The following is a 71,894-nucleotide window of genomic DNA, read 5'->3' as shown; positions in this document are numbered from 1 at the left end:
TCACAAAGAATGCGTTTTGTATCCCACAACGCTGCATTTCCTTTGATTTCTTTCCTACAGAAACGTGCAAAAGAGGAACGTCTTTGTACCTTGTACCCGCGCGTCAATTTAAAACACACGATTTCTAGACCGTTCGTTATCATTTAGCCGTCCACCAAAAAGCCCTGCTGAAAAAAAACAGCATATGCTGGTTAGGTATGTTTTGGTGCTGGGATGCTGGTTAAAACCAGCAAAGGACCAGCATAAACCAGCTAAAACCAGCATCCCAGCACCAAAACATACCTAACCAGCATATGCCGTTTTTTTCAGCAGGGAGGGTTTTACAGAGTGTTTGCATACACATTAGCACACAATAATGGTATGTTTTTTTTCTTAGAGATGTCCGTCGATTGCTTTCATATCGGAAATCGAACCTTCAAGGCAGCTAGTTTCCCCCTTATTTATTTTCTCTTGTAGTTACAGTTGTATATATTTAGATATGTAAATAACCATTTGATACACATCTTATGTGGACCTACTATTTTACACAGCCGAAACAGCTTTTAAATGCTTGAAATTCCAGAATTGTTGGAATACTACTTAGATATTCAATATATTAGCCTAGGCATTAATAGCCAAGAATGAAGCTCCACTATTCATATTAATTCTGAACACAAGCAACTGAATGTGACAAACTTCTAATTATGAATTCAGAAGGGGTAAGTATGAAATATCTGATATCAGGTCCTTAAAGTCAAATAGGTTCTATTTGGCTGTCAGTGGTTTTATTGTTCATCGGCTGGAAAAGGCATTCATAATGAAGGTGAGGTATATAGTCTTGGACCTTACCTGTGTTCTGTGAGGTCCTGCTGTGTCGCCTGTAGATGATGAACCAAAGCAGCAGCACCAGAACCGACCCGCTCGCGACCAGACTGACACAGATCCACACGCTGGGGCTGATGGCGGACCAGGACTCATCCGGACCTCTGGTGCTCAGCACTGGCTTCAGCACCGGCGGAGGAGCCGCTAGAGCAACGGAAGCATCCAACTTAATATAAAAACACACCAACTTGCACTGGTCCAGCAGATCTGCTCAAGAGTGTCACTCACCTGTTGGCGTCAATCTCAGAAATTCAAGGGGGATGCATCGCTTGAGCAGAGAATCCCACGTCGAACCAGGATCACACACTATTCTCTCCATCACTGTTGATAAAACTGATGAGAATGAAGGCAGAGATGAAGAGATCAGGGGAGGTGAGAAGCACAACACTGTTTCACTTCTTCATTTGTGATGTCGGAGAGAATGAATCACTGGTCGAATCTCTAGAGAGACAAAGAGTGAAACAGCCCAGCAGAAGGGAACTGAACTCTATTTTTAAACCACACGTTGCTATCTGCATTACTGCATAAAACAGGTAACATACACCAAAGTGAATCACTTTAAAATTTCTAAATGTGATTCATCAGATCAAATGTCTGTATCCGCAGGATCTTTCCTCCCTTTTTTCTTTTCCTCAATATGTGTTTGTATCAGCTGGGTTTTTGGTGATTTTTAGTGAGTTGAAAGTTGGTTCTATTCAGGTTCTCACAAGAGAATCACTTAAACTATCATCTCATCTGTTCATTTCGCATTTCAAAGTAAAAAAAAATAAAATAAAAAAATTGGTCTGTCAGATGTGGTGGGGGAAAAAAATCATGCTTTTGTAAATCGTAACAATTCTGTTTTAGTTGTAATTAGACATAATGTCCAAATTATGAGAAGTCAGAATTGACAAAATGTCAGAATTATGAGAAAATAAGTCAAAAAAGTCAAACTTACATGCTAAATATATTACTGACTGTTTTTCATGATTGTAAATTGTGCCTCTGCAGACTTTTTTTCCGTACCACAAAAATGCAGATTCATTCCTTTCCCCCTAAATGTTTAAAAACCAAAACTGAAAGCGTATAGTTTAGTGTAGAGTTAAAGTTTAGGTGCAAAAACGAAACATGAAAGTGAAACTGCTGTAAACTTACACATTATACTGACGTTTCAGTCATTTAAAAGAAACCAAGAGCAGATGATCTATTACGCCTGAGAAGAATAATGATGTTGTTTTGGTTCATTTGTGAGGTTGAGAGGTCAAGAGAGAAATTACAGCAAAACAAAAGAAATGAAGATAATAGAAACAGAGAGAAAAAGAAAACAATGTCATATGGAGAAATAACAGACTTGTGTTAGCCTTTTTTCTCCAACCAGTGGGCCGGGACCTAAAATGATGAAAGCAATTGCTAAAAATCAAGATGTAGGATATCAAAATTTTACATATTGCAGAATCTGCTAAATGTAAAAAAAATGTTATCAAAATAAAAGGGATCATGCAAAATGCATGTCATTTTTAACCTTGTTCTCTAAGGGTGCAGCACACAGATTACAATTATGTGTCTCCCGACCGAACTAACTTACTTCCTTCCTGTTAAAAGTCATGTCCCAGCTAACAATTTTTGGTTCCCAGAACGTATATATTAATTGTAAGTAATTATCCATTAAAGACATCAATCACCGAATATTAGTCAGTCAGTAAAACGAAATGACCGCAGTGTTTATGATATGATTTTCAGACTACGTTTAACCTTGGCTTATTTTTTGGCTATAAAATTGGAATTATATTGCAATTATAAATCTTTAATGTCTAATTATGCTGCTTTGATGTCTACACTTTATTAAAAGCCTATTCTGCAATTCTGCAAAAAATAGATTGTTTATGATAAAATATATATATATACACATTTCAGCATTTCAATAATCAGAATCCTCTGCAAAGTTTTCTTTTAGTTTACATGGTTATAACTACTAAAATAACCTGCAGGGAAGTTCTTTTTAGGTTGTAAAAATAAACCTAAAAATAACCTGCAGGGAACGTTCTGGGAAGGTTATTTTCAGGTTATAAAAAAAAAAAAAAAAAAAAAAAAACCCCTGCAGGGATCGTTCTGGGAAGGTTCTTTTCAGGTTATAAAATTTAACCAAAAATAAATAAATAAATAAATAAAAATACCCCCCCCCCCCCCCCAAAAAAAAAAAAAAAACAACAACAACATCACTTTTAGACCTTCTCAGCATACATTATACATCTATAACAAAAGGTACACAAATAATAATACTTATTTGGTATCAGTAAGAAATAACCCTTAACTTGTGAATTGCTGCACTAAAAAGCAGTCAGGATGCAAACACTCAAAATTAAATGACAACTGCGCAATGTGGGCTCACACACTCACTTTCAGTTTCAATAACCCCTACCCGCTGTTTAAACCAACAAATGGCCTGTTTAAGAGCTAAATAAATTAACAAACAAGTGTAGGCCTACCTGTGGTGAGATTGCGTCAATGCAATTGTGTCCGCTGATCCCGTTAGAATTGCTATAATTCCGTCTTTTCACCTTCGGCCCGCTGGATGACAGTAGCAGCCGTAAATCCGTCTATACTCCTAGTCAGAGTACACAAACTACACGAAATGAAAGAAACCGTTCTTAACCACTTTCTATATTCGGAAAATATAAGATCTAGCCACTTAATCAGGGGTTGTGTTCGTATTTCTTTCCGAAACGCTATAGAGAGAAACTGCGACTTTCAATCTCCTCGTCCTCTCTTCTCTCTCTTTCCCTTTCTCCCAGTGTTGCCAACTTTTTTTAAGGGAAAGCAGTTAAAACCCTGCTTGATTTTTTTTTAATTGCAAAACTAGCAAAAAAAAAAATAAAAAAAATAAATAATAACAGGGAAATTAGACATTAATAAATTCCAAGGAACAGTCATAAAGAAAAAAATTATTAATATTAGGGGTTTTGCGTACATCACATTATGGTGTAATCCATACAGAAAAGAAAAGTATAAAAATAAATTAGAATGCAATAAAAATGTGGCACTCTTTTTGTTATTTGTAAGTCTTAAGAGGTGAAACGAGAATCAAGGAAAGGGAAAAAGCCATTTTTGCTTATGTATAAACATTTTTTGCATTCAGTATAAGAAAGTTAACATATTCAACAGATAATAGTTTTGGATTTTCATAAGAAATAGCATTTTAAGGTCTAACTATGGGTCACATTTGTAAGGCTAGAAACAGGAGCTTAAGTCAACACGTAATTTGTTGGTTACACCACAGTCAAAAAAACAAACAAATGGGCAGCTCTTTCCTCAACAAAACCACAAAACGAGCAAGACTCATCAACATCAGAAGATTTAGAAATAGATACATGAACAGGATTTGTTATAAAGACTTTTAATGAATTTCCTTAACCTTATTAGATATACAAAATTTACTTGGCAAAAGCCAGGCCTTTCTCCAACTAATATTTGGCATTAAGGAACCCCATAGAATTTCCCTCTTGGAAAAAGTCGACCAATGTCACTCGATGGCGTCATACAGCAATTGGCATATTTATGACGTCAGTGCTTCGTATAGTCTTGCCTCGCTATGCTCATGTTGCATTTTAATGGTGCGTTCACACCGGACGCGACTTGCGCGGAAAAAACGCACTATTCGCGCGTAGTTTACCGCTTGAACATTTGAGTTTACTCGCATCATTCGTGCGTGACAATAGGTGCGTTCGACTTCATGCGGCGCCGAAAGAAATCGGCTGCCGCCTTACAAAACAATGCATTCTGGTAAGATCATTTGTCCGACTTTGATCGGCGCTGCAGCCGCCTTTCGATCACGTGTGCCATCAAAGTAACGTGAGAGCAAAACGAGAGCAGCCGCAGAGGTCAGGCGCTGCAGTTGCTTAAAACCGACTGCGAAAGCCTTGATGACGACACACTTTATTCTCATTGGTCAGATTATGTGACGACAAGCACGACGTGTGCTGCGTGTTTTTCTTAAAAAAGTTCATGTATGTAATCAATCTTTATATCGAATATCTGATATTCAAACAAAACATTATTGATGAAAATGAAGACTAGGCGATATGGTAAATATATATTCTTATTGTATAAGAGTTAAAGTAAAAAAAAACAAAACAACAACTGGTCAACCAGAGGCCGTTTTTTAATGGATGTTGTGAGAGGCTTCACTACACTGAATAAACTGCTTATAAAAATTGAAAAATGTCCTATAGCTAACTACAAAACCAAGATACAAATAATAAACGTCATATTGCATTACATTAAAGTAACTCACATACTTGATATGATCAACAAAAAAGCAAAAAGGTTGTAGCCTATAGAATAAATGATAGGGTAACTTTTTTCTTTTATTTATTTATCTTATGTAGTTTCATTTCTTCTTTTTCTTTATTCCTTTTTTTTGTGTATGTTTGGAATACAGTTTCATCCTCTATAAGTGTCCGACTTGACGGCCGTCTCTTTACTCCTCCCCCGACTGCAAGCGGCTGCTCTCGCCAGCCGGCGGCAGGCTAGTGTAGTGCATCTCGAACGCACCTATTTTCTTCACAACAGACGCGAATTCGCGTCATGGGAGGGGCTTCTGCCACTCGTCAGCGGGAAAGTAGTTGTAAAATAGGTGAATGAGCTCAATTTGCCAGCTTTAGCTTGCTTGTAGTCTCAATATGTATATGTAGGTCAAGAGCGTTTTTTAAAACTAACCAGATTGTCCGACCTATTCACTCACTTTCTTCCTAGCAAGATCCTTTTTATTGCTGTTTCTACAAAAGTCCAAAGATGTATCGTACAGAGTAACCACAGACGGCAACGGTGATTTTATCCGCCATTGTTGTCTCGGATTTCGGTTATGGCTAGAAGGGATACAGCTCCGGCCGGAAGTGACGCAAGTTTTGCGAACTCTCGCGCGAATTACAAAAAAAACTATTTGTGGAGAAATGGCGGCGGGTTATTTTCAAAGATTTCCCTCGAAGGAGTTACGGTGTGTTCACACGGGGCGCAAGCGTCAACGCTTAACGGAAGGCGTGGCTGACGTTTATGGTCATAGCAGCGTCAGCCAATGAAATGCTGCTCTTGAACAGGATGAACGTGATTGGCTGCCGCCTGGCCACTGTATTTGCATAGAGCGATCTGATTGGCTGACGCGGCGCTTCACTGGCGTTGCTCGCGGCAGAAGTTGAAAATTTCTCAACTTCTGCCGCGAGCAACGCGAGTGAAGCGCCGCCGACGGATCCACAATTCCTTTCGGCAAAGCTTGACGTCACCCATTCAAAGTCAATGGGAAGCGTTGACGCTCGCGCACCGTGTGAACACACCGTTACGGCTTGATGAGCAGAAGAGACTTCTTTCAAAAACATTAAAAATAGTAATGTTTCCAAACTTTTGACCTGTACTGTACAGTGCAGTATGGACAGTAGTATACAGTTAAGATAGTATGGTTTACAATAATATAAATTAAATATATTATATATAAGAGCAAAATAGATATACAGTATGAACAACATATACAGATATGTGCAGTGTAGTTGCAGTAACAATATAAGATTAGTACAAAAAACTACACAAAATTTGTTGGCAAACTTTTACATTGGCTTGAAAAGGCCTAGCCCGAAAATATGATAGTAAATATTAAATAGATATTAAATATGATATTCTACAATGGCTATGGCTACTACTAGTTCGCCAACTGAAACGTTACCCTACTAAAACGACACTAACGAGACGCTTACACACGTTTGAACAACACAGTGTACAAAACAAACATTTTATATAGATATCATATTCTAATTAAATGAATACTTCCAATCACACAATGTCCTTGACGATGATCAATGCGCTGCTGCTGGTGTCTGATAGCTAAATCATTCGTGTAACAGCTGTTCGAAATAAACTACATCTGATTGGTTAATAATAATCCCGTGTCAATATCTTGCCGCGCTATTGGCTCAACTGATATAGTAGGCAACCGCGTTTGCCTGCATATTTACGGGTCGCGAATTATGATTTCGTGGAAAATGTGCAATAAATGGGAGTGGCAACACTTTTCATATCGTTTAGAATAAAACAACTGTCCCAACTTTACAAATCTAGGTTCTCCCTCCATGGGGATCATCCATTTCGAAAAGTAAAGCAGATACGGACCCTCGGCCCACCGTCTAAGTCTTTTGAACACAATTTTAAAGACTTCGAGGAACACACGATGACAAAGTTCATCTGTTGGACAAAGGACAAGGCTTTTGGTGTGGACGGTACGTTTTCGTAGCTCTAAAATGACAAGATTAAGGGCGAGACACTGCAGGTGAATAGGGTGAAAAAAATAGTTTATAATCTAATAACGATTACGAATCTATTACTAAATAAAAATCTATTCTATCTAACTATTACGTATCTCCTTACTCAGTTGATTGATTACATTGTTAATTGCAAACATTTTCTGTATTACAAGTTTTCTAAAATTTTATGTTTTAATAAACAAATGAGCCATTATTTAATGAAAAATGCGCTAATTTGCTTACATTTTTAGTACAAAAATCTAAACACTGGATGAAGTCAGTTTCAAAATTGTTGTTTAATTTTTTTTGACAGAGTCAAATGTTTTTACAGAGGGAATTTTGGGTATCTCATTTTGTCACTCCTTAGTTCAGAAAACAAGCAAAAAACTAGTTCAGTTTAAAAAAACTAACAATAAAACTAGTTAAATATTTTGGGGAATAAAATGTATAAATTCAAGCATATATTAACAAATACCTCTGTTAAAACCTTCAGGATATAGATAAAAATTTAAAGTTGTGTAAGTGCTACTGAAGTGGAGATGTATGGCTCAGTGTAGGAGAAAAAAAGAAGTTTTAAGAAAACAGCCTTTAAAAATATGTTTTGTAATAGAAATCTATTGACAAATAGATAAAGTGCTATAGAAGAAACACTTAATGTCTTTTGGATGTTTTCTTTCCACTAGTCACACTTTATAAAAAGCCAAAAAGGAAAAAATCTCAAACTTGACAGGTGCATGAAAAAAGTGTGTTTTTGCCTGCAATGTCTCCCCTTAAATTACCCTTAAAATTAATATTATTAGTATATTTCCAAAAGAATGTTCTTAGCTAGCTAGAAGTTGCGCTGGGAACACAGATTTACTGTAGTTAACTCGTTTTACAGACCCCAAACCAGGATCAAAAAAATTAACATGGGAACTCCAGTATGTCCCTTTTGATGGGATACCCTTCATGGTGGTGGGGAGAAGGATCTACACCTGTCACCAAGGTGTCGACAAGCACAAACACGACAAACAAAAAAGACAACAACAACTGGTATGTTAATAAACAGTTAGCCTACATGTACTTATATTAATTACTAATATTTGCACCCACTTTGTCAATTTTAATAAACTGTATGTTGTGTATTGTCTTTAGGTCGATGACCACTCGGACCATTGTTATAAAGAAAGACGACATCTTCTTCAAGTCTCGAAGAAACTGGACTGCCCAGCCAGAATATATTTGGTTCATATAATCAGATTCCCTGATTACAAGGTGTATATTTATATTTCCTTAGTGATTGAGCTAAATATATGTATATTAATGTTGTTACAGCTGGCATGTTGTACTCCATAACATAATTAAGGAACCCAACAATGATTCCGGTTCAATGAAAAATTTAACTTTTTTGCGAAAATCAGATAGATTAAATGTGTGGGTAATGAGTAATGTGAATATAGAATGTAATGCTGTAGCAGGTGTGGATGAATGCATCAGTATGTTAGATATGTGAAGAACACAAAAGCAAGAGGGATGGTAATAAAAAGATAAGGAGAGTAAGGGAGAAAAGCAATGGGTCAGTGTAAAGGGAAACATCTAAATGGGTATAGGTACCTACAAGTTAGAAAATGAGTTTGGTATTGTTTTTTCTCAGATACCTGATGACATTCATAAACAGAGGAAGGAGAGTGCTGGCCGTCTGAGACACGCCTTAGCAACAAACCCATCAGCAGTGAAGTTTGAAAAGCAATATGTTGCATGCTTCCCAGGGATCGAGGAGCATAAAAACCATCCTGTGGTAGGAGAGGTCAGTTGTAATTCTTTTGAGAGGTCAGAAAATTTATTTTTAGGAATTCAGGTTAATTGGATATGTTTATATGGAGAATTGCATTGTCAAAGGGATACAAACATTCCCTAAAGGGCACCTGATATCATTGATCATTTTAGGCAGCTGAGATCCGTGAGCCAGTGGACACTAGGGTGGAGAAGCACATAGAGAAGTTAGCATTGGCTGGTGCTAGGAAAGTCAGTGAAGTCAGGAGGCACATTTCCATCTTTGTGGCTGAACTGTTTAGAGGAGAGGCTCCCCCTCCACCCACAAGGAGGAGGTTTTACCCTCTTGACAAAGATATCAGAAATATAATCAAGGCGACAAATGACAGCAAAAGACAGTCAAGCATTGACCAAGTCAATCTGCAGGTAACAGATGTTGTTAGGGGATATTTTTATAGGATTGGAGCAACATTGGTTGCATATGGCTTTAACTTCCAAGCCACTGAATAATGTGTCACTCACGTCGTATTAGGGCTGTCAAACGATTAATCGCATCCAATTTGTTTACATGCTATGTTTATTGTGTATATTTATGATGTGTGTATGTGTATATATATATACACACACACACACACACACACACATGCATGTATATAATCAGAATCAGAATCAGAATCAGAATGAGCTTTATTGCCAGGTATGTTTGCACATACTAGGAATTTGTTTTTGTGACAGAGCTCCACAGTGCTACAGAATGACAGTGACAAGACGATACATATTATAAAAAGAACAATATAGAGGTATACAAGACAGACAATGTGCAAAAATAGCAAAGACATTTGAATGGAAGTAAGTATGTGCTTTAAATAAATAACGGAAAAATGAATAAAGAATGTATAGTGTTGTATGTTCCACGATCAAGTGTTCATGAGATGGATTGCCTGAGGAAAGAAACTGTTTCGGTGTCTGGTCGTTCTAGTGCTCAGTGCTCTGTAGCGCCGACCGGATGGTAACAGTTCAAAAAGTGAGTGTGCTGGATGTGAGGGGTCCAGAGTAATTTTGGCAGCCCTTTTTCGTACTCTGGATAAGAAGAGATCTTGAAGGGTAGGGAGGGTTGTACCAATGATTCGCTCAGCAGTCCGGACTATCCGACGTAGTCTTCTGAGATCAGAATTTGTAGCTGAGCTGAACCAGATGGTAATTGAAGTGCAGAGGACGGATTCAATGATGGCAGAGTAAAACTGTTTCAGCAGTTCCTGTGGCAGGTTGAGCTTCCTCAGCTGGCGAAGGAAGTACAGTCTCTGCTGGGCCTTTTTCACAATGGAGTCTATGTGAATGTCCCACTTCAGGTCCTGGGAGATGGTATTGCCAAGGAACCTGAATGACTCCACTGTGTTTACAGTGCTGTTCATGATGGTGAGTGGGGGGAGAGCAGGGGGGGTTTTCCTGAAGTCTATGATCATCTCCACAGTTTTGAGCGTGTTGAGCTCCAGGTTGTTATGACTGCACCAGACAGCCAGCTCTTTTACCTCCTGTCTGTAAGCAGACTCGTCACCGTCCTGAATGAGGCCGATAAGTGTGGTGTCGTCTGCAAACTTCAGGAGCTTGACAGAGGGGTCTTTGGAGGTACAGTCATTTGTATACAGGGAGAAGAGCAGTGGGGAGAGGACACAACCCTGAGGGGCGCCAGTGCTGATAGTACGGGTGCTGGATGAGAATTTTCCCAGCCTCACTAGCTGCTGCCTGTCTGTCAGGAAGCTGTTGATCCACTGACAGACTGATGTGGGCACAGAGAGCTGAGTTAGTTTGGGCAGGAGGAGGTTTGGGATGATAGTGTTGAAGGCTGAACTGAAGTCCACAAACAGGATCCTCACATAAGTCCCTGATTTGTCCAGATGCTGCAGTATGAAATGTAGACTCATGTTCACTGCATCATCTACAGACCTGTTTGCACGATAAGCAAACTGCAGGGGGTCCAGTGAGGGTCTGGTGATGTCCTTCAGATAAGCCAGAACCAGTTTCTCAAACGACTTCATGACGACAGATGTTAGCGCCACAGGTCTGTAGTCGTTAAGTCCTGTTATTTTGGGTTTCTTTGGAATGGGGATGATTTCAGAACGTTTGAGAGAGGCGGGGACTTCACACAACTCCAAAGACCTATTGAAGATCTGTGAGAAAATGGGTGCCAGCTGATCTGCACAGGTTTTCAGACAGGCTGGTGTGACACCGTCAGGGCCTGGTGCCTTTCTTCTTTTGTTCTTTTTGAAGACCTTGCGTACCTCATCTTCACTGATTTGAATGGGAGTTGCAGGAGTGGGGGAGAGGGGTGATGTTGGAGGTGTAAATGGTGTCTTTTCAAACCGACAATAGAACTCGTTCAGATCGTCTGCCAGTTGCTGATTCTGCAAAGTGCTGGGGGATGATGTCTTGTAATTGGTGATGTGTTTTAGACCTTTCCACACTGATGAAGAGTCACTGGAATGAAATTGGTTCCTTATCTTTTCGGAATAATTTCTCTTTGCCACTTTGATCTCCTTTTCCAGTGTGTATTTGGCCTCTTTATACAAGACTTTGTCCCCTTTCCTGTAAGCATCATCTTTGACATGACGAAGCTGTCTGAGTTTTGCAGTGAACCATGGTTTGTCGTTGTTGTAAGTTAAGCGAGTCCTGGTAGGAATGCATAAATCCTCACAGAAACTGATATATGAAGTAACAGTCTCTGTAAGCTCGTCCAGATCAGTAGCAGCAGCTTCAAAAACACTCCAATCAGTACATTCGAAACAGGCTTGTAAAGCCCGCTCTGTTTCGTTGGTCCATCTCTTTACAGACTTTGCTACAGGTTTAGCAGATTTAAGTTGTTGCCTGTAGGTTGGTATAAGATGAACCAGGCAGTGATCAGAAAGTCCCAAAGCTGCCCGTGAGACAGAGTGATATGCATTCCTTATTGTGGTGTAACAGTGGTCCAATATATTTCTATCTCTGGTCGGACATGTGATGTGCTGTCTGTATTTTGGAAGTTCACATGAGAGATTTGCTCTATTAAAATTCCCAAGAATGATTAAAACAGAGTCCGGGTGTTGTTGTTCTGTCTCTGTGATGTGATCAGCGAGTTTCTGTAACGCCAGGCTCACGTGCGCTTGCGGTGGAATGTACACACTCACGAGAATGAACGAGCAAAACTCTCGCGGCGAATAGAACGGCTTACAGTTTATGAAAAGCGCTTCAACATCAGAACAGCATATTTTCTTTAACACTGTTACATCTGTACACCACCTCTCATTGATGTAAAAGCACGTCCCGCCGCCGCGCGATTTCCCCGTCGATTCTGCGTCGCGGTCTCCTCTGAACAGCTGATATCCCGGGAGATGAATCGCGCTGTCCGGTATAGCCGCGTTCAGCCAGGTTTCCGTGAAACACAGAGCAGCAGAGTGTGAGAAGTCCTTATTTGTCCGGGAGAGCAGAAGGAGTTCGTCCGTTTTGTTTGGTAGAGACCGGAGATTTGCCAAATGTATGCCTGGCAGTGTCATCCTGAATCCACGCTGACGAAGCTTCACGAGCGCGCCGGCGCGCTTCCCCCGCGTCCTGCGCGTCCTGCGCGTCCTGAAGCCTTTGGTAAGCGCCGCCGCTCCGCCAACTATGATGTTGAGCAAAACGTCCGAATAATCAAAAACCGGTAGGAGATTTTGTGGTATGTTCTGCCTAATGTTTAGCAGTTCATCCCTTGTAAAACTGATCGTGTTTGCAAAACAAAAAACAGGAAAAACGAACAAAAACACTAAAACAACTGGAGAGCTAAGCACAGAGGCTGCCATTCGCGGCGCCATCTTGTTCTGTTCTTATATATTAAGGAAAAATATTTTAGATTTATGTATAAAATATTTATATGCAGTATAAATATTTTTTTATTTATGCATGTGTGTGTATACACACATACACATACATGCATAATAAATATATACACAGTAATATATTGTGTAAACACCAAACTTTTATTTTGGATGCGATTAATCACAACTAATCATTTGCCAGCCTTACAGGACACACCAAGCCGACTTCAAAGAAGTAGCAACAGTTATGTTGATAACTTTATTTTAAGCAGCTCATGTTATATGAAAATTTTGGAATTTTTGGGTTAGATCACGTAATATGAGAACAGTCTTCTGTTTATGCCAGGCACTGACTCATTCGCTAAACTGAACATCCAGTCACTCACCGACAGCCCAACGCCGATTCAACATGTTGAATTGGCCAAACTGCTGCAGATGTGAGCCTGATGAGAGCAGTCGTATGGAACACAGCAAACAAACTAGCCTGACAGGTGCTCACAGACAGCCAGACGTAGGCCTTTAGCAGACTATCGGCTTGGTGTGTCACAGTCTTTAGGTAAAACATGTTTAAAGGGTTCATTAATCCTTTCCCTGCATTTCGTTCTAAACTTCAAAGCTTAGTTCCTCTATGCAACACAAAAGAAGCTATTTAATGCATTCTGATAGCTCTCTGGCCCCCTAAACAGCAATGTAATTTACACAATCAACATCCTGAAACGTAGCATGTGGGATTGGTAAAATAATCCATGTGACATCAGGGGTTCAACCTTAATTTTACAAAACTACAAGAATACTTTTATCATCCTAGCACCATTTTGAAGAGTATCCACTGAACGCAAACAGCATATGCTGTTTTGTGTCATCTGCGCCACGCGGATGTTTTCTACGTTTATTTACGCTTTGGTGCGGCTGACACAGCAGCATATGTTGTTAACGTTTAGTGGATACTCTCCAAAGTGACGCTAGGGTGATGTAGAGGAGACAAATTGTTGAATAAAATCATTTATTTATTTTTCTGTACAAAAAAGTATTCTCGTAGCTTCATAAAATTACGGTTAAACCCCTGATAGATTTTTTTTACCGATCTCCTTCCTACGTTTCTGGTCGTTGATTGTGTTAATTACATTACTGTCTATGGGAGCACCGGAGAGCTGTCAAAATGCATCAAAATTACCTTTATTTGTGTTCTGAAGATGAACTAAGCGTTTATGGGTTTGAAACGACATGGGGATAAGTGATTAAAGAGAAAATGTTAATTTTGGGTTGTGAACAGTGCCGATATTCTTGTGTGGATATTCTTAAGTCTATACTAAGACAAGATATATGGATTTATAGGGACTGGTGGACAACTGGACAAAATACCATGACTGTCTGATCAAATATCGACCCAGTCAGGAAGATGATGATGGCAACTCAACTAAGCTGCTTTTCTGCCTACAGACCACATGGCAGCAAAGGCTGCTGCGTCTGTATGGGCAACAGATGTGCCTCCTTGATGCTACGTACCGCACCTGTCGGTACTCTGTGCCCCTTTTCTTTCTCTGTGTTCGCACAAATGTTCACTACGCTGTAGTTGGTGTTTTTGTTACACAAACAGAAACAACAGCCGATGTTAGGGAGGCCCTTGCTGTGTTTAGGGAGTGGAACCCTGATTGGAAGCCGAGCCACTTTATGGTTGATTTCAGCGAGGTGGAAATTGGTGCGCTGGAGGCGGTGTTCCATGGTAATAATAATCATTAAAGAATTACTTAGCTGACAGCAGTACTGTTCAACAAGCTTTGTTACATTACAATTGTTATAATATATAAAAATTAAGTGGTAAACTTTTCTTCATGTTGCCTACACCAAGAAACCACCATTGCGTGTTGGTTGAATCTAAGTTTCAATATAGACTACTGCATACTATACTGTTTCTTCCTATATTCATCAGAACTTCCTGGTGTATAAAAACCTGTAGCTTAATTTGATAGCCTTTAGTACTGGGACCATGATAAACAGGAATGTTGCAGTTGAACATTTAATATCCAGGAATATTATAGATTATAATTTTATAATATATAAATAGATTATAATATATATCAAATTATAGATGCTACCATTAATTAACTATGTAACAAATTGGTCACAATTTCACACACCTATACATGGACCAGCCTCTTGTAGGGTTTAATATAATCTTGTTCATGATCACATAATATAAACTGCACTGTATATTTTCTAATGTAGTGTGTATTGGTATGTTTGTGTTCTCTCCAGAGTCCAAAGTCCTTCTGTGTGACTTTCACAGAGAAAAAGCCTGGGTGGAGTGGACCAGGAAAAAAGACAATGGATGCCATGAAGAGGTGCTCCCTCTCCTCAGGTCTATTGCAGACTCACCCACAGAGGAGGAGTTTGCGTGCCGTCTTTTTCTGCTCCAACAAAGCAAAGCGTGGCAGGAGAATGAGAAACTGAGGAGGTGGTTCTCAAATAAATGGCTACCCCAAACCAAAGTAAGCATATCTCCATGCTATTATGCCCCCCCACCCCCCTCTAGTCTCTGCATACCTGCCTCTGTTGAATTATTTTTATTCCGTGTGTGGATAAAAAACATCCCATGAACCTGCTCCAAAGTCACGATCTAAATGTAATTATTAATTTTGCAATGCATTGGTTTAACTGATCGGAGTTTAAAAAAGCTCAGTTGATACTGTTCTTTGCTCGCTTTCTGTATAATTTATTCATTGTTTGAATAACCTTGAAATTTAAATTTTCTCTGCCTATGGAGAAAGAAATACGATTTTAAAAGCATCCCCCCCCACCCGTTTTTTTCAGAATTTGCACCCTGGTTAGACCCATTTTGACACTGCATTATTCTCACATCAATGGGTTCCTTTTTGAAACTGTGTTTCAATTTTAAAAGGTATGAATATTTACCAATGTTGTCTTTTCTAAATCAGAGATGGGTTCGTGTCTTCAGAGGAGAAAGTCTCAGGGTGGCCATCTACACCAACAATGGTGTCGAGAGACAAAATGAGACTCTGAAGCACACTTATTTGGAGGGCTACAAAAACTGTAGTCTCAGCGAAATGCTTACAGTGATTGTGACAGGCTTTCTACCTAGGACATATCAAAAGTAAGTCAAAGAAGCCCATGTAAATTTGTTAGGTTAAATGTATAGTTCACACAAAAATTTAAATTCTGTGATTAATTACTCAAACTCAGTTGCTCCAAACCCATAAGACATTTGTTTATCTTCATAGCATAAATTTGGATATTTTTGATGAATTTGAGAGCTTTCTATACCCTACATAGACAGGACACATTAAAGTTTTAGAAACATTGTAAGGACATTGTTAAAATAGTCAATTTCTTCTCCCCCAGCACAGTCCTCCACCATTATGGAGAGTTCCATGATGCATGTGCGTGCTTTGTTCTGCTCGTACAAAAATGTGCGACGCATGCTTGTTCTACATCAGCAACATGTTGTGGTACTCTGTAATGGCAGAGGACTGTCCTGGGAGAGAAGAAATCCTTAAATAAAATTTACATTTTTTGTTTTTAGCTTTATACAGCTAAAACTCTTTTAGCTATATAACAGTTGAACCACATTTTCATTTTTTAATGAACTATTCCTTTAAAGGACAAGTTTACTTCCATAACAAAAGTTCCATGATAATTTACTCACCCTCCTTGTCATCTAAAATGTTCATTTCTTTCTTTCTTCAGTCATAAAGAAATAGTTTTTTTTTTTTTTAAGAAAACATTTCAGGATTTCTCTCCATTTAATGGAATTATATGGTTCCCCTGAGTTTAAATTTCCGAAATGCAGTTTAAATGCAGCTTCGAAGGGCTAAAAAAAATTTGAACAAAAATTTGACGATTGATATACTTTTTAACCCTAAAAGCTTATCTTGTCTAGCTCTGTGTGAACACTGTATTTCAGTTCAAGACAGTTAAATCGCTTACATTGACAGTTACATTCAGTCCTACATCGCTGCAGTAATACGGACCCAGTGTTTACAAAGTGAACATCCAAAGAAGATCAAACGGCCTTTACAAAAAAGTTAAAACAGCGATGTAGGATGATTTTAAAGTTGGAAAAGAAAATGAGATGGTAGTTTTTCGATATCCTCTAACTGTCTTACCCCGGAATACACTGTGCTCACACAGAGCTAGACTAGATGAGTGTGTGAGGTTAAAAAGTATATTGTACATTTTTTTTTTTCATTATTATTATTATTTTTTTTTTTTTTTTTTTGAAAATTACCAAATGTTTCACTTGATTAGAGCCTTCTTCCTCACCTGGGATTGTTTAGAAACTTTTGAATCTGCATTTAAACTGCATTTTGAAAATTCAAATATGCGGGCATCATTGAAGTCCACTATATGGCGAAAAATCCTGAAATGTTTTCCTCAAAATATGTAATTTCTTTACGACTAAAGAAAGAATGACATGAACATCTTGGTTGACAAGGGGGTGAGTAAATTCTGTAATTTTTTTGTTCTGTAAGGGAACAACTTTAAGATGAAGTTAACTGTTAGCCTAAGACCAGACAATGTTCAATACATATTACGTCAGCATCACGTCATTTGACTGTCTATAACTAGGCTTGAGAACTACATGACTACTTGGTGAATAAATTGAATGTCATTCATGTTATTACAATTAAATAATATAACTATCTTTAAATAACAATCCATTCAACTCCTCATGATGTTTGTTGTTTTCCATTTTCTCATTCAAGGTACATTGAGCTCAATGTGAAGTGCTCTAGTGGGTACCGCAAATACAGTGAGAGGCTGCCTTTGTTCCTGAGAGACAGGCCCCGTGTTGTGGTTGACCACATCATGGATCGCCATCTCCAGGCCATGTCCTACCAACGGGAAGATGTCATAATGCATGGGGATGGAGCTTTCAGTGTGAAGAGCCAGACTGCTGATTATTACAAAATATATTTTGGTTCCCACACAACAATGCCCTCCTGCACGTGTGAAGACTGGCAGAGGAATCTACTGCCTTGCAAGCACTTCTGTGCTGTTTTTAGCATGGTACAGGGGTGGGGCTGGGAGAAATTAGGGGTGATGTATCGGGATAACCCCTTATTTTCTTTGGATGTCATATGTTTAACGAGTTCCATTACACCCCGAGACAGCAGCCCTCCACCCCGAGACAGCAGCCCTCCACCCCGAGACAGCAGCCCTCCTCCCCGAGACAGCAGCCCTCCACCCCGAGACAGCAGCCCTCCTCCACGAGACAGCAGCCCTCCTCCCCGAGACAGCAGCCCTCCACCCCGAGACAGCAGCCCTCCTCCACGAGACAGCAGCCCTCCACCCCGAGACAGCAGCCCTCCTACCCAGGATGACACCAGCAGCAGCGTTCCTCCCAAAGGCAACAGCAAGACAAAGAAAAGGCAAAAGTGTGGGAGCCTACTGCGTGAAATATCAGATCTCACTTACCATCTACAGGATGAGCCATTTCTGGACTCCTTGACTGTTCGATTGAATGACCTTTTGGAAGATGTGAGGCGTCATACCCCTCATGATGATACACTTCCCCTTTCTTACACACCTCCATCCAAAAAATATAGATCCCTCAAACCCCTAAGCATGATCCCCAGAAAACATCCATTCTCTGGAAGGTTTGGCCGTCGTGCTGAAGCAAGGAAAGCAAGCTTCAATATTTAAATGCTGATGTAATGTAGTATTGTGTAAAATATTTGCTTAACATTTAGTATTCATTATTGTTATTGTTAATGTTAATTAATCTAACCCAAACCTTGTTTTTCTTACATACCATGTTTTAAAGTTATTGAAATGAAATTAGTGAATGTTATTGTTGGCACTGAGTTTGTGTGTGTGTGTGTGTGTGTGTGTGTGTGTGTGCATGAGTGTTTGAAGGTTGTTATTGTGGTTTGCATTGTGTGCATGAGTGTTTGTGTAAAAATAAACATGTTTTTTGCCAAAAAATATTATTTTTGCTGTTTTTTTCCTATTGTGTGTAGATATTGGTAATTGTAAGTCTAGTCTACAATAACAGCATATGCAGCCTACTTTTACATTTTTAAGACATTTATGTTGGGTAGCGGAAGCGAGTAATTCACGAGGCTTTGACAGATGAGTACTCTCATGCAAACACAATTTTATTAATGACCACTAAATATGTTTGTAAAATGGGTTGTTTCGATTAGGAACGCTGATTGCTTAAGCCATTGTTCTCCTCAACATCACGGAGAGAGACAGACTTGCCACAAAGCAGGCTGATTAAAGCTTTTGAAACTTATTTCACTTTTTGTTTTGGTTAAATCTTCCGTTTTGTATATATTTTTTTGTTATACACATGTATATGGTGCTTGTAATTTTACTGTTTGTACGCAATTTTGATATTTTATATATTAATAATTTTGATGGCTCGCTTGGCATTAATTACTAATAAGAAACAAAATAGTTCGCTACTTGTTATCTTTGCTGTTTGTTTCATTTTTACCGTAACGTTATATCTGGCGAGATTTTGCGCCGCTTCCGGCCGCATCCGACGAGATTTTGCGCCACTTCCGGCCGGAGCTGTATCCCTTCTAGCCATAACCTCGGATTTCTGCCTCCGTCACTACTAGAGCAAGCTCCTGATTGGTTAACACGGCGCGGATTTTCGCCCAAGTTCAGATTTTTGAACTCGCGCGAATGGCGCGGCAATCGCTTGAAACGCTCAATGCGCGCCGCTTCATTTGCGCTATTCGCGCCCCAGGATGGCTATTCGCGTCTTTGCATTGACTTAACATGTAAATCACTCGCGCTTGCCGCTTCATTCGCGTCCGGTGTGAACGCACCTTAATGCAGCCAAATTCTCAATAAAACGGGTTTTATATATTTCATAGATATATTTTGCTGTTTCTTTTGTCAGACAACAGGGTGAATATGGAATAGTGACTAAAACACGCCCCGGCCCTTTAAGACTACATAACCAGCTAATTAGCCTAATTAAATCTATTAAACCTTTTAAATTAAATATCTTATTCAGGTCAATACTAAAAAAAAAAAATCCCTCTTGTTTTGATAAAATAATTAACATTTTACAGATTTTGCAAGGTGTCTGTAACCTTTGACTTCTACTGTATAAAAGAGAATATTAGAACTGTGATTTTTAGACCTGGAAAAGTCACAGGGGAAAAAAAATGCAATCTTAAAAAAACATAAAAAAAAAAACAATGGAAGTAAGGGAAACTTTGGATGAACATACCTTTTTCAAGTTATACTGAATAAAAAATATTTTATCAGGTAGGAGGAACTGCTACTTGCAGAGGAAAAAAATAAAAATTTAAACTTAGTTCACCTGTATCCAACAAAAACACTGACAAAGGTTGAGGCTTGTGTTCATTCATTCATTGGTCGAATCAAAGCGAAAAATCATCAGATTACAAACATGATTGTGACAGCGATGACATTCAGAGCTGAAAGTGAAAGACATTGGAATACTAACAAAGGCACTTCTGAGTCACCTTCCCTGAGAGAAAAGATCTAAAAAAAATGTCACAGCAACAGACAAAACATTCCTGCCGTTTACATTTACACTAGAAACTTTTCAGCTTGTGTTGTTCATTAGCAAGATATCGACGTCCTCCCTTTTTAAGATGCTCATTTGTATTGCAGTAATTTATGGAACACCATTTCTGAAAAGACAGAAAAAAAATAATCATGCTTTGGTAAATCATAATTATCACAAAAGTTAAAACTGTGACATTTAAAGTTATATTTATGAGATGAAAAGTAAAAATTGACATACCAAATACCATTTATAAGGTAAAGTGTCAAGTATGTAAATTTAAGCTCCATATGTCGTAATTTCAGCATTTTTCACCAAAATTATGACAAAGTATGTACATTTTGACTTTGTCTCATAGTTTTGATGTTTTACCTCATAATTATGACTTCAATTTCAACTCTATATGTCATAATTTCAGCATTTTACACCATAACTATGACCAAGTGTGTAAATTTTGATTTGTCATAATTATAAAGGTAAAAGAGGTAAAACATTAAAACAATGAGACAAATTGAAAATGTACATACTATGTCATAATTATGTTGTAAAATGCTGAAATTAAGACACAGAGAGAAATTCACATATTAGGTCAAAATTTACATACTAAATTATTCTAAGGTAAAGTCAAAAGAATGGCATACTAAATTTTAAAATTTAAGTGAAAAGTCTTTAGTACGACACACTACGTCATAATTTTGAGGTAAAGGGCGAAATTGTCTTACTAGGTTGAAATTCACAAAATAAAAAACTGTGAGACGTAGTACGTGATTTTCGACCTAGTAAGCCATAATTTCGCCTTTTACCTCAAAATTATGACTTAGCATGTTGTACCATAGACTTTTCAGCTCAATTGCAATTAAAGTATGCCGTACTTTCGTCTTTACCTCATAATTGTAATTTAGTATGTACATTTTGACCTACACTGTAAAAAGTTTTCACCAGTTTCAACTTAAAAACGTAAGTTCATCGGCTGCCTTCAAATTTTAAGTTAAATCAACTTCATAGTACAAGTCCTTTTAACTCATTTTTTTGTCGTGAGTTGAAATGACTTGTAGTTTTAAGTTGATTTAACTTAAAATTTTAAGGCAGCTGCTTAAGTTTTTTAAGTTGAAACTGGTGAAAACTTTTTACAGTGTAGTATGTCAATTTCAACTTAGCGTTTCAAAATGCGTTTACATTTTACCTCAAAATTATATCTTAGTATGTCATAATTTTACATTTCGACCTAGTATGTTAGAATTTTAATGTTGCATGTTATATCATAATTATGACTTAATATATAAATTTTGACTTATTTTTAATTGTAATGTTTTACCTCATAATCATGATTTAGTGTGCCAATTTCAACTTAGTGTGCTATAATGTCAAACATTACCTCAAGCTTGTGTTAGAACACATTGACGTTTTTGACATTTTACAATTTTGACTTGGCATATCTCATAATTTCAAGTTATGTCATTTATTATTAATGGCAGTTATGATTTACCAATGCAATGTTTTTTAATCTTGTGTTGAAAATGGGCACTAAAGCATTATGATTTACTCAATCTATCATTCAAAAGAGACGCAAACAGTCTTGGACTGATTGTCAGAAGGCAGCTGTAGAGTTAAGTGCTGATTTTATGGCTCAAAATAAATGCTGCATGGAAAGATTCAAGAGTTCAGATTGGTTTTAGGTGCTAGATGTGGCATACAGAGTTCAAAAGAGGGCCAGAAGTGAAATCCTATGATCCTCAGGGGCTGAAGAGCAGCGGCTGCATCAGGACAAAGCTGAAGTTGTATTTCAGAGGAAGACTCTGATGGGACGTGCTATTGAACATCTCCCAGGAGAAGACGGGAAGCCCTCCTTCTGTGGTCGGGCCGTTCAGCGCCTCCGCCACGAACTCCTGAGCCATGCGCAGATCTGTCACCTGACCGGAGAACACCAGAGCGTCAGAAGAGCAGAAGACTCGATCTGATTGGTTAATGAGAGGAGGTAAGCTGACCTTTGTGTCGTAACATCCGTCAGGACTGGCATTTTTATCCCGCAGGTCGTTGCGACAGCAGATGGACTTACACGGGTCGCCCTGTGAGTACGGGTCGTTCTTATAATCTAATGACAGATTGACATGATGATTGACAGGAGGAGACAGTGATTGACAGGTGTTATCATTATACAAACATTCAAATATGATAATGGCGTTTACTACGTGAGGCTTAAATGCAAAATTTACTATGTACTTTTATTCATTTCTATGGAAACTTAAATCAAACTGAAATAAGCTATTTTTTATTGAAGTATGTATGTATGCATGTATTTGTTGTTTGTTTGTTTGTTAAGCAAACCTAAAACCATTAAAAAAAAATGTTACTTGCCATAAAAAAATTAAAAAACATTTAATAATTTGCATTCATTCTATAGAAACTAAAATAAGCTATTATGTTTTAATGTTGTATTTTACTGTGACCATTTTACATTGCAATACATTTCATTTATTGTAAATACGACTAGGTTATTATCGGTAACCAAACCAAAAAAAAAAAAAAGTAAAAATGAAAAATGTTAACCGAAATAAAATATTAAAATAACATGAACTTATTATTTTAGCTAATTGCCGAGGCAAAATTTCTCTTTATTACATTTAATTTGAATATAACTAAAACTAAAATTAATTAGAACCAACAAGACACAACTAAAATAACAATAAAAATAAGTATAGACACAAGTAGTAAAACACAAATGAAAATAGAAAACACAAAAAAATATATTTAAATACTAAAAATAACTAGGGCTGGGACTCGATTAAAAAATTTAATCTAATTAATTAGAGGCTTTGTAATTAATTAATCGAAATTAATCGCATTTTAATCGCATATAAATATTTGACCTGAGAACAGTGAGAAGTAAGATTTTTACATGGATTTTTAGTATACCATTGAATAATGACTGAATACATAAGCTTAAGCAACAAAATATTGTTTATTTTTGTTCAACCAAGTCCAACAGACCAGTGCAATATTGCCATTAAGTGTAGCAAGAGGCACGTTCTTTAACGAGTCTTTCATGCCGAGAACTCTGCTCTTGTGTTTGCTTAATTATGCATTTAAACGTTAATGACCAAACCTATCATTATAAATGTTGCTGCACATGGAATATAACGCGGATAACATTTCAAAAATAGTTTTTATCAGGTTACACACTGATTATTTATCACTCAAACCCCTTTCTCTACCTGTCCGTTGGTCGCGCATATCCTCCATGTTTGTAGTTGTTTAACACTTTTTATGCGTGTTTGTAGTTCTAATCGAATCCTCGTTCACGGTGCAGTGTGTTGCGGGCAATATTAGCAGTTAAGAGTGTGCATTGATCGTTAAGTAGTAGACCATCCGGGAATCTTTGGAATACTTTTTTAAACATACTACGATTTGGGACATACAATACTATTTAGGACGGACGAAGCTTGTCTGAACGCTAGTTGGTGCTCCAGTATAATCGGTCCGCCGAATCTCATCCAGTGAGAAACGTTCCGCGGTGCAAAACTAAGTGCGATTAAAATGCGTTAAAAAAATTTAACGCGTTATTTTTGTGTAATTAATTAATCTAAATTAACGCGTTAAAGTCCCGGCCCTAAAAATAACTATTTAATATTTAATTTGACTTGCATCTAATTTTCATTTAGTTTACATTTAAGTATTCAAATAACTCAAATTAAAAATGAAATAAAAGTGTTAAACATAAAAAAAAAAAGATTAAAGAATTAATAAAGATGAAAATTTTAAACAAACATAAAAATATATTCAAAATATTGCACACAGTGACACTGGATAATATATTTGTGTGTGTGTGTGTGTGTGTGTGTGTGTGTGTGTGTGTGTGTGTGTGTGTGTGTGTGAATTAAATGTAAAATCATGTCCTGTGGCCAGTTGCATAATAGGTTTAGACTAGGCTTACAAGTCAGTCATCTAGAAACTAAATAATATTAAAATAATTAAAATCATTTTGCAACGCAGTGGTTAAACTGATTTGGAGTTTCAAAAAACGTTCACCTATCATTACATGCCTTTTAAAATCATTACAAGCAACGTTGACATAAAAAAAATAATTGGCTTTTAATTTCTCTTTTTTTGCTAGTGAATCGCTTAAAATGAATGATCAAAAGATTGAATCAAACCAAATGGTCCCAGCGTAAATAACTCACTCAATTGATTCAGTTCATCTGTTTCTCTTTTTGCATCTTTAGCCATGTTTACATGACACTGTCTGTACTACTGTACTTTTTTTAAGTTGCTGTTTTTTTTTCTGCTTTTATTGAATTGTGTGAATTTTGCTTGAAAAGATGGTATGGATATATAAAAAGAAAAAGAAAACACTTATTTCATAGATACATTGTCTTTCAATAATTCAAGCACTTTTCAAACACATCTTTAGGAATATTGCTATTTTTAAGGGTTTTCAAGAACTTAAAGCACTTGAAGCACCTTGTATGAACCCTGCTTTAGGTTCACTGTCAAAAATGCCAATGTGAATGCTAAGCGGACCAAGACCAAATAAATAATTGTCCTTTTTGGTTCAGACAAATGAACCAAACAAACCAAACAACAAACGTGTGTTGCTTTTGACAACCATCTTAAGTTTTGTCTTAGTCTTAGTCTTCTGGTCTAAAATGCTTATTAGTTTTAGTCAAATTTTAGTCACTTCTATATGTGATAGTTTTAGTCCAATTTTAGTCGACGAAAAGTCAAAAAGGTTTTAGTCTAGTTTTAGTCAAAAAAAAGGGGAAAAAGTAGTCTTTTAACAAATTATTGTAGGTCAGTAAGTATTTTGCTGTTTGGTAGTGTCACTTATAAGTTGTGAAAATAGCAGATCTATAGTTCAACACAATTCCGGATCGACTATTACAATAATGAAGGAATGGTTTTAGACATAAAAGACATATTTGAAATACACCCATAGGTTCTCTCGCCATTTGCGACCACCCTGTGTGCGAACTGCCGCCATCATGGTTAATCGTCTGTCTGTCTGAGTGACAACAATGTGACGTGTTGAGCACGTTGTGTGCTGCACACCAGGTGGTGGGAGTAACCAAACAAGGATAGAATGCTAAAACGGCTTGCCATACTAGTATGGCAAAGAGTATTTAATGCTAAAACGGCTTGCCATAGCGGCAGCTACTTTTTAGGTTTTAATTGGCATGCACAAACGTCTGACGGACCACCCACTAACATTTTCGTCTATTCTCATCAACGAAAACTCACACACGTCTCGTCATGTTTTAGTCATCAAAGAGCCATTTTTATCTCGTCATCGTCTCGGTATCGTCATGAAAAAAAGTGGCGTCAACTAAATGATTTCGTCATCATCATCGTTGATGAAAACAACACAGGTGAACACATCCTAGGACCGGTTATCATTTCTTAAAACTTGGTCACATAAAGGGGTGAACTGTTGCAGTGACTTCGTGAGGAGTTAGCAAATGTTGTGACCATTATTTACCATTGTATCTCATGATGTGTTTGAGGGATTTCAGATCGCCGACGGACGACTGGTCGCGGCGGAAGATCTTGGCACGAGGGCAGAGGTCGTAGGAGAAGTCCTCGCCGTGCTTCTTCCACATCTGCTCATATCCGCTCAGACTGTAGATCTTACGATGGAACGGCACATTGTAGGACGGCCAGTAACCTGCAGAAGCATACATTTACTATAACAGAAGATCCACACGTCCAAGCTTCATTTCACCCCAAAGTCAAAAAGAAATGAAAGTCTATTGCAGTCTGACCTCTGCGCAGCGTCTGTGTCTGGTCTGAATACTCCACCAGTCCCGGGATCTGCTCGACTACAGTCAGCGCTCCGTCCTCAAGACTGCTGCCCAGATTCACTTTACTGACGTCCACGACCATGTACTGGTTATTATACGTCCCTGATGGACAGATTCAGCACAGGATCAGAGAAACCCGCATGATGGAGCAAAAAGAGTCCAGACTGAACACTCACAAAAGCACAATAAAACCAACAGATCAGCCGCTTTATTAGAAACTGCAAATGAATAAATGTTGATTTCTGACCAGAGTTGTATTTGGAGAAGGTTTTGGCCCACTGCTCTCCGGTGTTAGCCAGTGCGTGTGCCAGTCGAACCCTCTGCCAGGAGAAGAGACTAGCAGGAGTGATGTAGGAGTACAGCGAGGTGTTGAAGACGTTGTTGGTGGTCTGAGTCATCATTAAACCGCTGCCCAGCAGATAGAAATCATCCAGAGACACCAGAAACCCTGAACACACATTTACAGTCATCAGCCATTTATATACTCTACTGCACAAACCACACACTACTGCCTGCTAGTAAAAATAAATAAATAAAAACAACTTCATTCATTTGAATAAGCAAGCAAATAAATGAGTGAATGAATAAGTGAGCAAATGGAGTAAGTGAGCGAGTAAATGAACAATTATTGTGTGAACAAATGAGCAGTTGAGTGAGCAAATGAGTGAATGAATGAATGAGGGGAATGAGTGTGTGTGTGTGTGTGTGTGTGTGTGAGTGAGTGAATGAATGAGTGAGCAAATAAGTAAATGAGTGAGTGAATGAATTAAGTGAATGAGTTTGAATAAGTGAAAGAATAAACTAATTAATGAGTGAGTGAGTGCATGACTAAGTGAGCAAATGAATGAGTGAACGGAGTGAGTGAATGAATAAGTGAGCAAATGAAGGAGTAAGTAAATGAGTGAGTGAATGAACAAGTAAATTACTGTGTGAACAAATGAGCAATCGAGTGAGCAAGTGAGTGAATGAATAAATGAATGAATGAATGAGGGGAATGAATGTGTGAGTGAACTATTCAGGTAATGAGTGAGTGAGTGAGTGAGTGAGTGAGTGAGTGAAAAAAATAAGTAAATGAATCAGTGAATGAATCAATAATTAAGTGAATGACAGTGAATAAGTGAATAAACAAATTAATGAGAGTGAATGAATGGGTGAATGGAGTGAGTGAATGAATAAGTGAGCAAATGAAGGAGTAAGTGAATGAGTGAGTGAGTGAATGAACAAGTAAATTGTTGTGTGAACAAATGAGTAATTGAGTGAGTGAATAAATGAGTGTGTAAATAAGTGAGTGAATTATTCAGTAAATAAGTGAGTAAGTGAATAAATTAATGAGCGAATGAATGAGTGCATGACTGAGTGAGCAAGTGAATGAACAAGTAAAATGTCTTATGAACAGAGTGAGGAAGTGAGTGAGTGAGTGAGTGAATGAGTGAACGAATGAAGGAGTAAAATATCCTGTGAACGAATGAATAATTAAGTGAGAGAAGAAATGTGTAAATGAATAAATGAGTGAGTGAAATTAATGAGTGATTGAATGAAAATGCATAGAGTAAATAAGTGAGAGAATGAACAAATGAATAAGTGAGTGAGTGCATTATGAAGTGAATGAAAGTGAATTATTGAGTGAGTGAGTGAATGAATAAGTGAGTGAACGAGAAAGTGAATAATTTAGTGAATGAGCGAGTGAATCAGTGAGTAAATGTATGAGTGAATTATTGAGTGAATGAGTGAGTGCATGCATTAAGCAAATGAATGAATGAGTGAGTGAATGAATAATTGAATGAATGAGTGAATGAATAAATGTGACCCTGGAGCACAAAACCAGTCTTAAGTCGCTGGGGTATATTTGTAGTAATAGCCAAAAATACATTGTATGGGTCAAAATTATCGATTTTTCTTTTATGCCAAAAATCATTAGCATATTAAGTAAAGATCATGTTCCATGAAGATATTTAGTAAATTTTCTACCATAAATATATAAAAACTTGATTTTTGATTAGTACTATGCATTGCTAAGAACTTCATTTGGACAACTTTTAAGGCAATTTTCTCAATATTTAGATTTTTTTGCACCCTCAGATTCCAGGTTTTCAAATAGCTGTATCTCAGACAAACATTGTCCTATTTTTACAAACAATATATCAATGGAAAGGTTATTTACTCAGCTTTCAGATGACATAAGAATCTAAATTTTGACAAATTTACACTTATGACTGGTTTTGTGGTCCAGGGTCACAAATGAGTGAAGTATCTTGTAAATGAATAATTGAGTGAGCAAATGAATGAATGAGTGAGGAAGTCAATGAATGAATGATTAATTAATTGTGTGAATGAATGAACAATTAAATGAGCAAGTAAACGAGTGAATGGAGTGAATGGGTCAGTGAGTAAGTGAGCAAGCGAGTGAATGAGTGAACGAAAAAATAAGTGAAGTGAATGGAGTGAATTAGTAAATTATTGTTTGAACAAATAAATAATTAAGTGAACAAGTGAGTGAATGAGTCAACGGATGAATGAATGAATAAGGGAATTGTTTAATTAGTAAGTAAACGTGTGAATGAATTATGGAGTGAGTGAATGAGTGAGTGACTTATTGATTGAGTAAGCAAGTGAGTGAGTGAATGAATGTGTTTGTGTACCAGGGTAGCTGCTGAAGGAGAGTTTTCCTGTGGCTGTATGTGGTTCGTTCAGTTTGAAGTCCCAGTGTTTGTAGATGCGCATGGTGGCGGCGTATGTGTACCAGCTGGAGTGAGCGAACAACAGGTTCTCAAAGCCAGGCAACATCTGAAACACACAGCAGATATGAGAAACCATCACATTAGCTGATATCTGATGTCCTTTATGATGTATATTTGATACCTTTATGAGCGCAGAGCAGTGGCCCATCGGAGGAGCTTTATACTTAAAGCCGGACGTCTCACTGGGAACCAGCGCCGGGATCAGATCCAGCAGATCACCGACCGCATTCAAGAACTGAATGGCAAACTGGGACAGAGGCTACAGAGAGAAACTCAAGTAAACATCTGATCAAAGCAGCTCAACAGATGAAAACATGATTCAGAGATGAGACACAAACTCAAACAAACCAACTAGTACTAATAAACCTTCACTTAAATAAACAGATTTATCTGTACATTACATAAGAAAAATACAGGAAGCAGAGCAACAATAAAAAACAAATTATAACTATTTGTAGATGTTCACATCATTTTAAAGTAAGAAATAAGATGAATTAAGCAAATGGAGCCTTAAAAAAAGTTTTTTGAATTTTTTTTAGAATGTTTAAAGTAGGAAATAGGAAAAGTAACAGAAAACAGAGCTTTAATAAAACAAATAAAAACACTGTAAATGTTTGCACCATTTTTAAAGTAAGAAATAGAACAAAATAGGTCCTTAATGAAACATGTTTAACTCATTTTTATAGTAAGAAATATATACAAAAAGAGGAAAAAATTAGTCGGAACTCTTAAAGTAGGAAATAAGACAAATAAGGGAAACAAACCCTTAAAAAAGGTATTTTTAGATGCTCAAGTCATATTTAAAGTGAGAAATGGGACAAATACATGAAACAGTGTTAGTAAAAAGCAGAAAAACTCATATGCAGTGCTAGAGAATAGGGAAAAAAAGAAATAGGAAACTTTTTTTTATTTTATAATAAAAAAAATTGGTTAAATAAATATAAATAAAGAAAAACAGCTAAAAAGAATTTCATTTTAATTAATGCTCTTTTTTTATTTATTCAAAAAATGACTTAAACACTAACAAAAAAATTAAGTCTCCATTTCCTTTATTTTACCAATTGACAATAATCCTGCATTGAAAATTAAGCATACGAAAAGCTTTATTTATTTTATAATTTTTAAAAAAAAATCATTTTCATTTTTAATGCAAGTTTGATGTAAATTGGTAATAAAGCAAACAGAGCCTTTAAAACACAAATACTTTTTAAATGTTTAAGCAATTTTTAAAGTAAGAAATATGAAAAATAAAGGAAATAAATGAATGTTTAACTCAAATGAATGTTTAACTCATTTTTAGTTTTAGATGTCCTTTAGAAGTCCTTTTTAAAAGGCATGTAAAATGATAAAACAAACTCTTTTAAAATGTTTATAGTAGATGTTAAAAAAAAGGAGCCTTAAAATACTTTTTAGACAGTAAAGCAATTTTTAAAGTAATAAGTACGCCTTAATAAAACTCTTTTCAGATGCAAACTATCTTCCCAGTTAAGTATCTCAACCCTGTTAACATGGAGTGATGAGCTGCTCTTCCTCGTCTCACCGTCCTCCCGTGTTGTTTGGCCCATTGGGTGACTCCGGCCTGCAGTCCGTCCAGCTGCGCCAGAATCAGACCCGTGTGAATCCACAGAGGATCAGTGGTGTTACGCTTCACTTGACGGCGAGTCCAGTCGTCCTGCTTACTACAAAACACCACACGATCAACAACACAGCCTTTACTGAGCAGATGAACACACAAACATACAGGGAAACGTCACTTACGCCATGTAGCGCTTCACGGCCACCAGCGTTTTGGGATTCTCGATCAGCTGCGGGTACATGTTGGTGTAATGATCAAAAATCTGCCTGAAACACAAAATACAAGTTCTACATTATAGCTCAAATAAATAGGGATGCACAGAAATGAAAATTCTTGGCTGAAGCCGAACAAAATTACACACTGGGTTGAAGGATGATTACTGAACACGCTTTTTCCCCCATGTATTTTGCCATTTAAATAGCGTTTTAAGGACAAAATCCAGACGAATATTTGATATATATCATCTGATCGATGTCTTGGGGTGTGGTAACCATAGTATAAGTAGAATAATTGACTTCGGTCTGTTGAATTCTACAAAAATAATGCAAAGAATTCAATGGCCCATCATCAATTATTTCTTACTTAATGAATAGTGTAATAAATGTATTGCTCATTGTTCATTCGTGTTAGTTAATATATGAACTTACATTAACAAATGAGACCTTATTATAAAGTGTTACCATTTTTTCTTTTATTCATTTAGTATTATATTTTTTTATTAATTTAGAAACAGTTTCTTTGTTGGTTTGTTTTTTAAATTATTTGTAGTCATTTTAGTGCTTAAAGGAATACTCCACTTTTTTTTTGGAAATAGGCTCATTCTCCAACTCCCCCCGAGTTAATAAGTTGATTTTTACCGTTTTGAAATCCATTCAGTCGTTCTCCTGTTCTGGCAATATCACTTTTAGCATAGCTTAGCATAGATCATTGAATCCTATTAGACCAATGGCATCGCGTTCAAAAATGACCAATGAGTTTCCATATTTGTCCTATTTAAAACTTGACTCTTCTGTAGTTATATCGTGTACTAAGACCGGTGGAAATGCAAAGCTGCGAGTTTCTAGGCTGATAAGATTAGGAACTACACTCCCATTCTGGCGTAATAGTCAAGGAAGTTTGCTGCCGTAATATGGCCGAAGCAGGCGGAGTATTATCAGAAATGAGTTCCCAGCTAGTTTAGAATTTGCACATGTGCTGCGTGGTATTACTGCTCCTGCTTCGGCCTTATTACGGCAGCAAACTTCCTTGACTATTACGCCGGAATGGAAGTGTAGTTCCTAATCTTATCAGCCTAGAAACTCGCAGCTTTGCATTTCCGCCGGTCTTAGTACACGATATAACTACAGAAGAGTCAAGTTTTAAATACAACAAATATGGAAACTCGTTGGACATTTTTGAACGCGATGCTATTGGTCTAATAGGATTCAATGATCTATGCTAAGCTATGCTAAAAGTGACATCGCCAGAACAGGAGAACGACTGAATGGATTTCAAAACGGTAAAACTCAACTTATTAACTCGGGGGGAGTTGGAGAATGAGCCTATTTCCAAAAAAAGTGGAGTGTTCCTTTAAGGTCATTATTATTAATCTCAACATTTTCTACTCATATCAAACTCAAGAATAAAAACTACATTTTAGCCAAAATATACTTTTACAATTTTTTACAAATAAATAAATATTTTTATGGAATACTTAAACTTTGGGTGTGAATTTGGACTGTTTTCACAGTATATCAGTATATTTATTTTGTGTAATTCTCTTATGCTTTAGTCATTTTATTTATGTATTTATTTAATATTTAGGAATCATTTCAGTTGTATTTCAGTTAGTTGCCAAAACAACATTTAATTTCTTCACAAGTTTTTGATCTCATATTTACGTTTACGTTTTGGCCTTATTATAATAAATATGTTTTTTGTTGTAGTTAATGATAATAACCAGAGTTGAGAAACCTGTTAATGACGGACTAAAACATACACCCAAACTTGAATGCAATCATTAATAAAGGATAGCCAACCAATACCGATAGCTAGGTTGGACCACACTGGCCGATACCGATTAATCAACTGATGGATACCGAATGGAAAGTAAATAGTGCTCAAACACATGCTAACAAGGAACATCTCTATTCTACAGCTTTTATCAATCTTAAATGTTACAAACGGACTCATATTTTAAAGTGTTACCATTACATCAACAGTCAAGCTAAAGATGGTCATCTTTAAGGCTCGGTGTGTTCCGCACGTCGGCTCTCGTCGGCTTTCGTCGGTCTCGCGTCGGACAAAGTTTGCCCGATTCGACATGTTGAATCGGCGTTGGGCTTGTCGGGGCCGTCTGGGAATGAGAGCGCTCTGATTGGCTGTTCAGACATCGAATCAGAGCGCGTGGAGGACTTGAACGTGAAGTGACGTAACAAGCAAAGGAAAGAGTCAAGAGGGAACCGGCTCGCTGTCATCATTTCGCAATTTGCACAATTCTAAACCAACTATGGCTGTTTGGAGCGAAGCTATTGAAGGCGAGCTGATCAATTTGATCCAAGACAGGCCAGCGCTGTACGACATAATAGAAAATGCTATGCAAACCGTGCAGCGGTTCTTCCGGGTTCTCTTCTTGGAATGAAAATACAGACTACTGCCATCTGCAGGTACGCAACGGTATATCTCCTCACGCATGCGCAGAAAGCACCTTCTAGTTTGCAGTCGGGTTTTGTCAGTTCGGTGTGTTCGAGCTCAGTTTAATCGCCCAGACGCCCGCAGACGCAGCCGACTAGAGGCGACAAGACGGTCGGCTTTCGTCGGCACTAGTTGGTTGGCGTCGGGTTGGTGTGTCCCGGCCTTTAAATGTCTACACAAAGGCCACGGTATTGAAATTACATGCATACAGAAATATTGTGTACTTTCACAATCTAACTGGATCTATTCTAGAACATTTGTGATTATCTAATCAAAATATGTTAGTCACACACCGGGCAAAACACACAGCTATCTGGTATCACACACGCGGAAAGATGTGTCGCTTTCAATTCAAGCGGCGATCTATTCGCTCATTTCATCACCAAATGGGTCAAAAGTACACTGCTGTCCTTTCTCCACTAATGCAGGATCTAGTGAACAAATCTAGACGACATTTGTCGATGTTTTAAATTTCTGAAGTGTCCTGCTCTGTTACGTTAGGGTGACCATATTCTGAGAATCCAAAAAGAGGACACCCTCCCCAGGATGCACCCCCCCCCCCCCTTTATGTTTTGTCTTGTGGCAAAGTCTCCTGATCAATTTTGTCCCAAAGAAACGAGAGTGTTTCCGAGAAACAAGAGTGTCAACATGTTTGACTAGCTGGCCTAAAAACTTTAAAGGCATTTTTCTGTTTCAGTGTTGGTGTAGTTACTGCACTTTGCCTTTGGAGGGCAGCATAGGTGCAGATGGTGCACAATGCTTCCCATTTATAACGACCACGAATGAACATCGGGTATTTTTTTTTTTGCAATTCGTCTGTGAAACTACATTTGCGTTTCGGCATGTTAGTGACACACAGCTTTTGCAGGGCAGCTCCTCGTTTGTTTAATTTTGACAACTGGGTCTTCACGTCATTAGACAGGTACCTCAGAATAATGCCGGTGGGCAGTGGCTGCATTTAAAGTGTTGAATTAATGACGGTCAGTGAAATGAGGTAAAAAACCCCGGACATTTTATGATATTTTACAAAATCCCCCCGGACATAATTTTATAGCCAAAAAGTAGGACATGTCCGGTTAAAAGAGGACGTATGGTCACCCTAGTTACGTGTCCAAACAAACTGCACGTGCTGTCAGTGATTTACGCCACTAGAGGCCGCTCTTGTGCTGTTTAACAAAGACTACAGGGACTTTGCTGTTTAATGAGGACCTTTTCAGCTTCTCTAGCAACGGACTCAACCCCAAAAAACTATCCGCACTGAATTTTGGCCAATACCGGATAGTTCCACCAATTAACTATTGATGCAGATTAATCGGAGCTCGGTTGAGCTCTAATCATTAATACTCATTTCACATGCCGATCACCCGAGGGCTCACTTACATATGAACAGTCATATATTTAAATAGACTGACTTTGTGATTGCAGCAGAAACATTTCAGTTAAACAGTAAGGGTCAGAAAGGAGGTCTAAAATGATCATGAAAAACTGAATCATGACCATTTTTAGTACTTCTTAGGAACAGAAAACAATGATGTGGCAGGAAATGATTTCAGAATAAAATTAGGAAGTGACTGGCTTTCACAACATCTGAATGAAACAGGTTCTTCAAGGCTTGATGGCCATAGATCAGGGGTGGGGAACGTTGATCCTTGAGGGCCGGTGTCCTGAACACACCTGAACAAGCTAATCAAGGTTTTCAGGATTGAGGTTGGTATTTTTTTTTTCCAGGGTTGGCACTAAATCCTTCCAAGTTCAACGTTCCCCACCCTGCCTTAGAAGATGAAGATAGTGTGGTGTTACAGGCACTCACGGCGCAGTTAGAAAACCCTCTAGATATCCCGCCGTGAACATGGTGACGTCGTCCGGCTCCGCCGTCTGTCCGTATCCGGCGCGGATCTCCAGCACGCCCCATCCCGTGGAAGACAGAGTGTCATTATAGTAACCGTACGCGTCGCCCTGCTTGTCCAGAACGCCCTCCTTCAGCAGAACCACCTTATGGGTCGAGTCCCAGTATGCTGTGGCCTTCAGCACCTCTGGATTAAAAACAAAAACACACAACATTAAAAGAGCAGTTCACTTCCAGAACAAAAATGCACTGAAAAATTTCTCACCCCCTTGTAATCCAAGACGTTCATGTCTTTCTTTCTTCAGTCGTAAAGAAATTATGGATTTTGAGGAAAACATTTCAGGACTTTTCTCCATACAGTGGACTTCTATGGTGCCCCTGAGTTTGAACTTCCAAAATGCAGTTTAAATGCAGCTTCAAAGGGCTCTAAACAATCCCAGCCGAGGAAGCAAAATGATCTGTTATTTTCTACAGTGCATGTAGAATTATTAGCCAAGTTGATATTCTGGTCATATTGGTTTTCCAAGCACATTTTGCCAATTCCAAACGACATCAATCTTAATAACTAGTATTGATTTTGTATTTAATCATTTATTAGTGATATATAACTGTCCACAAAGGCTAAAAGTGAAAAACTATTCACACTGCAAAAAATATTTTATTACTTAGATTTTTTGTATTGTTTCCAGCTAAAATATAGAAAAATTCTTAAATCAAGAAGAATTTTCTAATCTAGAGAAGTAAAAACGTGTCTTGTTTTCAGAAAAACACACACGCAAGTCAAAATTAAGTGAGTTTTTGCTTAGAACAAGCTAAATAATCTAATTTCCAACAGAAAGCAAGATTATTTTGCTTACCCCACTGGCAGATTATTTAACTTGTTTCGAACAAGAACACACTTCATTTTTCTGTTTTTTTTTCTTCTGAATATTAATTTTTACTTGTCTAGAAAATCCTTCTTGATTTAAGAATAAGATATTTTGACAAGAAACAAGACAAAAATTCTAAGTAAGAAAAGCATTTTTTTTTTTTTTTACAGTGCAGTTGTGCATAATTATTAGGCGTTTTCGAGCCAAAAGAGATTTAACTCAGACTAAAAGTCCAAAATTATTAAATTGAATATAATACTAATGCAATAGTAGATTTTGCAAAGTTAAGGCATGACCATTGGGCAGCGAAATGCTTATTGGGCCAGCACAGTCAGAAAAAACAGGTGGAGAAGAAAAGACATGTTACCTGCCAAAGACTTAAGAATTAAGGTGAAGAATTAGGTGTGAAACCATTAAGAACCTTTAGTCTCTTGCACCACCAAGCTACCTGGAGTCTCCATAAGTGCAATGTGTCTCAGGTTTCTAAAAAAAAAATTACCCTCACTTAATAAGAATAACATGCTGAAGTGTTGTGAAATACATAAAGACTTTATAGACAGATAAGTTGAGAGTGACTTTTGAAAATCCTGCATCACATCCTCTTGTCCCACTGTTTACCACAAGAATTTATCTTCCAGAATCTGACAGCAAGTTTTGGGATTTCATTTTTAGTCCATCTCTGCAAGACGGACTTTAAGGATATGAGACTGAAAATTAATTCCCAAAACTTACTTTCAGATCCTGGAAGATAAATTCTTTAAACAGTGGTAAGAGGATGTGACGCTGGTCCTTCAAAAGTCACTTTCAACTTATCTGTCCATAAAGCTTATACAACATATTTCATGCATTTCACAACACTACAGCATGTTATTCTTATTAAGTGAGGGTCATTTTTTTAGGATTTTTACCAAAGCAAAGTCTTTGAGAACCTGCTCTTTTGGAGACTCCAGGTAGGCTGCATTTCTGGAAAATGGTGGCAATGGAATCTAAATGGTTCCTGATGGTTTCACACCTAATTCTTCACATTAATATTAACAAGCATTTTGTTGCCCAATGGTCATGCCTTAAAGGAACACTCCACTTTTTTTTGGAAATAGGCTCATTCTCCAACTCCCCCCGAGTTAATAAGTTGAGTTTTACCGTTTTGAAATCCATTCAGCCGTTCTCCTGTTCTGGCGATATCACTTTTAGCATAGCTTAGCATAGATCATTGAATCCTATTAGACCAGTAGCATCGCGTTCAAAAATGACCAACGAGTTTCGATATTTGTCCTATTTAAAACTTGACTCTTCTGTAGTTATATCGTGTACTAAGACCAGCGGAAATGCAAAGCTTCAATTTTCTAGGCTGATAAGATTAGGAACTACACTCCCATTCTGGCGTAATAGTCAAGGAAGTTTGCTGCCGTAATAAGGCCGAAGCAGGAGCAGTAATACCACGCAGCACATGTGCACAATGCACATGCTAAACTAGCTGGGAACTAATTTCTGATAATACTCCTCCTGCTTCGGCCATATTACGGCAGCAAACTTCCTTGACTATTACGCCGGAATGGAAGTGTAGTTCCTAATCTTATCAGCCTAGAAACTCGCAGCTTTGCATTTCCACCGGTCTTAGTACACGATTTACAGAAGAGTCAAGTTTTAAATAGGACAAATATCGAAACTCGTTGGTCATTTTTGAACGTGATGCTACTGGTCTAATAGGATTCAATGATCTATGCTAAGCTATGCTAAAAGTGATATCGCCAGAACAGGAGAACGGCTGAATGGATTTCAAAACGGTAAAACTCAATTTATTAACTCGGGGGGAGTTGGAGAATGAGCCTATTCCCAAAAAAAGTGGAGTGTTCCTTTTAACGTTGCATTAGTATTGCATTCTTCTCATGGGCATTTAATTTTTTTTTTTTTTTTTTTTACTTTTAGTCGGAGTTAAATCTCATTTTGGCTCATTTTATTAAAAGAAAACATGCCTAATAATCATGCACACCTGGATATAAGAAGTTTTCCACTTATTAGTTTTTCATGGACAATTATATAACATTTAAATGATTAAATACTAAATCAATAGTAGTTATTAAGATTAATGTGGTTTGGAATTGTTAAAACATGCTTGGGGAAAAAAGCAGAGCAAGACAAGACAAGCATTTGTGGATAAAAAGTGTATAGTGTCTATTTAAACTGCATTTTGGAAGTTCAAACTTGCAGGCACCATAGATTTCCACTATATTGAGAAAATTCTTGAAATATTTTCCTCAAAAAAACTATTTTTTACGACTTTAGAAAGAAAGACATGAACATCTCGAAAGACAAGGGGGTGAGTAAATTATCTGTAAACTTTTTTTCTGGAGGTGAAAAGGTCCTTTAATATCAAAAAAGCACCAAAAACAAGGTAATGATTCTTATGACTCATGTGGGCGTCTGCTACTTCCTTAAAAACACTTAATGCCATTTTTGGCATATGTGAGAAAGATAAATTTAATGCCTTAAATGTGAGAAGACAATGTAATATATTTAGTACTTTATTGGCACCCCGTTAGCTAAGAAAATAAATCTATGGTCATTATGTGAAATTTAAATAAAATAACATTTAATAATATTACTGTAATACTTTAAATAAACCATTTTAAGCTGCTAAATGCATAAATGTAAATATAAATCTTAAAGCTCTGCAATATGTTCTCAAACTCTTTTTTTTTTTCAGATCCTTTTATTTTATAATTGTGCAATGCTATTCTATCAATAACTTTCTGTGGGGAACACAAATATGATATTTCCCTTTAACTTGATCTCTTTGTTAAGTAACCATGAAGTAACTGCAGTCATCAGATTTCAAATTGAGTTTTATAGGATCATGTGCTTCTCCAGTTTATGCGCAAACCTGCAGACTCAGACAATTCCTCTTTAACTCACTTAAAGCACACTTCACTGTTATGAACAAAACAAAAGAGTGTTTTAAAGAGATCAGATGCAGATTTGCAGATTTCTAATGAACACATGGCCATATAAACATAGAGAACATTCACTTCACGATATGAAACACCAGCTTTATGAAAGTCAAGGTGAAACAAACGAGTAACTTACTGTCGCTTCTCGCTGTTGCAGCAAAACAAGCGAGAATTAAAACACAAACGCCGCTGTTTGTCATGTTTGTGTCGTTGTTCAGTCACGCGCAGCACAGAAACTGAAAATAAAGTGGGAAGTCCGTCAGCAAAGAGCTTCCTTATGTCAAAACATGACTAAATCCCAAAGCGATCCTCGCGGATACAAGGCGAGGTAACGTGAAACTACGTTTATAAGACGCGACTGACACACACTGAATGACACAATGAACACTGACAGACGCCAAAGAAAGAAAAAACAAGCTTCACCCCAGATGGGACTCGAACCCACAATCCCTGGCTTAGGAGGCCAGTGCCTTATCCATTAGGCCACTGGGGCGGATGATACCAGAGGTGGGGCGGAGGCCGTTATATAGGAGTCCAATGGAACGAAAATGAGGAGTCATGTGACTGCTGTTGATGTGTGACGCGGAAGCGAAGTCGCTAGTAAAACGTCGGGTTAAATTTACGTTTATTTGTCGTTATAATAAATTACATGTTATTAAACTACAAATATGCTGTTACAAACAGTGTTGGGGAAAGTTACATTTAAAAGTAACGCATTACAATATCGAGTTACCCCCTAAAAGAGTAACTAATTACGTTAGTTACTTTTTTATGAAAAGTAATGCGTTACGTTACTTTTTTAAATCTGGGAAGGGTTTGCTTGTTTGTTTTTAATATAACACGTTCTATTTTTGGCAAATGTTAAAGCCTCTTTACTTTAAAAGCCTCAGGCTTAAAGAAAGGTAAATTCATGTCTGTACTGCAGAAGAAAAAAAATGTCAACTCTTCAGCAATAAAAAACGGAAAACAAATGTTAAATTATCTTGAATTTATTAGTATGGATGAATTGGATCATCGAAGGTCGGTAGCAAAGACATCGGTTAATAAAATAGGATTAAATACATCGGATATTTGTATTATGTATTATATATTATTTTGTATTATTTAACATATTTAATTATTGCAGGTTTGTGTTGAATTTCACAGTTTTTATTAATTTTGAGGAATACTGTATCGTTTTTTTTAGCGAGTAAGATGAATTAATGCATGTTCACATTTATTCTAGAACAAGTTAACATCTTACAATTTCTCTCAACATGGGGACAGGAGAGCTTTTAATTAATAAACTGGCGTTACTTATTTGAAAAAGTAACTCAGATATTTTCCTGTCAATTAGAAAGTAATTTGTTACTTTACTTGTTACTTGGAAATAGTATTATTATTACGTAACTTGCATTACTTTTGATGCGTTAACACCCCAACCCTGCTTACAAACTGTAATCCATAACTGATAGTAGTTGGTAACGTAATCCACTACAATACACATTTTAGGTAATCAGACTACTTTTAGATTACTATCTAATTTTTCATATTGATTAATATGATAATCTAGTACCACATTGATATAAAAATACAAAGAGTAAGAAAATATATTCCATTTGTTGTTATGAACAAGATAAAGTGCATTAAGCAAAAATTATTGCAATGGAAACATTCCAGAAATTTTGGAAACTTTCCCTTTGCAACCCTAATTTTAAACCATTAATAATATAACCAATAATGTTAATAATTTTTACAAGCCATTAAACAATAATCAGAAAGTCAAAACCTGTTCAAAAACAGAAATTTAAGAAAACAATGCGTATGAGTGCATTTTCAAACACAGAGTTATACATTTTAATCATTAAATCTCTGATTCAGACACTTTAACAGTGTTAATTCAGTGTAACTATTGCTGGGCAATAATTAATCACATCCAAAATAAACGTTTTTGTGTATATAATATGTGTGTGTGTGTGTGTGTGTATATTTATTATGCATATATAAATACAAACACATTCAATATAAATTATATATTTATGTATAAATATATTTTCAAAATACATACTGTATGTGTATGTCTTTATATATACATAATAAATGTACATAGTAAACACACATATAAGTCTAAAAAAATAATTTGTTGAGTCAACTTAAAATTATTTGTTACCCTGCTACCTTAAAATTTTAAGTTCAGGCAACTCAAATTTATTCAACTTGAAATGTTAAGTTGTACTAAGTGACACCTTTGCTGTTAAGTTTAACAAGCAATTTTTTGTTTAGTCAACTCAAATATCTGTTTTGTTACCCAGCTGCTTTAAAATTGTAAGTTGAATCAACTCACCTTTTTTGAGTTGAACTTTAAAATTAAACTTAATAAATGGATGTGATTAATTGTTTGAACAGGACTAAATATTAGAAAATCAAAACTTGTTTAAAAACATAAACGTAAAAAAAAAATGCTTATGAGTGCATTTTTAAACCCAAAGTTGTGCATTTTAATCATTAAAGCTATGATTCAGACACTTTAAAGAGGTTAATCCAGTTAAAATGCCAGCCATTGAACTTCTGCTCATCATGCCAACATGAATCATTCAGAGGAAAGAAGATGGAAAACACCACAAATGTTCCTGAAACTCAAGAGGTTTAATGAGAAAGCTCATAAAACAAGTTTGATTTACTTTTTACTCAGACACAGCAGGTTTCACAAGCGTTTTTCTTCATCAAACTTCGTTTTTTTTTACCTTCACGACATTTGAATCTTTCTAGGACATACATAAAGTAGTTTACACAGCTGAAATAATTAAATAATCCATAACATACAAAAAACCCCACAAAACAGTGACATGCACATATCATTAAAGCTTTAAGACATTCATCCAGTGTTTCAAAGGCAAAAAATAGAGAGGAAAACACACAAAAGTTGTGCAAAAGCACATCTGACGACTCAAGTCTACCAAACAAGCCAGGCTTATTTTGAGACAAATCAAGTGACTACCTGAAATAAGCCTGGCTTATTTGGTAAACTTGTTTCATGAAACACCCCTCAGGTCCCGTCCTTTTGAAATGTTTTGAAACAGAGTGCAAAGACTTGAAGAAAAAAAAAAAAAGAATGTTTGTTTAAAATCATTTGAATTCCGTCACCATAGTAACCAAACGTAACATTCTATTCTAAAGTGTGTAACATGGCAACCAGAGATTCCCTTTCTGTCCGATCAGTGATTTGAAAGTAAAGTTTATCAATATAGAGACTTTATATTAAATATCATATATAAATGTTTTTGTTGATATTATTTATTAATCATCTTAAATTGAACATACTCTCCCATCTGTAGTTTCTTCATTTATTCTGTTCACTCATTTATTTATGATTTCATCTGCTAATTCACTCTTTCATTCATTCTCACTCGTCGTCGATGAGTTTCTCAGCTCCGTTCTCAGTCTGCGGAGCGTCTTCCTCTCCCCTGCTCGTCTCTTCCTCCTCCTCGTCCTCGTATGACAGACTCTGTCCGCTGTAGTTGATCGTGGTGCGGGACAGATCCACCTCGATGGGGAACACGTCTGCCTCTTTCAGCACGGCGTAGCAGTCGTCGTAATAGTGTGACATGCCCGAGACGAAACGCTGCAGCTGGAACACGATATCCTGGACTGAAAGTAGAACACAAAGGGTTAAATTGCTGTCAAACAGACCATGTGGTGCTTTTTGATGCACGTCTCATCTGAACACACCATGTTTCTGATCTAGAAGTTCGATTTTCTCCAGAACGTCCTTGCGCATCTTGGCGAATCGTGCACGAGCTTCCTGTCGACAGCGCAGAATCAAACGGTATTCGTAGTTACCGGTGCTGACGCGGTATAACGGGTCGCCCAACGCCTGAAACACACAAACAAAGAGGGTTTCTCATTTATATATTATATGTTTTTTATAGTCTCTTTTGCTCACCAAGGCTGCATTTAAATCCAAAGTACAGTGAAAAACTGAAATATTTTTACCATTTAAAATAACTGCTTTCTGTTTGAATATATTTTTTGAATAGAAAGTTCAGAAGAACAGCATTTATCTGAAACAGAAATCTTCTGTAGCATTATAAATGTCTTTATCATCACTTCTGATCAATTTAAAGCATCCTTGCTAAATAAAAGTATTATTTTCTATAATTTATTTTCTAAAAATAAATGAATAAATACTGATTAATGATACCAAGCTCTTGACTGCTATCGTGTATGTTGCAAAAGTGATTTTATATTTATTTGAGATAAATGCTGATCTTTGCATCTTTATATTCATCAAAGAATCCTGAAAAATGTACTCAACTGTATAATAATTAACAGCATGTTAGAATGATTTCTGAAGGAAAAATGTGAATATCTCAAGTCCTAATTTGCTCTTTTTCATGATTAGCGGTAATAAAATTGTCTACATTCACACTTATTTAAAATAATCTGGCACACTGGACAAATCTAGCTTTATTTAACAATAATACAATCTAAAAATCTAAAAAAGTTTTTAAATGCATAATTATGTAATAATAATTTTTTTATTTTAATATTTAAAATAAGTTTGTATGCATATATGCATGGTCATGTGTTTATTAAAAATGTACTATTATTAAAATAAAATTTGTTTATCTTTTTTCACTTTGGCATCAGATGGCAATAATACAGGGGGGAAAAAACATATACATTTTACATTTAAATCTGAAATGTATATTCCTAATTACTGTTCCTAATGCATTTCTGGCATTAAAAAATATCCCTGATCAGTTTGAAGGACTACATCAGGGCCAGAACTTTACACTGAACCGCCACAAAAAAAAAAAACACATATTACATCATGTCAGTAAACAAGTTAAGGAGGTTTAAATAGTAACAAGGTATTAATAGTCAAGTGATCTTGAGCCAATTTCTCTCATGTGATGCAGGTAGTTTGGTATCAGTCAGTTAATGAGTAAATGATGAGCAGACAGAATGAGAGAACTCACGATACAGCTGTACTCTTCATCATCCATCTCCTTCACCTTCAGACAGTACGACTGAAACACAAACACACATCAATAAACTTCAACATAAATCCTTTTAATATCCCTCTGTTTTTGTAACATAACATCTCATTTCAATAGAAAGTTCTCATAGCCTACCAAATACTCAAACTTGACGTCCAGGTATTTGCGGATGGTGAGTTTGGTGTCAGGAATCGCTTTGTGAAGATACGTGTTCAGATCATGCAGCATCTGACAGACAGACAGAGAGGTATTATTACATCTATCTCATTAAATGACTTTTACACAAGGTTTCATTGTGTTTACAACTGAAAAATAACTCAACATACAGCCATTAGTGTCAAAATAGCTGGCAACAAAAGTGAGTACACCCTAAGTGATAACAGCAGTATGTAGTTTAGCCATGCATATGTTTTGTCTGCTTGACAGGACCATACAAAATTGTGTGTCTTGAATTAGAGCAGTTAAAATTAGGTGCTTTAAATACAATTCTCTCATACTGACCACTGGATGTTCAACATGGCATCTCATGGCAAAAAACTCTCAGAGAATTTGAGAATTAGAATGGTTGCTCTCCACAAAGATGGCCAAGACTATAAGAGGTTCAGTAAAACCCTGAAACTGAGTTACACTGAAGTGGTCAGGGTCATACAGAGCTTTTCCAAACTGGATTCCATTCAGAACAGGCCTTGCAAGGGTCGATCAACAAAGTTGAGCACTCGTTCTGTGCGTCAGGTGAAGCACCTGGCTTAAAAAAAACAGATGCATGAGTGCTGCCAGCATTGCTCTAGAGGTTGCAGAAGCAGAAAGTCAGCTTGTCAGTGGTCAGACCATACGCCACACACTGCAACAAGTCGGTTTGCATAGGCGTCGTCCCAGAAGGAAGCCTCATCTGAAGCTGGCTCACAGGAAAGCCTGCAAACGGTTTGCTGAAGACAACCAATTCAAGAGCATGAATTACTGGAGCCATGTCCTGTGGTCTGATGAGACTATAAGATAAACTTGTTTGGCTCAGATGGTGTCCAGCATGTGTGGAGATGTGTGTCTTGCCTCCAGTCAAGCATGGTGGCGGTAGCATCATGGTCTGGGGCTGCATGAGTGCTGCTGGTACTGGGGAGCCGCAGTTCATTGAGGGAAACATGGATTCCATTCTGCATGAACATTCTGAAGCAGAACATCATGCCTTTCCTCCAGAAACTAGGCCGAATGGCAGTTTTCCAACATGATAATGATCCCAAACACACCACCTGAAGGTGATGGGGTGGCCAATTATGTCTCCAGACCTGAACCCCGTTAAACACCTGTGGGGCATCCTCAAGCGCAAGGTAAAGAAGCACAATGTGTCTAACATCCAGCAGCTCCATGAGGAGTGGAAGAGGATCCCAGCAACAACCTGTGCAGCTCTGGTCAATTCCATGCCCAGGATGATTAAAGGTTGTATCAGCGATTTCTAGCCTGAAACATAAAGTGTCAAATTCAGCTGACCTTTCATCACGATCCGCTCGCTGCCTGCCCCATAAATTGTCTGTGAAAAAAACGCGTCTCTCTGGTCAGCCTAGGGTCCGAGATATGCCAAAAAAACAAACGGCACTACCAACCTTTCCACAGATAAACAAACAGTGTTCCAACCAATCAGCGTCAGGGGTTTGGTGTTGTGGACTTTCGCTCCGCCTCCCTCACATCCCTGAACCAGTACGAAAGTCCACAACACCAAACCCCTGACGCTGATTGGTTGGAACACTGTTTGTTTATCTGTGGAAAGGTTGGTAGTGCCGTTTGTTTTTTTGGCATATCTCGGACCCTAGGCTGACCAGAGAGACGCGGTTTTTTCACAGACAATTTATGGGGCAGGCAGCGAGCGGATCGTGAAGAAAAGTCAGCTGAAATTGACACTTTATGTTTTAGGCTAGAAATCGCTGATACAACCTTTAAGGCAGTGCCAGATAACAATGGTGCTAACACAATATATTGACACTTTGGACAAGTTCACTTAGGATGTACTCACTTTTGTTGCCAGCTATTTTGACAATAACGGCTGTATGTTGAGTAATTTTCAGAGGACAGTAAATCTATACTGCTATACAAGCTGCACATTGACTACTCTAAAATATATCCAAATGTCATTTCTATAGTATTGCCCCTTGAGAAGATAGACTAAAATGGCTTTGTGAGATACTGTATTTTATGTCACAGTAAGAGTACGAAATCATTTAAGATCTGCTCTCTTACAGGTTTGATGGTCTTCAGCAGCTGGATGCCGAACTTCTCCATGTTTCGATGAGCTTCAGCAAACTTCACGAAGGCTTCGCTGGCGGCGGCCTGAGGCTCACGCACACCGATGACAGAAAACACGTCGCCAAACGCTGAGAGAGAAAAACAAACATTATATCACACATCTGATGATTTTATGAAGTGTTTTGTATGTCAGAGTTAGCATTAATACTACTAGATGGCCTAAAGTTGTTGACCACAAAACCAGTCATAAGGTTAAATTTTACAAAACTGAGATATACACATCATATGAGAGGTCAATAAATAAGCTTTCTATTGATGTATAGTTTGTTAGGATAGGACAATATTTGGCCGAGATACATCTATTTGAAAATCAGGAATCTAAGGGTGCAAAAAAATCAAAATACTGAGAAAATCACCTTTAAAGTTGTCCAAATTAAGTTCTTAACAATGCATATTACTAATCAAAAATTGCATTTTGATAGGTTTACAGTAGGAATTTTACAAAAAATCTTAATGGAACATGATCTTTACTTAATTTCCTATTGATTTTTGACATAAAAGAAAAATCAATAATTTTAACCCATACTATGTATTTTTGGCTATTGCTAAAAATATACCCCCAGCGACTTAAGACTGGTTTTGTGGTCCAGGGTCATATTTTGAGAATCTGATCTCAAGGGAGATGTTTTACCAGTTTATTCTGAAAACAAACCAGTTCTTTTGTCAATAAAATTTCTCAGTAGGAGAAACTCTTTACAGCAGCTTATAATGAATCATATGAACAAATAAAACAAAATTTACCTCTGTGAGTCTGCGAGAGCTCATAGAAAGCTCTTAACAGTCTCTTTGTGTGCTCCATGAGTCCTAAACACACAAACACTCGTTATTTCCAGATGAAACTCTCTCAGTCATTGTTTTAATTCAGTAATGGTATGAATGAAGCACCTTTATAAAGTTCAGCAGTTTTCTCCAGCTCCTCCAGCCTCTTCACCAAACCGTCTACAACACAAAAAAAGCAATGTAGTTGTTTTTTTGTACTGTTTAATTTGAAGAAACAAATACTGGATTGCATTAGTGATTACCGTTGCACAGAATGGCTCTGCTGAGTCCCAGAGCGTCTGCGGTTCCTGAACTCATGTTCTCCACCAGACGATGCTTCACCTTCTTCAGCACTAATACACACACACAAACACGGGTGAGCTACTTAATCAGAGAGAAACACACTTCTGCATCCATTCAAACACATTAAGTTTGCATAGTTTTATAGTTTGTACCGATGTCCAGAGACTTTCCCTGCTTCGGGTCGGCTTGCAGTTTATTATACTGGATCACGACTTCACCCTGCAGATCACAAACACATTTATGAACAAAGCAAACTAATGGATAAAGACTGGTATTGGTGCATACAGCAGAAGTACTGTACTTCATACCACAGATCCACCATTTAACACAGTAAAACATGAATGTTTCATTTGTACATTATACAGGTTTCATGTGACTTGACTTTGAGTTGATGTTTTAAATGCTGTACCTGCACTGCCTGGATCATCTTGGCCACCTCTACTTTAGTCTTTCCTTTCACCGGTTTGCCGTTTACTCCTGTGATCTCATCGCCAGCGGCCACAGTCCCATCCAGAGAGGCCGGAGTGTTATCAAACACCTGAACACACAAATATCACCTCAAATGAGCTTCTATATAGCATAACGGCACATTCGTGAAAAGTAAAACATCTGAGGTCGAATTAGAAGGCTGCTGGGTCATTCCGTGTCAAATCAACCACATTTCAAAAACTTCCCTGGCATGGATGAATATTCAATATTCAATCCACTATTTTGTAGAGGGAGGTCAAAATGGTGATTTTCACCTTAGATTCAGAGTCAAGTTACAGGGAGGTAAAATGACTTCAGAAAGATGGCAGCAACATTATCCTATTTTTACACAGAGCTTGGTAGTTATATTAGTAAAATCTGTCGATTTTAGCAAACTTTGTTGCAGTATGTGCCAATGGTGACCATTCAAAAATGGGGAAACAGCACTTTAAGTTTTTCTCCAAAGTGTGCATGTCTGTAACTCAAGAAGTATTAAAGATATTTGAATGCCCTTTTAGATATTGGCTCTTAATAAACTTTCCTTTTGATATCTTTATTTTTAATGCTCTATGTGATTTGGTTCCAGAGATATTGGAATTTTAATATGGCTCCAGGAGTAAATCATTCAAATGTACACATTTTCAGTGGTTGAAAACCAAATGTGGGTAGGTTGGAAAAAAATATGATACTTATTTTCTTTTAAAAAGAAATGTCTAAAGAACAAATAATGTTAAGACTAGAGATGTATCTTGTTTCTTTCTGTCAAGACAACTGCATTTAACATAGCAGTCTGAATGCCGTAAGTATTTTTTTCCCCAAAGTTTGCGTACCTATAACTCAAAAAGTATTAAAGACATCACAATATAACTTTAGATTCTAGTTTTCCATAAACATTTCTTTTGGAATCTTAGTTTTCAAGACCCTACATCATTCAGTCCCAGAAATATAGGGATTTTAATGTGCCTCTATGTCCAGATTGTTGAATGTTACCCATTTTCAATGGTTGAAAACCAAATGTAGGTCACTTTGTGTACAGCTGACACTTATTTTATTTAAAGAACAATGTCTGAAGAAGAAATAATGTTGAAATTAGAATCGTATATTAGAATAATTGCACAGAACAGATGTTTGCATCTCATAAAAATTCTTTATCCAAAATGTGTGTGCCTGTAACTCAAGTAGTATTAAAGTTATCTTAATAGGATTTTAGATTCTGGTTCTTAAGAAACTTAAAAAGAAATTCTAATAATTAATCGAGATGAGGCAAATCTTGGTAGATGTGAATGCAATGTGTGGTGTAAGCCAATATAATAGCCAATACTGCATGTTTAAACTCTTGGCAGCTTCAGAAGCTGTAAAAATGAACAAAAACCCTTCTTCCAAATATGCCTGAAACCGATTCAAACATAGAATCTTATGAATAGGCCACAGAAAGCAAGGTAATGTGCCTCAACTTGACCATTTCAGTGCAATTCTACAATTCTATTCTATTTTATATCTAAATACAATTCTAATTTATGACAGTGTGAAGCCTACTGGTGCACTTTAACAGGAAAATAGACGTAAAGTGCAACAACACTAGATCTGGTTCTTGTGTATTTCTTAAAATAGTCAAAATCTTTTCACAAACATCCAGTACAAATACTCAAATATGCTATACACCAAAAATGTCAAACGATTTCATCTGGGTAAAACTGAGCACATAAAGACTGCCCAAATAGCTTTATCTGGAAAGCATTTGCTGTGTACAAACATCTGATAGACGTCTTTAAGATGTCAGTTTTATATACGTTCTAAATCATAAACATCTTACAGACAGATGAGAGAATGATGAAATGTTAATATTTGACCTGTACGATGTAAAGACATGGACAAAACTGTGCTCCGCCCCCAATACTGATGCCAATCAGGTTCTGTGAGTCTTTCTTCAGAGTCACTGTTCCAGGAACTGTAGGAATCCCACTGGACACATAAAAAGTCAATAAAGTCACAACAGATCTGTTGTTTTAACTTTTTGTCAATGTTCTGCTTTTTTCTATTTCTTTTTTTGTTTATTATTTTCTCCCCACTATACAACCCCCACAGGATGTGACATCATGTAAACAAATGAATCCTAGACCTGCTTGTTATTTCTGGATGATGTTCGTGATACTCACAGTTTGTCCTCCTCCAGCTCATAGTCCATGTCTGTGAACATTATCAGCTCTGATCGTGTTTACTGTGGATCTGGCGATCAAACCTCTTCATTCATTCGGATGCTGAAGCCTATTGCCAAAATACAGTATAGCATTAATAAACCTCACTCTAAAAGAGCTGTACTAGCATCATACCCTCTGAAATTTAGCCTTTTAAAGCTGTTCGTTATTACTGTCCTTGATATTATGATTTGGCGACAGGTGTTTAAGCATATGAATAATGCAGATGCAGTCTCTTACCGCTGAGTCGATGACCAGTTAAAATATAAAGACGCTGTTAACATGTGACAATACTCAAACTATGTTTATAGTCTTATTTTATGAAGATAATTCGATAAACGTTTAGCTGTTTCATCACACACCAGTCTGCAGGATGTTTTCTTCTGCTGCTGGTGTTTAATTGTCGACGGAAAACCAACATAAAAAGCGCATTTGCGCCTCCTACTGGACTTCTTCTTCTTCTTCTTCTTGTAAAGTTTATTGGCGGTTGACAAGCCAACTTATGGTGTATTACCGCCACCAACTGGACTGGAGTGTGAAGCATCGACGGGGGAAAAACAGAACAAAACTAAACTAAATAAATTCTTCCTTCCAATCTTGTTATTTTGAGATTATAAAGTATTTCCCTCTGCACTCTTGACTGTTCTGAAGCACAACTTAATAGATTTGTTAAACTGAAATTGGTAATACTTAGATCCTTCAATTTCCTAATCAATTTGTCTCTTTCTTTGGTAAATACTGTACTGGACTGAAGTCTGAAGCGGGAAAAAAGAGTGTACATATTCTGAGTCAGTCTTATTCTGGGAACGTTCTCTGTAGGTTAAAAAAAAAATATAACGTTCCTTGTAGGTTATTAAAAGAAAACCTACAGGGAACGTTCTGGAAATGTTCTCATTTGGTTCCCCAAAAAATAACCAAATGGGAACCATATGGAAATGTTAGGGGAATGTTCTGTGTTTGCTGGGTAGATCCTTCAATTTCTTAATCAATTCGTCTTTGCATGCTTTTCTTCTCCTCCTACTTTTTGCTCTTAAAAGCTTCCACTCACTGTGGTGGAGCAGTTATGAAATATTGTTCTTGTACTTCACAGCATGCCAGTAATAAATATGCATGCAAATAACAGAGAAGTGCTTACATCCCCTATGAGAAGCAATTACCAATCATGAATCGGGCTTTGAATTAAAATACAGTTTTATTAACACATTTCATACACAGTGTGTACATTCACAGCTCAATTTCACTGAACATGAACATAATCTTAATAAATATAACATGATCCTAATTAAACAGTTAACTTTGGCAGCCCTTAAATACTAAATATAAATGAAAAAAATATATTCTTCTTTAAAGTATCCCCCCCCCCCCCCCCCAAGAAAAAAATTAACTAAACAAAAAGTGGCATGTCTAAAATTATCCATACCCTTCTCAATAATCAATAGAAAAGCCTTGGCTATTACAGCAATCAAATGCTTCCTATAATTGCTGACCAGCTTTTTGCATGTCTCCACTGGTATTTTTGCCCATTCATCTTTAGCGATGAGCTCCAAATCTTTCAGGTTGGAGGGTCTCCTTGCCATCACCCTGATCTTTAGCTCCCTCCATAGATTCTCAATTGCATTTAAGTCAGGACTCTGGCTGGGCCAATGCAAAACGTTAATGTTTTTGTCTTTTAACCATTTCTTCACCACTTTTGCTGTGTGTTTTGGGTTACTGTTGTGCTGAAATGTCCACTGGTGCCCAAGGCCAAGTTTCTCTGCAGACTGTCTGATGTTGTTGTTGAGAATTTTGATGTATTGCTCCTTTTTCATGGTGCCATTTACTGTGATTAGGTTCCCTGGTCCACCGGCTGAAAAACACCCCCAAAACATTAGGTTCCCACAACCATGTTTGACAGTGAGGATGGTGTTTTTAGGGTTGAAGGCTTCTCCTTTTTTACACCAAATGAAAGCTACATCATTGTGGCCAAACAATTAAATTTTTGTTTCATCTGACCATAAAACAGAAGTCTTCTTCTTTGTCCAGATGACATTTGCAAAGGCCGAGCGGGCTTTTGAGTGCTGTGAACCCAGCGGTGTGCAGTGTCTGTTGGACTGTCTGCCTTGAGATGTTGCCCCCAGCAGAAACCAGCTTCATCAGGATGGCCTTGGTGGTGATCCTTGGATTCTTTTTTACCTCTCTCACTATCCTCCTGGCCAGCACAGGTGTCACTTTTGGCTTCCGACCACGTCCTCTGAGATTTTTCACAGTGCAAAACGTCTTGTATTTTTTAATAATACTTTGCACTGAAGCCACTGGAACTTCAAAACATTTAGATCTGGTTTTATAGCCCTTTCCTGACTTGTGAGCAGCTATATGCACAGCCGCAGGTCCTCAGTGAGCTCCTTTGTCTTAGCCATGAATGTCCACAAACCAACAGCAGAGAGCTTCTGTTTTTCACCTGTTGAGTTGATTAAAACAGCTGTTCAACAGGCTAATTAGGATGTGTTAGAACAGCTTGGACTATTTGGAATGGTATAGAACTTTGGATTTCCCCATAGACTGTGACAGTTTGCAATGGGTATGAATAATTTTGGACATGTCACTTTTTGTTCAAATGCAAATAAAAGCTGAGAAATATTTCTTCCACAATGATGGCTCTTGTACATAATCTTATTATCTTTTGGGAGAAGCCCAATTTCCGGTCATTTCCGGTCCAAAAAACTTGCTGGTTGAATAAAAGTAACTTTAAGTCGGAATTTGCCAGGGTATGAATAATATAATTATATTATATTATTGTAATGACAAACTGGAACTATTTAAAAAATAAAATAAAAAAGAAGCTTCAATTTCAACTCTAATAATTAATTGTATTTATCCAAACTCTCGAAAGCATCTTGTTTTGAGTATGCTCTCCATTCATAAGGAATCTCACCACTCCCCTCAAATCTATTGTTGTAGTGTTTTTCTAGATCTTTCTGGAATCGGCACACAAACCACTTCCAGTAGGGCAGTACAGAGAGATCAGGGGTGATGCTCCACTTTGCATAAACTTCTCCTGCTCTTCTGTATTCTGTCCAGGGGATTTTTTCATCTGAGTCACTGGTATAAAAATACAGATTGCTGTTTGCTACAGCTGATGTGCAGATATGTATAGACAAGCTAGATGTATTTCTGTAATGTATCCCATTCAGTCCAATGCTTCGATGAAACTGAACACTGTGATCTTCGTCATGGTTTTCTATGGTGTTGGTGCAGACGGCTGTACAGAACGGACACTGAACCCAACAGCACTGACAGAAGTGATCAATCAGAATCTCATCTGGCCTGAACTTATAGTCCAGATTCACTGGAAATGTCTCTGTGTTGAATCTACTGCCGATGTCAAACATTATAACAGTAATTTCTTCTCTTATAACATCTTCCAAGAGGCTGAAATTATCAACATCATCATGTTTGACTCCACTGAGGTCTTTTTCAGAGAAGATCAACTCATCGGAGAGCTGCTGTGTGAAACTCTTCAACCACAAACCAACATCTCTTCTGTTCATTCGAACACGTTCAGTAGATTCATGAGCTGCTTTCATGATCTTCTGCTGCAGGAGTTTAATGTTTTCCTTCATCTTGGGTAAAACACTGACACTGAACTTATCAGTGATGTACCGACTGACTTCATCTCTGATGAAACTCTTGAAGTGATCTCTGGGATTATTAATGTAGCTCATGTATTTGTCAAAATCCTCCTCTTCTGCCAGCGTCTTCAGGATGTGTTTCTCCAGATTTGATCTGTTTCCATTCAGTGATTCACAGTTTGTTCTCATTTCGTCTGTCAGATCTCTGGCAGTCTTCTTGTGGACACTCTGCTCAATGGGATCTTTAAGTTTCTGACAGATAATCTTGCCAAAAATAGCAGCTGATGTTGCTCCACGACAGTATGTCTGGAAAATACTATAATACTCTTCTCTCTTCTTCTCAACATACATAATAGGATCATTGGCTTCCCTGAACATTCTGTGTTGGTCAGTGATCATCTTGTTTGCTCTGTTACTGATGGAAAGAAGCAAATCCATAAGGAATTGATTCTTGAACACGTATTTCACTGGTCCTTCCTGATGTTGTTTTACTTTATTAATGATGTGGTCTGTGATCTGTTGAATAAAGCTAATGTTGTAGCCCATCTTTGAAATGTTAAATGACTGAATCATGTTGTCTGTCTGCTGAACAACATCTCGGATTAATACTCTTATTTGGGCTTCATCTTCTCTTCTAAATGTTTCTCTAACTGTTCGGTTACCATCGTTTACACCCTCTGTCATTCCTTTTTTTGTGGATTTTTTGAAAACAACATATTCTGAATAACTTGACACAGTGAAAATATTGTTGTACTCACTACCCTCTTTCCAGTGGTCTGTAGGGAGACATCCTTCATAGATGTCATTGAGGAGGTGTTTCATATCTCTCAGTGCATCAATGTGTTTGACTGAATGAGTGTCTCTCATGATCTTCTTCACACTCTGTTCCCAGAACAAATCAAACTCTTTCTGCAGTGCTTCTTCATCTTTTGCTTTGTATTTCATTTTCAGGGCAAGTTCTTTGCTCTTTTCATAGAGAGTATTCTCATGATGTGTACACTGAGCATCAATTTCTTTCTTCATGTCTCGCTGCTGAAGAATCTCATTTAATTTTCTTTTTGTTCCTCTCACAATATTTCCTTCAACATCTTTGATTTTGTTTTCAAATGATGTTTTCCACTGGATCAGTATATTTGCATCTGTGTCTTTCTCAAAGAATTCTGACATAGATTTTTTCACTTCTTCACTAGTCGTCTTCAGTTCTCTTTGAAGATCTATTTCTTCAACTTCATCAATTGTATCGTTTTCAATTTTGTTGTGTAGTCTGTTCTCAATTTCCAGCATGGCACTGCGAAGACTCCAGGACCACTTGCTGTATTTTGTCTCCAGTTTCCTGTAGGCTGCAATCTCCAGAGAATTTCTAAAGCTGAAGACAAATCGTTCATTCAATAAAGCCTCCCAGAGATCTTTAATACGCTCTTTTAAGTCTACCAGCATCATTTCATCTGATTTTGAGGCATGAGACATAATAGTTTCCTTCAGTTCTTGAATATTCTCACAGTAGCTTGGGTTTGGTGGTGCCATGGGTGGGTTTCCCTCCCAGATATGAGCAAAATACTTCACATCATTCTGAACATCAAATCTAATGACATCGCTGAAACGTTCTGCTTCATAGACTTCATCTTTGGCAGCAAGTTTTGCCATCTCATCCAGTGTTTCCTGCAGTCGTCTCCTTCCCTCCATGGTTTTGTCTCCAGCTGTGATGTCAGTAACATTCTGATGCACAAACACACAACTGGGATTCAGTTTGACCTTCTTCATCCTCATGAAGGACTGAACAACAATCTGAAGAATGTCCTGCATCTCAGCAGGATTTTCTCCAAAGATGTTGATCAAGGTCAAATTTCCAATACCGACAGCAAATGTGGCCAGTTCATTGTCATGATGTCTTGTTGATCTTCTCAGTTCTAGAGCACAAAGACCCTCAGTATCAACAACCAGAATATAGTCAAAGTTCATCTGTGCTTTCATCTCATCTGACACTTTGACCAGCTGCATGAAAGCTCCTCTGGTGCACCTGCCAGCACTGACGGCAAACTGGAGTCCAAACATGGCATTCAGCATGGTGGATTTCCCAGAGCTCTGAAGCCCTAAAACTGACAGCACAAAAAGTCTCTGGTCTCCCAGTTTCTGGATGAGTTGATCTAGAACAGCAGAGATCCAGATCACAGGAACATGAGCAGCATCTCCATCCATCAGCTCCAGTGGAAACCCAGAGATCATCATCTCTGCTGCAAGACTCGGGAGTGAAGAGAAGTGAACCTGCAGGTCTTTCTTGTTCTTGTTTACAGATGAACATGATTCATAGATCTGACCAATCTCCCTCATGATGTGCTCCAAACCAAAGTTTGAAAGTTGAAGTTCATCAGATATTCTCTCAAGTTCTTTTCTTCTTAGATCTTTTATTTCTTCAGATTCATCTTGTTTTTCTTTAAGTTTTAAAACTGTTGGCCAATTTTCATTATATTTGTGATGTAGAGCAGAAAGATCAGCAGAAGTATATTCATCCAAGAGGATTCTGAGCCATTTAAGGAAAAACATCTTATGCTCAACATGTGAGCTCATTTCTTTAATGAAGAGCTTCATAAAATCACTGATTCCACATGCATGCTGCTGTTGACGGATTTTCATAATCGCTGAGTGTTTTTTACTGATTTCCATTTCTGTATCATCTGCTCGAGGTCGATGAAGTTCTTTGTTCTTCTGACTCCACTGATGCCACAGTTTCCCCTGATGAGGCAGAAATGAGTCTTTGATATCTCTTAGGTCTTTCTTCACCAGTAAACCCATCATCTGCTGTGCTGCTTCTCTTCCTCTCCTGCAGTCATCATTATCTTCCTCATCTACTTTGATGTCTGAGTGTTTGGACACATCTTCAAGTCTGAAAGTGGAAGATGATTCTGAGAGACAATCGTTTATAGCTTTTCTGAGTTCATCAGAAACAGCTGGCTGACATCTGTCTTTCAAACCAACTATATATTTTCCTTTTTGGATCTCTTTGAGAACTGAATTATCTTCAGTAAATAGACAAATAAGAGGCTTTCTGTTGCTGTACAGGTTTTGTATCTTTGCTGCATGTTTGGCATCCCTGTCCAGCCGTGGTAGAAGAACAACATTGACTGAGGACATTTCAGTGAGGATCTGCAGCTGTTTCTCATGGTCTCCTGCATCACCGTGTAGATTACAGAACGCAACACAGTCATTGAATTTATCATCATGTTTCCCAGAGGGGCAGAACCAGGCGATCTCCACCACTCCATCCATCAGGACTCTGGTTCTGCTGCTGCCTGGGCAGTTCCTGTGGAAGAATGTGTCGTGTTTCTCATTGATCAGACTGTTCATCAGCTGAGACTTGGATGAAGACACAGAGCCAAACCTGAAGAAAAACACCATTGGAGTTTCTGCCTTGTAGATCGGCTGGGTTTGACTGATAATTTCATTGTTGGTGTTTCTGATCTTCCAGCTCTTGTTGATTTGTCTGAATGTCCAGAGAGGAAACTCAATCTGTTGTGTGACTGGATCAGGAACAAGCAGAGGCAGAGCGTACTGACACTGGGACAGTTTAGTCACAATAAGCTGCTTAAGAAAACTATCAGCACAATGAAACACAGCCATCTGTACATCCATCGGGTGAACAGGGTCAGATTGGCTTGTTCCTTTGTCTGTCAAAAACACTGCTTTGAATATATCAGATATATCAGTATCTCTATGTTGTGTTTTATCTTGTTCACTGGCCTTATTGACACAAATGTATCTTGCTCTGTAGTTCATCATTAGTAGTTTTTGTATAAAAGTCTGAATCAACTCTTCTTCAGCACAAGATTCATGGGACTGTAATGAATGTTCAGTTAACTGAAGAACATCTGCAGCTCTCAGGTTACAGTGGCTGGCTTTAAGATGAAGTCTACCAAAGAGATACTCTGTTGTTTTAAGTTCTTTTTCTTTGTCTAGTTCAGGTCTTGTTTCTTCTATTGAACTCTGAGCATCAATTTCTTTTCTCATGTCTCGCTGTTGAAGAATCTCATTTAATTTTCTTTTTGTTCCTCTCGCAATATTTTCTTCAACTTTTTTGATTTTGTTTTCAAATGATGTTTTCCACTGAATCAGTATATCTGCATCTGTCTCTTTCTCAAAGAATTCTGACATAGATTTTTTCACTTCTTCACTAGTCGTCTTCAGTTCTCTTTGAAGATCTATTTCCTCAACTTCATCAATTGTATTGTTTTCAATTTTGTTGTGTAGTTTGTTCTCAATTTCAAGCATGGCACTGCGAAGACTCCAGGACCACTTGCTGTATTCGATCTCCAGTTTCCTGTACGCTGAAATCTCCAGAGAATTTCTAAAGCTGAAGACAAATTGTTCATTCAGTAAAGCCTCCCAGAGATCTTTAACATGGTCTTTTAAGTCTACCAGCATCATTTCATCTGATTTTGAGGCATGAGACATAATAGTTTCCTTCAGTTCTTGAATATTCTCACAGTAGCTTGGGTTTGGTGGTGCCATGGGTGGGTTTCCCTCCCAGATATGAGCAAAATACTTCACATCATTCTGAACATCAAATCTAATGACATCGCTGAAACGTTCTGCTTTATGGAGTTCATCTTTGGCAGCAAGTTTTGCCATCTCATCCAGTGTTTCCTGCAGTCGTCTCCTTCCCTCCATGGCTTTGTCTCCAGCTGTGATGTCAGTAACATTCTGATGCACAAACACACAACTGGGATTCAGTTTGACCTTCTTCATCCTCATGAAGGCCTGAACAACAATCTGAAGTATGTCTTGCATCTCAGCAGGATTTTCTCCAAAGATGTTGATCAATGTCAGATTTGCAAGACCAACAACAAATGTGGCCAATTCATTGTCATGATGTCTTGTTGATCTTCTCAGTTCTAGAGCACAAAGACCCTCAGTATCAACAACCAGAATATAGTCAAAGTTCATCTGTACTTTCATCTCGTCTGACACTTTGACCAGCTGCATGAAAGCTCCTCTGGTGCACCTGCCAGCACTGACAGCAAACTGGAGTCCAAACATGGCATTTAGCATGGTGGATTTCCCAGAGCTCTGAATCTCTAAAACTGACAGCACAAAGACTCTCTGGTCTCCCAGTTTCTGGATGAGTTGATCTAGAACAGCAGAGATCCAGATCACAGGAACATGAGCAGCATCTCCATCCATCAGCTCCAGTGGAAACCCAGAGATCATCATCTCTGCTGCAAAACTCGGGAGAGAAGAGAAGTGAACCTGCAGGTCATTCTTGTTCTTGTTCACAGATGAACATGATTCATAGATCTGACCGATCTCCCTCAAGATGTGCTCCAAACCAAAGTTTGAAAGTTGAAGTTTATCAGATATTTTCTCAAGTTCAGTTTGTTCATGTTTTATTTCTTCAGATTCATCTTTTTTTTCTTTTAGTTTTAAAACTGTTGGCCACTTTTCATTATATTTGTGATGTAGAGCAGAAAGATCAGCAGAAGTATATTCATCCAAGAGGATTCTGAGCCATTTAAGAAAAAACATCTTATGCTCAGCATGTGAGCTCATTTCTTTAATGAAGAGCTTCATAAAATCACTGATTTCACATGCATGCTGCTGTTGACGGATTTTCATAATTGCTGAGTGTTTTTTACTGATTTCCATTTCTGTATCATCTGCTCGAGGTCGATGTAGTTCTTTGTTCTTCTGACTCCACTGACGCCACAGTTTCCCCTGATGAGGCAGAAATAAGTCTTTGATATCTCTTAGATCTTTCTTCACCAGTAAACCCATCATCTGCTGTGCTGCTTCTCTTCCTCTCCTGCAGTCATCGTCATCTTCCTCATCTACTCTGATGTCTGAGTGTTTGGACACATCTTCAAGTCTGAAAGTGGAAGGTGATTCTGAGAGACAATCATTTATAGCTTTTCTGAGTTCATCAGAAACAGCTGGCTGACCTCTGTCTTTCAAACCAAATATATATTTTCCTTTTTGGATCTCTTTGAGAACTGAATTATCTTCAGTAAATAGACAAATGAGAGGCTTTCTGTTGCTGTACAGGTTTTGTATCTTTGCTGCATGTTTGGCATCCCTGTCCAGCCGTGGTAGAAGAACAACATTGACTGAGGCCATTTCAGTGAGGATCTGCAGCTGTTTCTCATGGTCTCCTGCATCACCGTGTAGATTACAGAACGCAACACAGTCAGTGAATTTATCATTATATGTTCCAGAGGGGCAGAACCAGGCGATCTCCACCACTCCATCCATCAGGACTCTGGTTCTGCTGCTGCCTGGGCAGTTCCTGTGGAAGAACGTGTTGTGTTTCTCATTGATCAGACTGTTCATCAGCTGAGACTTGGATGAAGACACAGAACCAAACCTGAAGAAAGACACCATTGGAGTTTCTGCCTTGTAGATCGGCTGGGTTTGACTGATGATTTCATTGTTGGTGTTTCTCATCTTCCAGCTCTTGTTGATTTGTCTGAATGTCCAGAGAGGAAACTCAGTCTTTTGTGTGAATGGATCAGGAACAAGCAGAGGCAGAGCATACTGACACTGGGACAGTTTAGTCACCATCAGCTGCTTAAGAAAGCTATCAGCACAATGAAACACAGCCATCTGAACATCCATTGGGTGAACAGGGTCAGATTGGCTTGTTCCTTTGTCTGTCAAAAACACTGCTTTGAATATATCAGATATATCAGTATCTCTATTTTGTGTTTGATCTTGTTCACTGGCCTTATTGACACAAATGTATCTTGCTTTGTAGTTCATCATTAGTAGTTTTTGTATAAAAGTCTGAATCAGCTCTTCTTCAGCACAAGACTCATGGGACAGTAATGAACGTTCAGTTAACTGAAGAACATCTGCAGCTTTCAGGTTACAGTGGCTGGCTTTAAGATTAAGTCTACCAAAGAGATACTCTGTTGTTTTAAATTCTTTTACTTTGTTTAGTTCAGGTCCTGCTTCTTCTAGTGAAACCATTTTCTGTAAAAGAAACAGTATAATTAATAATAAGTTTTTCTAGCCTCTTTCCATAGCTCAAGGATGCTTTACAGCATAGATACAATAAGGAAAGATTCCACCGACAGAGTAGACAAAAATGACAAACAAAAGTACAAGTGAAGAAGTAGAAAATGACAGAAAAGTAGTTTACAGCAAGGATAATGCAAAACAATAAAAGGGAATTACATAGACAGGGTTGCACACAGCAGCAAGAAAAGAAATACTGAACACAATTTAATAGTAGCTGATTTTCCATTACAGAATTATGCAAAAAATGGCAGAATGTAGGGGAAAAAATGACTAAGATTAATGAAAAAGTGCAAGTAGACAACAGCACAGGTGACAGTGCAATTAGACTTTCAATTAGAATTTCCAGAGACTGATACTCTTACAACAGTCAAAGTTTGCACAACACAGTGAGGATTGTCTGTGGGGTTGGAGTTAAACTCTGGAAAATTTCCCACCAGGAGCAGGATTGCACACCCCTACTGTTTTGCATCCAAAATGTTCAAAAACAGATAAAATGAGATAAAGAAACACTTATTGCTTTAATCTAACTCTTGCATCCTACTGTACATAAATGAAACGTTTGAAGAGTCTCATTTTGTCACATTGTGCATACTGTACTATATAGTTACCCTTCAGCCAGTGCATACCTTGTGTGTTCCGTTCGTTGCTCTTGTAGTTGTGTGTTTAGGGCTCTCTATCTTGATTGTGGGTTTATCTTTTGAAACAAAAGAAACAGTGAAAAACAAATAGTATTTTCTTTATCTGAAGTGGTAATTATGGTACTTGAATTTGGAGTCAAAAGAAAATACAATATAAAATAGGAATTTGCACTGCATCCTCTAGTGGACACTACGGGGAACACAATGTTCACTCCGCCATGCCGAGGAGGATTTGGCCAGTCTTAAGGGGACCTGCTGCGACTGCCTTTGCACTATCCCCTCTGGCCTCTCTGACTCACCCAGTTCCTCTTGGACTGGTTGCTTTGGTACAGCTCTGGCCGAGGCTTCATCTGTACAGTCTTCCCTCAATCGCTCTGCTCCTGGGAGTATTATTGAAACCATTCCCTATAAAAGAAATGGCATAATTAATAAGAAGTTTCTAGCCCCTTTCAATTGCTCAATGATGCTTTACAGCATAGATACAATAAGAAAAGGTAACACCAACAGAGTAGACAAAAATGTGGAGAAGTAGAAAATTATACAGTAGTAGTTTAGAGCAAGGATAATGCAAAGCAATAAAAGGGAATTACATAGACAGGGTTGCACACAGCAGCAAGCAATCATGCACAAAGAAATACTGAACACAATTCAATAGTAGCTGCATGTCCATGACAGATTTATGCAAAAAATTGCAGAATGTTAAAAAAAATAATAAATAAAAAAACATCTAAGATGAATGAAAAAGTGCAAGAAGACAACAGCACAGGTGACAGTGCAAGACATGATTTCCAGAGACTGATACTCTTACAACAGGAAGATTAGGACGTAAGAGTCGTGTAAAGATGTTGCTGTTGGCTGCTTTAGAGTTCCTGCTGCCTGTGTAAATGCAACCAGGAAAACAGCCTGAGTCGCAATTTTTTTCTCTAGGACCCACCATGCTGGTTAGTTCCTAAAACCATGCGGTGCAAAAGCCCCTAATAATGTATGATGATGCACAAACTCAAAGTTTGCACAATACAGTGAAGATTGTCTGTGGGGTTGGAGTTAAACACTGGAAAGTTGCCCACCAGAAGCAGGATTGGACATCCTTACTGTTTTGCATCAAAAATGTTCAAAAACAGATAAAATGACATAAAGAAACACTTAATGCTGTAAGCTAACTCTTGCATCCTACATAAATGAAACATTTGAAGAGTCTCATTTTGTCACATTGTGCATACTGTACTATATAGTTACCCTTTAGCCAGTGCATACCTTGTGTGTTGCGCTCATTGTTCTTGTAGTTGTGTGCTTAGGGCTCTCTATCTTGAATGTAGGTTTATCTTTTGAAAGAAAACAAACAGTGAAAAACAAGCAGTATTTCATTATCTGAAGTGGTAATTACTGTGCTTGAATTTGGAGTCAAAATTACAATATAAAATGGGAATTTGCACTGAATCCTCTAGTGGGCACTATGGCAAACAAAATGACAACTCTGCCATGCAGAGGAGGATGCCTGCCTGACTAGGATAAACCAAGGGACATTCCACCTTAGGTAGTGGCATTCATTCAAGGATGTTTGGCCAGTCTTAAGGGGACCTGCTGCAACTGATTTTGCAATCTTCCCTCTCGCTTCTCTGACTCACCCAGTTCCTCTTTGACTGGTTGGTTTGATACAGCTCTGGCCGAGGCTTCATCTGTACACTCTTCCCCCAATCGCTCTGGTCCCGGGAGTATCATTGAATCCATTCTCTGTAATTGAAAACAGCATAATTATTAAGAAGTTTTTCTAGCCCTTTCCCATTGCTAAAGAATGCTTTACAGTGTAGATACAAGAATAAAAGATTACACCAACAGAGCAGACAAAAATGACAAACAAATGCACAAGCCGAGAAGTAGAAAATTACAGAATAGTAGTTTAGAGCAAGGATAGTGCAAAACAATAAAAGGGAATTACATAGACAGGGATGCACACAGCAGCAAGCAATCATGCACAAAGAAATACTGAACAGTAGCTGCATTTCCAATACAGATTTATTGGCCGCTTCAGAGTTCCTGCTGTCTGTACAAATGCAACCAGGAAAACGACCTGAGGGGGAAATTTATTCTCTAGGACCCACCATGCTGGTAAGTTCCTAAAACCATGCGGTGCAAAAGCCCCTAATAATGTATGATGATGCACAAACTCAAAGTTTGCACAATACAGTGAAGATTGTCTGTGGGGTTGGAGTTAAACACTGGAAAGTTGCCCACCAGAAGCAGAATTGGACATCCTTACTGTTTTGCATCAAAAATGTTCAAAAACAGATAAAATTAGATAAAGAAACACTTAATGCTGTAAACTAACTCTTGCATCCTACATAAATGAAACGTTTGAAAAGTCTAATTTTGTCACATTGTGCATACTATACTACATAGTTACCCTTTAGCCAGTGCATACCTTGTGTGTTGCGCTCGTTGTTCTTGTAGTTGTGTGCTTAGGGCTCTCTATCTTGAATGTAGGTTTATCTTTTGAAACAAAAGAAACAGTGAAAAACAAACAGTATTTCATTATCTGAAGTGGTAATTACTGTGCTTGAATTTGGAGTCAAAATTAAATACAATATAAAATGGGAATTTGCACTGCATCCTCTAGTGGGCACTATGGCGAACAAAATGGCAACTCTGCCATGCAGAGGAGGATGCCTGCCTGACTGGAGTGAACCATGGTTCCCCTTCAGGAACTCAAGTTGCATTGAACGCTTTGGGAACGCCTTCAGCATGACCACGCTCTGAAAGACTTGTGCAATTGGTATAATGGAGGAGCGAGATGTCACGGGTGGGGTAACGTAGAGACCAGCTTCTGTCTTTCAGCTGCTGTCTCTTATGGGACTTGAGCCTGCCTAGAGATGCTGGCTGCGAACATTCTCCACACCTAGAGGCCATTATGTGGTGCAGTTGGGAGCAGACCTGAGGGACATTCCACCTTAGGTAGTAGCATTCATAGGAGGAAGTTTGGCCAGTCTTAAGAGGACCTGCTGCGACTGACTTCCCACTATCCCCTCTAGCCTCTTTGACTCACCCAGTTCCTCTTGGACTGGTTGCTTTGGTACAGCTCGGGCCGAGGCTTCATCTTCCCCTGATCGCTCTGCTCCCGGGAGTTCTGGAGAGAGTGCACTGGGACAGGGTTGTTTGCCCCGTTTATGGCCAGGCTGAGCAATGTTCTCCGGCCTTATCTCCCTTTTGACAATTCTCTATGGGAGAGTCCATCAGGAGAGATTCTTCTTGCAGGCGGGGTGCACAACACATAGCCTGCAGTTTCCCAAATGAGGTTGTGGAGACCATCCTCCATTCCAGAGCTCCTTCAGGGAGGAAACTGTGCAAAACAGACAGCCTGTCTAGGCTTGGCAGGGACTTTACCCAAGGGCGGTTTTCATTTGGAGGAAATTTGGCCACTCCTAGAAGGACTTGCTGCCACTGATCTTTTTTGGCCTCTCAGACACACCTAGTTCCCTTGGAATGGTTGCTTTTGGTACAGCCCTGGCTGGGTCTTCATCTGTACCCTCCCCTATTGCCCTGCTCCTAGGAGTTATAGAGCACATTCCACCTTTTTAGTGGTGGTTTAGGTGGGTAGATCCCCTCCCTTATAGTACGTTTCCTACACAGAGGCTGTCGGTATGATATTGTGTCCATATTGGGGAACTAGCCATGATAGCATAAGACTAATAGTTCACCAATGATAGTGCTGGCGATCTTAGGCCCTCCCTGGCCCTTTCTCTCAGACTGCCTGGTGGCCAAGCCTTTTCTGCTACCCAATTCCGTGCTACGGCCCGTCGTACCTCAGGTCTCTGCCCTTCAGACAAGTAAAAGCTTAGTGTATGTGTCCAGTGCGAGCACTGACATGCACGTCCACAGAGCTGCTGTGGAGAGATTTGATCAATAATTATGGTCCTCCCAAAAAGGGTTGCAGACGGTGGATGGTGATGCCATCTTCTCGCATTCGGGTCCTCTAATCTCCCCTCTTTCCTAAAGGGTCAAGACTCACTCTACTTCAGTATGGCTTTTCAACATGCTGCTTCCATGAGGTTCTATTCTTCAGTATCCTGCTCCCTGGTTCTGCCCTACTTGGACCATTTTGCTGGTTTCCAAACAACATTTTCCTTCACATGTACACAAACAAACTGATCCTGAAAACAAAATAATTGATGTTTACTGGAAGCACCCTCTTTTACTTCCGGACAAATTACATCATGGGCTGTCACTGAAGTGTTTTCACATGTGCTTTAGACATCAGCCACACTGATGGCATTTCTCATAGTGTCCATTAGAGGATGCAGTGTGAGTTCCCAATGAAAGGGAACGGCAACTAGTTGTTTTTAAAAACTGTGAACACATCCAATTTATCTTTACATTTGGCAGATACCTTTATCCAAAGGGACTTATACTGCACTTTGTCTGTACATTTGACCACATGAGCTTGGGGTTGTGGTTTGTATTTCTCATATAACTGCTCTGAAACATGACAAATGCTCAGTCTATTCAGAGGCTGCTTTTGAGGCCTTCACTTGGTTCAAAACTCACCTCACCAGGGCAATTATACTTAGCTGTCCAGATCCACCTATGTCTTTTGCTAATTAAGTGAATGATTCATCATTGGTACTGTTTTTGTTTATAATGACACAACAGCCTAGTTATATTAAAGTAAAATGTTAAATAGTAAAATACATAGAAACAAAAATACACAAAGCAGGTAAATTATTGGGTAACAAACTGATTTCTTACCAATTTCATATTTATTCTTTTGGACAATGTTTCGCCTTTTTAGCACTGTGTTGTATATGTCTGCAGTGTAGCACTGCTGTTGATTCTCCTTAAACAGATGCTCAATCTTGTTCATCAATTCACTGATCTCTGATTGGTTGGCCATCATCTTGTTGCAGGTCTGATATCTTCCTCCACATTTCTCCAGCAACTGCTCCAGAACAATTTTGTTCTCTAGATCATCTATTATAGTATCACACTCTTCTTCTCTCTCATAGGTGAAGAGAATCATCACAAACTGAAGAACTTCGTCACCAAACACACTCTGAAGCCATTCTAAACCCATTTTATCAGCATCTGTTAACTGGCCCAGTAGCACCACAAAGATGAAGGCATGGATCTCATTTTCAATCAATAGTTGATCGATGAGATGATGCACAAAGTTATTTTCATGCAAACTAATCATGTTTATTACTGACACGTAACGTTCTGCTATCTTCCTCTTTGCAGGAACGATTCTGGATGTTTTTACAGTTTTAAAGGGTTTTTCTCCTCCAAGTAGAATGTTTTCAGTTTCAAACTGGATAGAAGCAGAGTTTCCAAAGAGTGCAACAGTCATTGGTAACTCTGGATGGCCTAAAGTAAACAAAAGATTTTAAACTCCTCAGTAAAAGATCACAAGAATGCACAACTATAAAGTGTGTTTTCAATATATTTTTGATTTTTACCTATACCTATAGAAACTATACCAAATATGTCAATACTCACCTACTTCTATAACCTGTTGCTCCATGGAATTCTCTGATCCTTCTAAACTTGCAAATTTATCGCAAACCAGATAGCGTCTACTGTTCTTTTGTGCAAAATTCTCTATTTTCTCTCTAAGTTCAGCAGATGAGCTGTTTTTCTTAAGTTGGTAAAGTCTGTTAGAACATTTGTTAATAATTTCCTTTATTACATCATTGACTTTAGTGGGCTTACTGTCTTGTTCTTGTGTTGTGAGCACCATGGTATAATCATAAACCATGTCAGTGAAAGAGTGCAGCACCTTCTCTACATGCTCTTGATCTTCTTCTGAACACTGATCATTTTTGAGGACTAGAATGATCACGTGAGGTCCTGGATTAGATAGATACATACACTCATTCACTACCTCTTTGATTTGAGGATCTGAGAGATGTGGCTGGAGCAGGTGAGGAACGTTGATGACTGTCTTGTGCATTCTTCTTTCTCTCTGCACGTGATCTGGAGGAGCTTCACTGTTAAACATTGTTCTACCTAATATGAAGTTTCCCACTCTGCAGTTTTCTGACAAACTCTTGCCCAGCAAAACAATCCTCAAATCACTCACTGAAGCACACACTGTGATGAAAAAGTGGTACAAGAAAATCAAATCTATAAATGGTTCAGTGTTTCAGAATCAGAATGAACTATATTTACCAGGTGTGCGCAAACAACAAATTCCAAAGTTTTATTTAAATACTTACTCATGAGAGGTCTCTCCTTCGGTTGGTTTTGTCTGAGTGAAGTCTACACAAATACTGCTGAGGAGCAAAAAGCATCACAACAAAGCGACTTAAATAGACTGAAAATGTTGTATACAAAAGTGCAGAATTAAATAGTAATGCAAAGCGCATTGCATGTGCATTGTGTAGGGGAAAAAAACTAAACAATTGGGAACCAGGCCTCACTTTTCCACTCAAAATATCAGTTCTGAACCAGGCCCGAAACCTTGCTGGTCTTAAACAAGAGAACCTATGACGTCAGTAGGTGGGGCTTCCACTACAGACCGCAGTTTGAAAGTAGTCATTAGGCTTGTTCGAGATGCATCAGCACTGTGTAGACCAATTGCATATGAAATCAAAGTACTGCAACAGCAACTGGAGAGCAGATGACTCTTTATGCTTTTAAATCGCACTCACGGTACTTTGATGTCACACACCAATTGGTTAACATGGCACTAATGCATCCCAATCAAGTCTATTTTTAAAAGCCGTTGGAGTTCAGGTAAATTAACTACATTAACAACAATTAAATATGTCAGTTCAGAAATGGTAAACAGAAGAGATCAGCACTGTCCTTCCGCAAGAGATAACAAGCGATTGCGGTCACATGTTATTTTGAATGAGTGCCATTTTTGGCTGAACACCAGTTCCAGAAACACTGGGCTAGATGTAATTCAGTAGCACAATAAATAAAAGTGCAATGCTTCAATCCTTGAGGGGAAAAGTCGTTTTACATATATTTGGTGCCACCTACTGTTGCAGGTGTATTATTGACATGTAGAAGTCTAGATATTAAGTATTGTGATCACGCAGGAAATTAGCGTTAGTTCTATTTTTTTTTTACCACATAAATTCCAATACACTCTGCTGAATTAAAAAACAAACAAACAAAAAACAACAACAACAACAACAACAACAACAACACATTCTCACTCCCAATTCGTCACATATTGAGGTTTGGTCAGGACCCTTTGGCATCACATTTTGACGCACAAGGTACCCCTTCAGCATAATTTTTCGACGTGCAGGGTCCTCCACTGCTTTAAATAAGAAACCCTTGGCACTGGGAATTTTATCGTCATGATCAAACAATATATTGGGTAATAATATTGCCATTGTTGCCTATATATTGGGATGTGATTTTTCAATGCAAACTGTCACAACAGTTTTAATTATATTACACTATTTACACATATAAATACAAAATAGGGTACCTAGATTCAAAATTCGACCTGACCAAATGTCAACATGTGACGACTTGGGAGTGAAAACGTGTTGGAAAAACACAGCCAAGCAGAAATTATTAATGCCTAAAAATTACTGTGTTGGTGCTGATAGCCTTGGGCAGTGCAAAATGCACCATTGCACTACAGGCATCCCGAGTTCGAATCTTGGCTCAAGTACCTTTCCCGATCTCTCTTTTATACTTCACTTTCTGTCAGCTCTACACTGTCCTACGAAAATAAATATTTTAAAATAAAATGACTGTGTCTGTTGACGTTGCATAGCTGTAACTTACTGTATTGTTTGGAATCTAAGACAACCCCCTTTTTTCAAGATGTATCTTTTGGAAAAAGGAATATAGTGATCATGTAAGAAATTAGTGTTAGTTCAAAATGTTGTTTCACCACATATGTTCCGATCCACTGCTCCATTCCGCCCTAAGGTGAATTTTAGGCTGTTGGCTAGAAAAACAGCATAGTAAAGATGACAAGTGACAAAACTGGTTTAGAAAAGGGTGTTTGATTGATTACATTGTTTAGGCATTTCATATATTTGTTCTTATGTATCCCTTAATACTTTGTTAGTTAGTTTGATCGAAACCAGAAACGCTTTATAAAACAACACCCTATGAAATTTTTATCTTGGGTTTCCCAGAGTCATTCTAACGCAGTCTGTATTCAGACTAGTGTGACGAATAACCAGTTGAGCCCACACAGTCCTCTATGAAATAGCAAAGACCTCAACATAGACCACTGTGGTAACAACTCCAACAAATCAGTGATACTTTAAAAGCTGGTCAGACTACAAACACTGTTTATGATTTACCTATGATTTCAGCCTGTTTCCGTCACAATCTCACATCCTGTGTATATTATTAATGACGAAACTTTGACCTGATAACATTTTGTGAAGATTTATCATCCTCTGTTGAGCTGCTTTGTTGATGAAACTGTAATTGAAATGAAATCCTGCCACTGAGGACTGAGACACTCATTTTACTATAAAGCTTCTGTGAAGAAATCTATATTACATTAAAATGCTTCAGAAGTTAACTTTACTATATCTGTGATGTATAAATCATTTCAACCTATAACACATGATCACCATTTTATACATTGACTAGCAGAACTGGTTTTAATGCCCAGTTCTGTTCAATGTTAGTAATTCTTAAATAAAACATTTTTACATCAGTGAAAGATTCAAAATTGACATAGTAAAGCAAGCTAAATAATGATTCATTTTTAATGGAATATGTATATTTCTTTTGTGAGGCAATCTGCACATTGTTGCCAAATGTTTATAGTTCACAACACTAGACACACATTTGTTTTACAAGTAAATATAATAAATATAGCATTAAATAAAATAATTGTATTTATAATATTTACACTCTGCTATATATTTTCATAATAAAGCAATCAATAAAAATGTTGTAAAGAAAGGTGGTACCTGTGTGTTGAAGTGCTGTTGAAATGCAAGGAAGAAGTCTCTCTGTGTGTACAGGTGGGTGTCACAATTTGGTTCCAGTGACTAACTATGAACTCAGGTTAGCAGAAAAACATCAGTGACAAAAAGTCAAACTCAACACAAATGTGACATTGGGTGGAGTGAGTTACATTTAGTTATCACTTTTACTTTTCAATGGTATGAGGAAGATTCTACCACTCCAGTCTCTAACTCAAACTCTCTAGCGCCACCACGTGTTGAAAGTTTCATTAATGTTTATGCTTATAACTTTTGACCTATAAGGTAGAAGGTCTAGACTATTTTTAATAGTTCAAACTTCTTTTTCAAACACATCCTAGACGGTTTGTCTTGTTGATTAGGCAAACCGCTCTCGAATTTGATAAAGAGCATGCAAAAATGAATTTGAGGCTATATCTCCACAATGGTTTAGTGTACTAAGACCAAACTTGGTGTGTGTTATAACAACCATGACCTAAGGCTACCTGCACCGTTTCGATGCAGCACCACCTAGTGGTCAGGAGATATGAAAAATGGCTATTTTGGTGTATAGCTTCTAAATGGTTTAACCAGAAATCACAAAACCGGTCTCTTTAGATACGGTGCAGCATGCCGAGTTGAACTTTGATGTAAAATGACATATTTTACAAACAAACTGCCGTATTGTTGCAAAACTTGGTGTGTGTCTTTGGCACCATGCTCTGACAGTACTCAGAAAGTTTGGGGCAGTTCCACTTTGTGGCCAAAAGTTATAAAGAAATTTAAAAAAAAAATGCTAATAATGTTTGAATCAATTGGGCTAGTTTAATAAAACTGATCTCAATATATTCTTTGGGTCATGCCAATAACATAGAGACCAACTTAGCCACTGGCATACAAGTCTACCAGTTTGATTTATGTTGAAAACCTACTTTTCGAACTCCTCCTAGACTATTGATCTGATTTCCACCAAATTTGACTCAGATCATCTTCAGACCATGCTGGCAAAAAGTTATGGATTTCGTGAGGATCTACAGAATGGTTATCGTTTAACACATCAACAAATTTGCTGAAATCATACCAAACTGCACCTGATTTTCACCAAAACTGAGTCAGATCATCTTCAGACCATGCTGAGACAAAGTTAATTTTGTGTCAATAGACAAACCCATTTTTGTATGGCGGTGCAAAAAATTTGAGTCATGATATATCCACTCAGCCAGTATATCCAGTGCCTTTTTTTAGATTCAAATTTAATAATATAATAATAAGTGGTAAGAAATCCAGTTACTGATGACTTAAAGGCAAAGCAACAATGAAACAAACAATTAAACATACACCACTGGTTTCACAGACAAGGCTTAAGCCTAGTCCTAGACTAAAATGTAAGTCTGAGCTGTTTCAACTGAAATAAAATTGCACTGATTGATCTTAAAATACATCAGTGCCTTTGTTTTGTCTCAAGATGCACACCAGTAAAGTTTTATTTTCTAAGCATGTTTATAAAAATTGCTTAAATGTCCTAATTGAACTATGGCCTAACCCTGGCTTAGTCTAAGCCCTGTCTGTGAAACCGGGCCATAAAGAACCAATAATTATTCTGACCAAAATTATAAACGCAACACTGTTGGTTTTGCCCCCATTTTACATGAGCTGAACTCAAAGATCTATGACTTTTTCTATGTACATAAAAAAGTCTTAGATCTTTGAATTCAGCTCATGAAAAATGGGGCAAAAACAAAAGCGTTAATAATTTTGGTCAGTGTATAAGGAGAAGAGGGTAGACATTGTCGTGAAATACAATTATGAAATATAATATGTAATTCCTTTCATTCCATTCCATTCAATACAGATGGTAAAGGTCATTTGATCTATACATCTACAAAGGTAGCTTGGAGCAGCTATCAGTGGCGCACATGTGCCAGTCAGTCAGATAATGTATTTTTTTCTTCTAAAAATAGGCTCACCTGTTGTCTGTCACTTTCCTTAAATATCAAATACATATACAATATTAAATTTAACATAAATGTGATTTATAAGTGTGCAGGGGTAAATAATACTTCAGAACATCAACAACAGGAAATGT

General features: G+C 37.8%; 4 protein-coding genes and 1 non-coding gene across 6 annotated transcripts; 1 reads left to right on the top strand and 4 right to left on the bottom strand.

Moving 5' to 3' along the window:
* The first annotated feature begins 8,072 nt into the window (after window positions 1–8,072).
* On the top strand, window positions 8,073–18,367 carry LOC141289949 (uncharacterized). The gene is made up of 9 exons (XM_073822180.1): window positions 8,073–8,156; window positions 8,259–8,378; window positions 8,758–8,910; window positions 9,051–9,302; window positions 14,039–14,111; window positions 14,301–14,426; window positions 14,960–15,192; window positions 15,640–15,815; window positions 17,428–18,367. The coding sequence occupies exons 1-9, from the start codon at window positions 8,073–8,075 to the stop codon at window positions 18,365–18,367; spliced, it is 2,157 nt and encodes a 718-aa protein (XP_073678281.1).
* A 1,670-nt stretch (window positions 18,368–20,037) lies between these two features.
* Window positions 20,038–39,147, bottom strand: plbd1a (phospholipase B domain containing 1a). 2 transcript variants are annotated; one of them, XM_073847970.1, is made up of 12 exons: window positions 38,801–39,147; window positions 34,812–35,034; window positions 30,511–30,594; window positions 30,293–30,431; window positions 28,874–29,011; window positions 28,654–28,798; window positions 26,262–26,462; window positions 25,976–26,116; window positions 25,693–25,878; window positions 22,205–22,311; window positions 21,914–22,129; window positions 20,038–20,346 (listed from the first exon to the last, which is right to left on the bottom strand). In XM_073847970.1, exons 1-11 carry the CDS (start codon window positions 38,862–38,864, stop codon window positions 21,953–21,955), a joined length of 1,605 nt encoding a protein of 534 aa, XP_073704071.1. In that variant the 5' UTR covers window positions 38,865–39,147; the 3' UTR covers window positions 20,038–20,346; window positions 21,914–21,952. The 2 variants fall into 2 exon arrangements, with proteins under 2 accessions (XP_073704071.1, XP_073704080.1); XM_073847979.1 differs by having other exon boundaries at window positions 20,038–22,129; window positions 38,801–38,900; window positions 39,088–39,135.
* Window positions 39,085–39,157, bottom strand: trnar-ccu (transfer RNA arginine (anticodon CCU)). The gene has a single exon. It is a non-coding gene; the product is annotated as a tRNA-Arg (tRNA).
* A 2,113-nt stretch (window positions 39,158–41,270) lies between these two features.
* On the bottom strand, window positions 41,271–50,089 carry pick1 (protein interacting with prkca 1). Its single transcript, XM_073847958.1, has 13 exons — window positions 49,904–50,089; window positions 49,625–49,733; window positions 49,319–49,430; window positions 47,410–47,538; window positions 47,153–47,219; window positions 46,961–47,050; window positions 46,824–46,877; window positions 46,680–46,742; window positions 45,873–46,006; window positions 43,782–43,874; window positions 43,626–43,676; window positions 42,373–42,517; window positions 41,271–42,291 (listed from the first exon to the last, which is right to left on the bottom strand). Exons 2-13 carry the CDS (start codon window positions 49,663–49,665, stop codon window positions 42,047–42,049), a joined length of 1,224 nt encoding a protein of 407 aa, XP_073704059.1. The 5' UTR covers window positions 49,666–49,733; window positions 49,904–50,089; the 3' UTR covers window positions 41,271–42,046.
* Window positions 50,090–51,114: 1,025 nt separating this feature from the next.
* On the bottom strand, window positions 51,115–67,127 carry LOC141289847 (uncharacterized). The gene is made up of 8 exons (XM_073822076.1): window positions 67,124–67,127; window positions 66,405–66,998; window positions 65,658–66,272; window positions 65,299–65,387; window positions 63,958–64,038; window positions 62,543–62,648; window positions 60,906–60,973; window positions 51,115–60,231 (listed from the first exon to the last, which is right to left on the bottom strand). The coding sequence occupies exons 1-8, from the start codon at window positions 67,125–67,127 to the stop codon at window positions 52,504–52,506; spliced, it is 9,285 nt and encodes a 3,094-aa protein (XP_073678177.1). The 3' UTR covers window positions 51,115–52,503.
* Between the last annotated feature and the right edge of the window lie 4,767 nt (window positions 67,128–71,894).

The sequence above is a fragment of the Garra rufa genome, chromosome 1 (genome assembly GCF_049309525.1).
Source record: "Garra rufa chromosome 1, GarRuf1.0, whole genome shotgun sequence".
Classification (NCBI taxonomy): Eukaryota; Metazoa; Chordata; class Actinopteri; order Cypriniformes; family Cyprinidae; genus Garra; species Garra rufa.
This window is presented reverse-complemented; position numbering and strand designations above follow the sequence as displayed.

Bases quoted from the DNA above. Each gene is read 5' to 3' on its own strand.
- LOC141289949 (XM_073822180.1), top strand. From the start codon at position 8,073: ATGGTGGTGGGGAGAAGGATCTACACCTGTCACCAAGGTGTCGACAAG. The intron at 8,379-8,757 runs GTGTATATTTAT...GTTTTTTCTCAG, and splicing joins TCAGATTCCCTGATTACAAG to ATACCTGATGACATTCATAA. The intron at 9,303-14,038 runs GTAACAGATGTT...ATGGATTTATAG, and splicing joins TTGACCAAGTCAATCTGCAG to GGACTGGTGGACAACTGGAC.
- plbd1a (XM_073847970.1), bottom strand. From the start codon at position 38,864: ATGACAAACAGCGGCGTTTGTGTTTTAATTCTCGCTTGTTTTGCTGCA. The intron at 29,012-30,292 runs GTGAGACGAGGA...TTCTCTCTGTAG, and splicing joins CCAAACAACACGGGAGGACG to CCTCTGTCCCAGTTTGCCAT. The intron at 22,130-22,204 runs GTCAGCTTACCT...TTCTCCGGTCAG, and splicing joins ACGGATGTTACGACACAAAG to GTGACAGATCTGCGCATGGC.
- pick1 (XM_073847958.1), bottom strand. From the start codon at position 49,665: ATGTTCACAGACATGGACTATGAGCTGGAGGAGGACAAACT. The intron at 47,220-47,409 runs GTACAGCATTTA...TGTGATCTGCAG, and splicing joins AGATGATCCAGGCAGTGCAG to GGTGAAGTCGTGATCCAGTA. The intron at 42,518-43,625 runs GTGAGTTCTCTC...TGTGTGTTTCAG, and splicing joins ATGAAGAGTACAGCTGTATC to GCGTTGGGCGACCCGTTATA.
- LOC141289847 (XM_073822076.1), bottom strand. The intron at 62,649-63,957 runs GTGAGTCAAAGA...TTTCAATTACAG, and splicing joins ACCAGTCCAAGAGGAACTGG to AGAATGGATTCAATGATACT. The intron at 60,974-62,542 runs GTGAGTCAGAGA...TTGTTTCAAAAG, and splicing joins ACCAGTCAAAGAGGAACTGG to ATAAACCCACAATCAAGATA.